Here is a 70,820-nt window from a genome sequence, read left to right as displayed (position 1 = left end):
CTAGTGCTGTCATTGGCTGGAAACAGTGTGGAAGCTCGGCATTCAGCCCATACAAAAGGGAGCCCTCACTGCCAACTCTGGCTCCTGCAGGAACAGTGCTAATGGAGGCAGTGGCCTGTAGCAGATGGAAGGGCATTGGCCTTTCATCCACCGTGGCCAGCGTCAGCTCGGGAAAGGCCAGGCCTGCAACTGCAGGGGACACAGCTGGGTGAAGGCCATAGCAAGTGACAGCCAAACAATCCGTCATAGAAAAGACTGAGTTAGCTTTGGGATTCCCAACCCCATATGTTCACTCTCCAGGAAAGTTCTTCTGAGCAAATGCTTGTCAATAAGGCCTTCTGCAGAAAGGGAAGTGAACACTTGTTCAACTGTGTATTTGCACCAGAAGCATTTATGCAGCCTTTGTGAAGATTGTGGGTGGGTGGGCCGGCCCCCACTCAGGGAGCAGGGAAGTGACACACTGCAAATATCCCAGGCACCAATCACAGAAGATACAGTTAAGAGCAAACAACAGGCTGACCTAAGTTATCTCAAACCATTATGCAAATACATGCGGCGAACACAGTCATCCGAATCAAAGCCTGAACAAACGGAGAAAGGGGCAATATGTGCTGAATAAATTATTTGCTGTAACTAATGCACCGAGTCCTTGCAGGGGGTACCACATGTCAGGACTGAAGTGCAGGGAGCAAGAGCAGGATTGGAATAGTAGGGTGCATTGTGGGTCAGGCTTGAGGACCATCAGCAGAGCTGCATGGGAGCCCAGGACTGGAATGGTGGGGGGCTGCAGGTCAGGACTGCAGAGTTCTTTAGGGGCCCAGGACTCGGGTGCACTAGCAGAACTCATGTAGGGGTTGGAGGGGTGGAATCTTGTCTGGGCTCTGTCTGTCCTTCATTTCTGCAACGGGCCAAACTGCTCCAGAGAGGAGAAGACGGCATGGGGAAAACTTCTCCCTTGCTGCTATTTCAAGAAGAAATGTTTAATCTCTAAGATTAAAATGATCTCTCCTTGCAAGACAGACTCTTAATTAAGACATTTCCCTGAAGGAAGCCAAGATGGAGAGCCTGACTTCCCGGTGTTCCAGAGCATTCTGCTGTTCATTTCCCCTTCAGTTACTGCCTGAATTAGTCATCTGGAGATGGGCTTAGGCTGCCTGCTCTCAAGAGAGGCTCCTCTGCACAAGTGTCATCTTCTCACAGAAACTAGGGCTGTATTTGGAATCCATTCAAATTAGGCCACACAAACCCCACCCAGGATAACCTTTGATCATTCTAATAGTCAGTGCCCCTCACTCTGTACCTTGAAGCCCAAGGCTAGAGCACAGAGTCACAAGCTGATGAGGGAAGCTCTCTATTTAATGCATATGGTTTCCCCTGTGCTCAGCCCCTTTCCCCCCTGCCCCCGCCCACCTTTAGCCATGTACTTCAGGCAAAGCACCAATTGTTGTAGGGACTTAGGAAGAAGGGCCTATTGGTGGTGAGCAATTGCCACCCTGGGCAGGGTTTCTGGAGCTGGACCCCACAGGAGGTGGGGTCAGGATCAGAGGCGTGAAGTCATAATGACAACAGAATCCAAATACCACTCCTGGGGTGGACAGAGCTATGCTTGGGGTTGTGTTTCTAGAAGGGATGTCAGGAAATTGACCTCTGACTTCTTGCAGAACATCAGCTCTGCCCAAGATGGGAGGGTGACCTGCTTTCGTCCTCATTGCTGTTAGTAGCAAGATCCTGAGCGAATACAAACTTCTTGAGTTGTTCTTTACTTCTCTTTCTACTGGCTTATTTTTGCCACAGAGATCCACTTATGGGATCAAAGTAACATTAGGTATGGTGTTTTCCCCATCTCAAGCATGTTATTTCAGGTCCATAAATGGCTCCCTCATACATTAAAGGCTGTGAGAAACACCTTGATACACCAATAATAGAAGCCGTGTATATGCCTAGTAGTAACCAGCGGGAGGATCCCAGTTGTTGATAGCTAATGTTGATGCTATTTTAAAATCCAAGGGTTGCAGGTTCTAATCCCAAGAAAGGCACATCCTTCCAGTTCCAGATAGCTGTCAGTTAAACCTTCAGGTACTGCTGATCCCTGCTCTTGTACCATACTCCACCTGTGTTATTTCTCTCTAGGGGAAAACTTTAGCTCAGGTATTGCTGCATCTTATGTGGAGTTTCTGGTTATTACCCAGTTTCTCCACTGATCTGGTAGCCAAGGTGAAGCTCCTTACTTGAGGATCTCATACATGGAGTTAGATTTAGGGCAACCAGACAGCAAATGTGAAAAAACGGGACAGGAGTGGGGGGGTAATAGGAGTCTATATAAGATAAAGACCCCAAAATCGGGACTGTCCCTATAAAATCGGGACACCTGGTCACCCCCACCCCAATCATGCTGAGCTGTAATTCCTCACCTGCTCCCTAGTGACTTTCAGGAGAGGGAAGTGAGAAATATGACTTAGAACTCTTTGCTGTCAGGAGTAACCCACTCCAGCCTGCAACACATTTCATTTTTTAACATCAGCCCTCAGTTTTTGTCACTGTGGCTAACTTGGTTCTCAAGAAGCCTGCGTTTGTCACTCAGGAGCGTAGCAATGTCTGAGAACACGTGAGTACCTTCCAAAGCTGATGCACTGGAACTGATTTAGATTGCACTCACATTAGTGTTAGCAGCTGAGACCAATGGGGTACAAATTCCTTCAATTCACCCCACCTTAAAACATACATAAAGCAGTGTGGCACAGGGAAAAGGACAACGTGAAGTCTCATCAAACGTATCATTAGCACTAAACCCCAACTGAAAACCCTCTGCCTCCGCTTCTTAATGGGGGCAAGCCTGAAATGCCTCCTGTCCTCCGCTATGGTGGGCAAAGGTTTGATCTTCCTCCCTTTCATAAGCCAAGGGCAGGCAGGAAAAGAGGGGCACACTCTTCCCTAGCAGCTGCATCCCCTTTTTCTGCTTCCCGTTCTCTTTTTTTGTTTCAAACTTGCCCACTTTGGACTGTTCTCTGAACCAGGCTGGCTTGGCCAGAAGAGAATCCAGCTCCAGAAACCCTGCCCAGGGTGGCAATTCTGCTAGGTGCAGATGTGCTAGTTAGTGGGGGGGCGTGAACCTATTGAGAAAGGTTTTGGAGGTGATGACACTAAGTGTGAACTGGAGCTGTGTCTGTGCTATGACTGTATCGTAGCTGATACTGGGAATCGTCTGGGCTAAAAGCATGAGTCTCGAAAGCTAAAGAAAGTTAAAGAGCCGGGCTCTGTAGTTGGGGGCCGGAACAGACTTGCCCTGTTGATCTGTCGCAGAGGGAAGAGGATGTGTAACCCACTGAACAGCCACTTTTGCTCCACACTTTCCTGTTGCTACCAGCAATACAGCTCCACTGCCAGTTACTGTAGAGGGAGGCTTGGCCAGCCATCCACTAATGCTTTAATCACTGAGTCACCTAAGCCTGCTCAGAGCAGCTCCAGATGACATAGTGGTTAAAATGGCAGTGGTTGGTGGCACCTTGTCTGTATTTATAAGACTCCCACCACTGCTACCACCCGTGAAGTTATGCTGGGGGTAAGAAGGGAAGGAAGTTTTAGGGAGAAAAGCCTTGCACAGAAAAGGCCCCAGAGCTGCTTTTCTTTAGGCAGGTAAAAAACCCACTCTTGCTTTGTGTGTAGATTTCCCGTGTATAGCGTATAGTCACTTACAGCCACATTTCCCATGTGGCCACTGACTTTCGGTGCCCAATTTGAGACGTTGGGGCCTGACTCTCAGAGCTACTGATATCAAGAGGCGCGGTGGGTGCTGAGCATCTCTGAAAATTAGGCCCAAGTTGTTTCAAATTGAGCACTCAAAAAGTGAGATCCTTAAAGTCAGGGGCCCCTTTTGAAAATAGCATTGTTGTGTCTGCCACTTTCTGCTCACTCTCCCTGGCATGATGTAGTCACAGTTTACAATACAATTCGCAGTAGCCCTGTGTGTTTCTCCTGAAGCCAGGATACAGGACTGTTCCTGCCCTCCATTCCTTATAAGTGTGCATGATGCTGAAGGGAGAGAACAAAGACCTGGCACCTGCCCTGGGGAGCTGACATGATGCAGGGAGAGATGACAAAGGGAAAAGGAGGAGACTCAGAAAAGCCAGCCTCTGCAGTAGAGCTGGGCACATTTTTGGTTTTTGGTGCAAAAAATGCAAATTTGGTGACACCAAATGTTTTGTAAATTTCATGTCAATTTTGCTAAATTGTTTTGGCTGAAACTTCCCCACCCCCCAAAAAACCCTCTTTTCAAAAATGTCAAAACTGAACATGTTTGACTTTTTTCAGAAATTTAACATTTGAGGTATTTGGTTTGAAATGCCTAATTATTTTTAAAAAAATCAAACCTGTTTTAAAATGGTCAAACTCAAACGAAAATGTTTCTTTCAACCCAAAATGTGAGGGTTTTGGTTTTTTTACTTTTGGATTCACTGAAAATTTCAAAACAATTTGTTTTCAGTTTGGCCCAAAATAGTTCTGTCCCCATCACAATTGTCTGAACTGCCAGCAAACCAAAAAATCCATTATGTGCCCAGCGCCATGATGAAGTTGCCTGTTTTTATACAGTAAATGCTTTGTTGGTTCCAACGCTCTTATGTTGTTCTTAGCTTAGAATGCAGATGCTTAGCAGGGGAATCATTGCTGGGGAGAATGCGGGAAGAAGTGAGTTTTAGGAGGGCATGTGAAAGCTCTCCAGTTACTAACTGAGAATGCTAGCTGCTCTCAAGACACACAGAGAGAGAGAGAGAGAGGGGGATTCTTGCAAGCAGGTTGTACGAATTCATTGAACATGACTTATGACATCTGCAGAGAGCACTGGAAACAGACTCCCATTGCTAAAGGAAGAGGCTGGATGCCTGACTGATTTGAGAACTGATGCGTGGCTGAACGGCCGACTGGAGACCTGATGGAGAGATGGAAAGACGGCTGGGAGAAGATATCATAAGGCAATTTTAACTGCTGGTGTCTGTCTCTGCCTGGATGACCTGGGAAACAAGCTCTCCCTGCAGCACAATGCATCTATTTTGGCTATGGCCAGCACCTGTTTGCTTATATTGCATTAAACCCCTCTGTCTTTGGGTACATCTACATTGCAGCTGGAGGCAAAATTTCCAGCTTGGGTAGATGTACATGTGCTCGTAGTATAGGCAGGCCAGCGCAAGCAGTGGGAGGGGTTAGCTGCTCAAGTACAATCCTATCTAAGTTATTGGATGGGTAATCCATCCCGTTGCTTTTACCGTCACAGCTACACTGCTATTTTTAGTGCACTAGCTCCATCAAAGCTAGAGCAGGTATGTCTACCTAAGCTGGAAATTACACCTCAAGTTGCAGTGTAGACGTACCCTTTGACTAGAGAGCCTAGATTACACACTGGTACAATGTTAATGAAGGCTAACCTTCCATCTATGAACCATCTAGTGAGGTTCGGTTGGTAAGGGTGGGAGGGGATAGGGTTATATTGGGCGTTGCGGTAGGTTAGGGTGTGGGGGTGTGAGGTAGGCTACAAAGAGAGTAAGGTATGAAATACAGAAGAAGATGTAGATTAGGGTTCTTATTAATTGTACATCCTCTTTATTTGATTATACTTGTCAGGTTAGGAACTTCTCTTTTCACAACTGTTCCATAGGACTGGACCATCCTGAAATTAATCCCTTACATATAAACTAGTGTAGCATGAGACGAGTTTAGTTTATAATTCTCAGTGAGTAGCTGATTCAGATTTCACCACCTCTCCTTTTGTTTGCGAATAGTCTGTGAGAACCTAGTTTTCTCAAATGTATTCGTTATTTCAGATGATCTGCTAAGTCTGTAGCTTTTGTGTCAGCTGTTCATAGTGAGTGTTCAGAATCTGAGCTGTGTTGCGTGGTTCCAATAGGACATGCTTGGTCATATGGTTTGTTTCTATTTCTTGATTGGATGAATGAGATTCATGGAGCCAGGTTTCCTGTGAGAATGTTTGTGATCGCAAATTCAAAACTCACTTTCCACAACTATTCTCTAATATAGGCTTAAAATTGGCTCTTCTTGCCAGTAACCTCATTCATTTACAGGAATTGCCAAACCAAGGGTCCATCTAGCCTAGCAGCTGGTCTAACCGTTGCCAGCCCAGCTACTTCAGAGGAAGATGCAAGAAACCCCACGGTGGACAAGCATGGAATAACATGGCTTCCTAACCCCATTAGATAGTGCCTGGCTTATGCATTGAAGCATGACGGTCTGTATCTCTACTTTTCTAATCCTGTCTAATGTAACTGAGAATGTTCTCATTAGCCACATAATTGTCTAGCAAACACAAAACAGGCCCTGACACAGTCAAAGTAAATTGGTTTAAAAATATGAACAGACATTTTCAGATTTTTTTTTTTTTCCTTCTGTGTTCACCCAGCTCCACGCAGGTCAATTAAATGTTACATTTCCCTTTAAAAAACATCATTAAGAGGTGATCACATGAAATATCCACAGTGTGAATCCAGGCTGACACTCTGGGCTGTAAGAGGAAAGCCTGCATTGCCCACCTCCCTCTGAGCAATGGAGTGTGGGCACTTCCCAGGATGTTCACGCAGCCATTTTCCTCAAGTGCAGATGCACTGCAGCATTTTCCCAGTCAGATGTTTAACTATCCAAATCTACAAGTGATAGAACCTGTTAGCTTCAAGGGGCCCCCATCCACTTCTCACAGCAGATCACAGAGCTGGGCTAATCAAGTCAGCAGTAACAAATCTAATTAACCTGCAGTATAATGTCTAATTTGTGCAAAGTTGTTGTGGTTATTCAGCTATAAACTCCATCCTGGATTCTAATTACAGTGAGTGGCACTGTGGCATTAATTGTTAGCATCCTGGTTGTGTCCAACCACCTTTTCCTCACTTCCCAGGTGCCCTCAATTTCACACAGACGGTTTCAGTGACTACCTCCATCTGGTGCTTTCGTGGCTGTTGAGATGCTATGCTAGCTCCAACCTTTGGAACATAGTTACGTCCTCTGATTCCATGGCTACTTTGATATTAAAGCCAGTTATGTGGTCCAGGACCTGCAATGTCAATTTGTTGTTTCAGCCCATTCATGCAATAATTGGTGGGAGGAGCCTCTGAGCTTTTCAAATTTCCATCAAAGGTGTTGGGTCCTATTTCATGTTGAAAGGTTTTTGTTAATTTCTTTGCTCTTGCTAACACTTGGAACCATTTCATTCTGGCTGTTCCCAGGAGTGGCCTCCCTGTGACATCCCATAACCCATCCCAGTTGAGAGCAAGGCTCATTAGTTAAAAAAAATTCAAAAACTATCCTCACGAGACCCATTGGTCCCCCAAGAGCCTTTAAAAATTGCAAGTCAAATCCTACTGAGCAAACTAGAAAGGAGCACAACTCTGACGAGTCAAGTGTAAAAGTATAATTAGGCAGGCCACAAAAGAATTTGAAGAGCAACTAGCAAAAGACAAAAACTAAAAGCAATTTTTTTTAAGTGCATCAGAAGCAGAAAGCCTGCCAAACAATCAGTGGGGCCACTGGATGATCAAGGTGCTGAAGCAGCAGTCAATGAAGACAAGCTAAATACATTTTCTGCATGGGTCTTCACTGCAGAGGATGTGAGGGAGAGTCCCACTCTTGACCCATTCTTTTTAGGTGGCAAATTTGAGGAACTGTCCAATAGAGAAGTGTCAGTAGAGGAGGTTTTGGAACAAATTGATAATTTAAACAGCAATAAATCACCCAAGAGTTCTGAAGGAACTCAAATATGAAATAGAATTACTAACTGTGGCATGTAACCTATTGTTTAAATGACTGGAGGATAGCTAATGTAAAACCAATTTTTTTTTTAAAATGGCTCCAGAAGTGATTTTTAGAACTGCAGGTTGATGAACCTAACTTCAGTACCAGGCAAATTGATTGAAACTATAGTAAAGAACAGAATTTTCAGACACATAGATTAACATGATATGTTGCTGAAGAGTCAACATGGCATTTGTAAAAGGAAATCATGCCTCACCAATCTATTAGAATTATTTGAGGGGGTCAACAAACAAGTAGACAAGGGTGATCCAGTGGATATAGTGTACTTGGACTTTCAGAAAGCCTCTGACAACATCCTCACCAAAGACTCTTCAGCAAAATAAGCAGTCATAAGATAAGTGAGAAGATTGTCTCATGGCTCAGGAAGTGTTTAAAAGATAGGAAACAAAGGATGGGAATTAATGGTCCGTTTTCACAGTGGAGAGAGCTAAATAGCAGGGTCTCCCAAGGATCTGTTCTGGGACCAGTGCTGTTCAACATATTCACAAATATTTACAATGGCAAAGTTTGCAGAAGATACAAAATTACTCAAGACAGTTAAATACAAAGCTGATTGTGAAGAGTTACAAAGAAATCTCACAAAGCTGGGTGACTGGGCAACAAAATGGCAGATGAACTCCAATAAATGCAAAATAATACACATTGGAAAACATAATCCCAATTATACATAAAAAAGATGGTGTCTAAATTTAGCTGTAAATTAGCAGTCAAAAAAGCTAACAGGATGTTAGGAACCATTAGGAAAGGGATAGATAATAAAACAGAAAATATCATAATGCCAATCTATAAATCCAGAATACTCCCACACCTTTAATACTGCATGCAGTTCTGGTCATCCCACCTCAAAAAAGATATATTAGAATTGGGAAAAGTACAGAGAAGGGAAACAAAAATTATTAGGGTTATGGAACAGCTTCCATATTAGGAGAGACTAAAAAGATGGGAACTGTTTATCTTAGAAAAGAGATGATTAAGGGGGGGATACGATGTAGGTCTATAAAATCACAAATTGTGGAGAAAGTGAATAAGAAAGTGTTATTTACCCTTCACATAACACAAGAACCAGGGGTCAGTCCATGAAATTAATAGGTGGCAGGTTTAAAACAAACAAAAGGAAGTACTTCTTCGCTCAACACGTAGTCAATCTATGGAACTCATTGCCAGGGGATGTTGAGAGGGCCAAAAGTATAACTGCATTCAAAAAGAGTTGCCTAAGTTCCTGGAGGATAGGTCCATCAATGGTTATTAGCCAAGATGGTCAGGGTCACAACCCATGCTCTGGGTGTCCCTAAACTGCTGACTGTCAGAAGTTGGGACTGGATGACGGGATGGATTTCTCAAAATTGTCCTGTTATTTCCTCTGAAGCATTTGGCACCAGCCACTCTTGGAAGACAGGATACTGGGCTAGATGGAACATTGGTCTGACCTAGTATAGCTATTCTTTTGTTAACCAAGTGTCATATATAGTGGCTTCTGAACTTCAGGAGTAAGCAGTGTTGATGGATGGGAAGATAGTTGCATGGTCTTATTGGAGTGATGCAGAATGAGTGCAGGGTGGACTACAATTGAATGTGAAAGAGAGAACTGTACAGTGTTCCCAGCTAAAACCTTCTTTTCAGGTCCTGGACCAATTGGCAACACTGCAATTGTGTAACACAAGGCCCTTCCCCTGTCGGTTGTGTTCTGGAGCGCTGAGTTCCTCTCTCTGGAGAGGGAATGATGTCTTTGGGCTAATCAGTTGGTCTTGAACCCCCAACCTCAACAGCCTCCTTTTCCCATCCCAGTCAATCTTGGTGGAGATTCTGGGGAAGAGTTGGTTGGAAAATGCTATAAAGAAACCTAACAATTGAAACATTTTGTTTTTAATTTGAAATGTTTTCAACAAAATTTTCCAACCAACTTCTACTTCAGAGTGACAGCTGCAAAGCCGGACTTCTTCTCTGGCTGCAGTAGCCCTACCATTGATGTGTTGTACATCATCTAGACCCTTCTTTGCAAGTTAACCACAGGGGAGGAGTTGCCAAGGTGAACTGCACTGCACCAAGTCCAAAGGGAAATCCAGGGTTAACACAGGCTCCTTTTTTCAGTAGGATGTTTCCACCCTTCTGCAAACTAGGGTAGGTATAGGACATAACAAGCCTCCTGACATGTCATGGGCATGACATTCTCAGACTATGATTTTGGATGATGCATTGTGCCATAGGTGTGGCAGTTTTGTTCTGCACCACAATCATTTCAAGGTAGTGAGTGTGGGTTCATCCCTCCTAGTTCTTGATGGAGCAAAAGCCTTGATTCACATGGTGATGGTGGCTGCATTTGTAAGCCACTGTTCTTTGTATGTTGCCCTGATCCTCTGAGGATGAGCGTCTTCTACAGCTTCCAGGTAGAGAAAATGGTTCTTTAGCTCAGGGTCAGGCTCAATCCCTGGTGGATGCCGAGATGGCAGCCATCACACTTACACCTGCCATAATCCTGCTTTGCATTTCTATGGCCTTTTGCATCCAAGGATCTCAAAGCACTTTGTTAAGATTAGGAAGTCTCACAAGACCACTGTCGCCCCCTCCCCCCAACAGGTAGATTTGCAGAAAGGGAAACTTGAAATGAAGTGACTTGCCTCAAAGGTGCATAGCAAGCCAGTGGCAGAACTGAGGCAGAAACCAGGAGTCCTGCTTCCTACATTTCTGTAAGCCTGGGCATAAGTAAATTGCCATAGGTGACTTGCCTCATTTCTCGGTGGGCATGATTGGGAAGGTAAATGGATCAGTAGGCTAGAGACACGGTGTCTGTACTAGCTGAGATAAGTGGGAATACCCTGCTGCCATTTACAATAGACAAAATAATCATTGAATGTAAAATGAGGTAAAGCGTGTGACGTGCATGAATGGAGTAGGCTGCACAGGAATTGGTTCCTGCAAAGTAACCAAGCCAATCCCGAAGCATGTAATGCAGTGTTTCTCAAACTGGGGCCGCCGCTTGTGTAGGGAAAGCCCCTGGCGGGCCGGGCCGGTTTGTTTACCTGCCCCGTCTGCAGGTCTGGCCGATCACGGCTACCACTGGCCGCGGTTCGCTGCTCCAGGCCAATGGGAGCTGCTGGAAGCGGCGGCCAGTACGTCCCTCAGCCCGCACCATTTCCAGCAGCTCCCATTGCCCTGGAGCGGTGAACCGCGGCCAGTGGGAGCCGCGATCGGCCGGACCTGCGGACGCGGCCCGGCCCGCCAGGGGCTTTCCCTACATAAGCGGCGGCTCCCGTTTGAGAGAAACTGATGTAATGCAATATATGGTTAGGATGCATGTGTTATTACTATTGGTAAAAATGTATATAATGAAAAGTTTTTTGCTGAACAACTTTGGATGTGTTATATACTGCCCCCCCCCCCATTCTTGTATTATATACCACCACCCCCCCATGATCAACTCCGCATAGTTTTGCTGTATGCCAAGTAAAAAAAAAATCAGAGTGACAAGATTGGAGTCAAACTAAGTTCTTGGGGAACCGAGTGGAAGAGATCTCGGAGCCACCCCAACAATTTCTTGCTATTGTAGTCAGCTCTTTGGGGCAGGGACTGTCTTTTTTGTGCTGTATTTGTACAGTGCCCTACCTCAGTGCGTTCCTTGTCCATGACTGGGGCTATGGTAATATAAATAATAGTGCATTTATCAAATGTCTTTTGGATTTTTGGAAATTGAACTTCTCATCAAAGGCTGTAAAAGAACCTGTTGTATCTCCAGACAGATACTTTCAGACAGAATGAGAACAATTCTGTCTGATTCTTTCAGATCAAGAGAACAAGAAAGAAGTAAAGTCTTCAGGAGAGAGAGTCTGAGAGCACAGTGTGTGAGAGAGAGACTCTGCTATAACAGTCTGTATTGAGTTCTGGAAACAAAATGGCTGCAGGACACTGCACACAAGGAATGTACTTATTAAAAATTTAAAGGAGCAGTATACAAACAGCCATAAGTTGGATAGTCATATACACATCTAGATACAGGGGGACATTTATTTTCAAAAGGGTATTTTCTCTTTTGTGGATACAACTTGTACCTCATACTTCAGCTGCATTTCAACGGCAAATTGGAGCACTTGTAATGGTCGTCGGCGGGCGGGATTGAATCTGGGACCTCTGGAGTTTAGTGCATGAGCCTCTACAGCATGAGCTAAAAGCCAACTCATATATAAAGAGAAATCAAGACACCCTTTAGTTCACAGAGGGAACTGTGCTGCCTCCTTTGGCAAACTCTGGATCTCTACCCGTAAAGTCGTGGTTGCATTAGACTCCTCCGAGTCCCCCACCACACCCCCTGAGCTATGTATTCTGTGGCTTCTGAGCCTGGTTTTTTGTTTGTTTTTGGTAGTTTTGTTTTGTAATTTAGGAAAATCAGCGTGTTGCATTGCTGGTGGGAAGCGGGGGAAAGGAAGAGAAAGAGAAGCCAAAAAGAAAGAGCTGATTTTTTTTTTTTAAAGGAATTAAAAAGTGGCAGTGGTAGTGAAGGGTAATTATCCCTCTGTTCCAGCTGAAATACAATTAAGGCAGCTCTCCGTGAGCCCCCGGGATATTGTGGTTTACTAATTAACAAGCGGATATGCTGTGGCCCCTGTCAGGGCAATTATAGCACGAGACAGGCTTCAGGAGTTCTAATTACACATCAGTCTGCGACACACGCTGCAATACAAATTAACAAGGGGCCCTGGCTGGCATTAAAGGGAGCTTACCTAGCAAGTGATTACTGCCAGCCAACAAGCTATAGGAGTCAGGGAAGGGGCATCGAGCTTCACAACAGCTGACGCAGACTCTGACCCAGAGCTGAGGCAGGGAGAATACCTGGGCTCTATTGGAGGCTGAGTTTAGAGCAGGATTTCATCGGAGCATTGTCAGCCTCATTGTTGTGATTTCCCCCCCCACCCCACCCCCACAGTATTTGTGGGTTTGGATTTTCAAAGCCAAAATTACTAATCCATGATATTCGAGTGAGTCAGAGGAATAAATAAGATGGGGCTAAATGCTGTGTCTCTCCCATTCGCTGGATATATACAGCACTTGTGTAGAATACATGCTGACGGCCAGTGGGATATGAGAATGATTCCTCATGTCTGGAAGGGCCTTTAGCAACTTGTCTGGTGGAGTGAAACCATGGACCAAACCACTCTAGCGACTGAAATATATAGCTGGCCTTGGCTCCAGGATGGGGTTATTTTTTCTTACAAGGTATTTGTAGAGCAAGTTTTATATTTTAAATAGTAATAGGATAAAATGTAATAGTGAAAAGTGTAAGGTCATACATTTAGGGATTAATAACAAGAATTTTTATTATAAGCTGCGGACACATCAGTTGGAAGTAACAGAGGACCTCGGAGTATTGGTTGATCACAGGATGACTATGAGCCGCCAATGTGATATGGCCGTGAAAAAAGGTAATTTGGTCTTGGGATGCATCAGGCGAGGTATTTCCAGTAGAGATAAGGAGGTGTTAGTACCGTTATCCAAGGCACTGGTGAGATCTCATCTGGAATACTGTGTGCAGTTCTGGTCTGCCATGTTTAAGAAGGATAAATTCAAGCTGGAACAGGTACAGAGAAGGGCTACTAGGATGATGTGAGGAATAGAAAACCTGTCTTATGAAAGGCGACTCAAAGCACTGGGCTTGTTTAGCCTAACCAAAAGAAGGCTGAGGGGAGATAGATTGCTAACTATAAATATATCAGAGAGATAAATACCAGGGAGGGAGAGGAATTATTTAAGCTCACTACCAATGTGGATACAAGAACAAATGGATATAAACGGGCCATCAGGAAGTTTACACTTGAAATTAGACAAAGGTTTCCAACCTCCAGAGGAGTGAAGTTCTGGAACAGCCTTCCAAGGGGAGTAGTGGGAGCAAAAGACATATCTGGCTTCAAGACTAAGCTTGATAAGTTTATGGATGGGGATGGTATGATGGGATAGCCTAATTTTGGCAATTAATTGATCATTGACTATTAGCGGTAATATGCCCATTGACCTGTGATGGGATGTTAGATGGGGTGGGATCTGAGTTACCACAGAGAATTCTTTCCTGGCCATCTGGCTGGTGAGTCTTGCCCACATGCTCAGGGGTTTAGCTGATCGCCATATTTGGGGTCGGACAGATTGACAGAGGCCCTGGGCTTTCTTTGGCCTTCCCCTGCAGCGTTGGGCACGGGTCACTTGCTGGAGGATTCATTCTCTGCACTTTGAAGTCTTTAAACCACGATTTGAGGACTTCTATAGCTCAGACATAGGTTAGGGGTTTGATACAGGAGTGGGTGGTTGAGATTCTGTGGCCTGCGTTATGCAGGAGGTTAGACTAGACTATCATAATAGTCCCTTCTGACCTTAAAGTCTATGAGTCTATGATTTTTAAATCCCACCTGCGATGTTCAGAGTGGGGTGTGCCTGCTGGACACTGTAAAGTTGGAGCTTCCATACTGATGGTGCTCTTGTCTGGGTGCTGCAGAAGAAATGCTGATAGGCTTTCACCCTCACTGACCTCTTTATTTTTATTTTATTTTTTAGAGCAGTGGTTCCCAAACTTGGGACACCGCTTGTGTAGGGAAAGCCCCTGGCAGGCCGGGCCGGTTTGTTTACCTGCTGCGTCTGCAGGTCCGGCCGATTGCAGCTCCCATTGGCCGCAGATTGCTGCTCCAGGCCAATGGGAGCTGCGGGAAGTGGCAGCCAGTATGTCCCTCGGCCCGCGCCGCTTCCAGCAGCTCCCATTGGCCTGGAGCAGCGAACCGCGGCCAGTGGGAGTCGCGATTGGCTGGACCTGCCAACGCGGCAGGTAAACAAACCAGCCCAGCCCACCAGGGGCTTTCCCTACACAAGTGGCGGCCCCAATTTGGGAAACACTGTTTTAAAGGAAGTGCCACCTGCTGGATGCAGTACTTCCAGGAAAGGAGTCAGATCTCCTTGGGTCAGGGAGTTTGGGGGGTTAGGCTGAGATCTTGATTCTGGTGAAGGTTGACGTGAACATGAAGCTCTTCAGCTGAGAGAGGAAGGACAATATTTAATGGCCCTTACCAGTAGAATGGAAAAGCAAAGACCAGCCTCCAGAAAATCCATCCCAAGTTTTCCTGTGACAGCATTTCAGTAATTCCATTGAAGGCATTGTAGTTATACCAGCGTAAAGGAGAGGAGAATCCAGCCTGGGAGTTCTGCCCATGCCACGTGGATGTTCGAACAGTGCAGACAGTCCAATACAGCTCAGAGCTATGTACCTTGTTACCTGGTCTCAGTACCTGGGATATAACACTGGAATGAGCATCGCACACAGCCCATCCATACCGCTTTTATCCGTATTGGAAAAATGATTTCACACCATTAAAGTATGGCAAGTTTTGAGTCCACGCCCAATAAGACTACAGTATTCGGAAACCATGTGACTGGTTACTTGGAGGAAGCCAACAGCCTGATTCTTGGCAGTGTTGTTATTTAGCATTTATCTGTGTACAGTGCCAATCTGTCTGTCCGCAATGGGCAGAAAACTCATGATCCAGCCCTGCCAGCAATAGCCACGCTGGAAAGCTGCCTTGAGTCATGATTCTGGCACCATAGTGCTAGAGACCCATTTGGGAGAGTGGATTGCAGGTCCTGTCCACAACCAGAATTGCACCAGACTGAACTAAACTCAGAAGGTTTCAAAGGCAGGTTAAGTAGACAGGCTCTTTCTGCTGCTGCTTCACTGAGCCTCTAGCTAAGAGGCTAAGGACATATTTCATTTAATTCAACAATAACACAAAATATATGTAACCCTCCGCTCCAGCTGAGCTCCAGCAAATGAGATTTGCAAACAGCCAGCAGAGCATCCATCAGGCCTGCAAGCATCTGGCATCTGACAAAGGAAAAGGATTCTCTGCTCTGCTCTGTCCCCTGAATAAAAGAAGTTGCTGCCTCGGAGGACATGTTATTCAGCTGCTGTTCAGCTCTGCAAAGAAACCCCATCAAGGCAGCAGGAGAAGAGTGGAGGAGAGAAGGAGGCTGGAAGGACCTTGGAAGGTATTTGTCCCGCAGCAATCATGGCTCCATTCTGTTGCGGCTCGGGATGTTCTGCTCGGGCCGTATGCAGAGGCCTGGAAGAGAGTGGGGCAGGACTATGCATTCTGCTGGGATGGGGTGGAATGGAAGGTCCAGTGAGTGCCACGTAGTAAAAGGATTTAACCTATAGTGCACACTTCCCCAGTTGCTGAGCTTCTTCCACTCTGACAAGCATGTGACCCAGGATCTCTGAGTGCCCCAAACCCACCCTCTGTCTGCAGCTGCTGGTTACTGCCCCTCCTCTCTCTCACCCTTGCAAGACAAAGGGCCCCACTTGATTCCCCTACCCAGCTGGCTGTTCCCTTGTGTTTTTCTCTCCCCATCCTTGCCTAGATCTTTGGCCTGAGCTTGCCTTCCTTTCCAAGATGAGACCAGACCCCCAGCAACCTCCCACCTACAGGGCCGGCTCTGGCTTTTTGGCTGCCCCAAGCAAAAAAAAAAAAAACGGGGCGGCCAGAACGGCAAAGCAAAAAAAAAAACAAAAAACCACCTGCAGCGCGGCCGAAGTGCGGGTGCAGGGGGACCGGCTGGGGAGGGAGCGGGCAGGAGAGAGAGAGAGAGAGAAGGGGCGGCTAGGGCTACAGCAGGGGTGCTGCCACGCGGCCCCTCCTGCTGCGCCGCCGCCTGCCGCGAGGGCTCCGCTCCAGTCGGCGGGGAGGGAAGGAAAAGGACTGCCCTGCAGGGCGCTCTGGTTCTCCGCGCCACCGCCCCCTACAGGACGGCTGGAGCAGAACACACACAAAGCGGCCGTGCCACCCTAGGATTGGGCAGAATGTTCGAGGTGGCAATCTGCCGCCCCAAGCACCAGTTTGCTCAGATAGTGTCTGGAGCTGGCCCTGCCTACCTATTGCTAACTCCCCCTGCCACCCTCCCTAGCCATTCAAGTGACTTTGGTTCTATGGTCTGTCCATCTGGGATCTAAAGGGGTAGGGATAGATGGGGTCTGTGGTCAAATGACTTCCTTTAGTGCCTGTCGCGTAGCATGTGTCTAGAACAATTCGGCACAAACATCCACTGGGGGCTGGAAAAATCCCATCACAATCAGAGCCTGGCATTTTCATCCCCGCTAGGCTGCATGACTCATTCCTCGAATGACTGCGCAGCTGAACCGGGGCCTTTGCTGCAATAGTGCAATTATCCCAATGCACTTCCCTCCCTCTGCATGCCAAACCCTCTCTCCTCAATTACCCCATTCCAGCTGAGACCGGCTCAGTCATGTGGCCCTGCTGAGCTGTATCGCTGCTCGCCCTTCCACAAGGGATGTAGTACAGGAAGAGAGGGAGCTGCTGGCCTCTTGGGACCTGGGCAGTGACATGACTGTCAGCACAGGCTGCATAGGGTGAGGTTGAAGGGGGAACTTTAGTGCCCTTCCCCTTGTGTGGAGTACGGGACTCGATTGGCTGTGGCTGCTGCGCACACACACACACACACACACACACACACACACGCCTACTTGCTTCCTATCGTCTACGGCTCAGCAACACAGCTATCCATTGGCCACCTCTGCTGCAAAGCAACAACAGGGGGGGAGGGGGGACAGTGCGCATGGCCTTGTTCAGAAGTCCCAGAATAAATCTCATTAACAAACGCAATTAATGGGAGCTGGGCCCCGTCCCCCTACCCACCCCAGACAGAGCCATACATACAAATAACTGTTTATTACACAGCAGGCGCAGCCTGGCTTATCGCGGCAGACAGGAAATTACAGCGCAGAGCTGCACGTTTCACTTTTAATAACTTTGGCAATAAAGCGTCTTGTCAAACGAGGCTGAGACAGCGCGATAATGAAGCTTCCGCAGGGCCCATAATTGCGCACTGTTCTCCCAGGGCTAAGCCAGCAAAGTGGGGCGATTGGGAGGGTCACCTGCTTTCCGCCCCATGTGGGCTGCCCCAGCAGCAATAGGGCACTTCCACCCCTAATTCCTAAGACTATGTTAATCCAGTCACCCTGTTCCTTGGGGGCAAAGGCAGGATTGTTCCTCCTCCTCTGTGGTGTTCGTGGTATTGTCTCCCTCTCCCTTGCCCCCACGTGCCCAATACCAGCGCTCTGCTCTGTCTGAAATCTAATATCTCTTGGCAACCTCTCCCCCAGCACTGCAATGCCGTGACACCCTGCAAGGTGTCATCTCCTCCCTCAGACCTGGTCAGAGGAGATGGCCTGTGCTTGCTCCTGGCTTTGTGGCCTCCTCCACTGCATTCAGCACACCAGGAAGGCTGCACTCGGTGTCTGGATATCTAAGGGCAAGGAGGGATGGTGCCAGGGAGAGAGAGGAGGTTATTGCTGTGGGTGAGTGAAAGGAAGCAGCAGGATCTCTCTCTGTAGGGCATTGCCCTGTGCAGAGAGTCCGCAGCTGACCAGCATCAGCCATCTTCATGGCTGCTATATGTGCTGCCCAATAGGGTTTCCTCTGCCTCCATCAGGAGGAACGCAATCTCCCTTGCACTTCACTCTTCCTCTGCAGGGTGAAAAGATTCAGGCTGCAGCCACAGCGGGATTATCAAGGATGTGAGGCAGTTGGATGGAGATGGGAAAAAGAGATGGGAAGAGTGCTAGGCCCTGGCAACTACTGACCCATCAGCATACCCCTGCTCCTTGCTGAGGTCATCGTCCGCTAGAGAGGCTTACCTAGGCGTAAACTGTTGGCTTCCATGGTTGATGTCTCTATTCAGTTAGTATTTATGGCTTCTCCCCACATCTGCCATTAGCTGTCCGTATACAGCAGTGACCTCTTGGCTGGACTTCTTGCCTTCCTGCTCTTGAGCTTGTTGTGGTTGACTGACAACGTGAGACAAGCTGCCAGCCTGAGTCCAGCTCCTCGTAGGCATGTGTCCACCTCACCACACACCACTGGCACCTTTGCTGGCCATCTCAGCAGAGGGGTCATGGAGACTGAACTCTCCTGCCATCTGCAGAAGTGGCCCCTCCAGGTCAGGGATGGAGGCAGATGCTCCGAGGGGCAATGTGGGGAGAAGGAGAGCTCCTAGTATCACCTCCTGTGCTGAACCTCTCCTATGGAGTAACAGGAGAATTCAGTCTCCAGCCCTCATCATAGATTCATAGGTTTTTAAGAGCAGAAGGGACTGTTAGCTCATCTAGTCTGGCCTCCTGCATAACACATGCAATGGAGCCCCCCACAGTAATCGCTGCATCAAGCCCATAATGTATGGTTGAGCTAGAGCAGATCTTCTAGAAAGACGTCCCATCTTTGTCCATCTGTGATTGACATTGCTGTCAATCCAGCGCTGACAGTGATGGTAATAATAACAATGATGGGTACAAGTGGGAAACCCTTCTGGTCACCCATGAGCAACTGACCGATGGCCCAGCTTCCAAGGCAGCTCCCTGAGCGGCAACCAGTCCATTTATCACAGCGGGAGGCTGAAAGGGGGATGCTTATCTCTTTAAATTGCAGAGCCCTGTTCTTTGGATCACTGCTTGCTCAATAATCTTGCCTCCCTCCCACAGATGTGTGTCCCAGCTGGTTAGCTCTACATCTCAGGGCAATCAGTGTGTGCTCAGTGCACCCAGCAGGTACGGCGGGGCACAGGGAGGGCATGTGACAGCTGTGTTGAAGGAGAGCGAGCGTAGGGAAAGATGGAGGCTCAGGGAATGGGACTGGAGCATTTAATTAGGAAGAGAGCTGGTGGTGTAGGCCTGGGTGGGAGAGGACAGGTGGCATCTGAAAAGAATCAAGTAGTCAGCGAGTGGCAGAGACGCTGAAGGTAGCAGGAGGGCAGGACTTATCACCCTTTGTAGTTGCCACTTCATGCTTAACAGTCTGTTACCTCCAAACTAGGAATCCTTGTATCGCTTCTTGGGGCTTTCATTTGTCTGGACTGGCCTTTCTGAAAAAAACTCGCTCTGATGGAGTCCTCCTGCTGCTCAAGTCACACCTGCCTCCAGGCTCATTCTTCAGCTTGATCTCAACTTTCCCCTATGTTCCTCTGCTACTGCCCCCTTCAAATCACTGAAAGCCCTCCACATCCTCTCTCTCCCTCTGTTTTCATTTGTAGTCCCTGTGGCACACAGAATGGCCTCCTTAACTCTACTTGCCTGTCGATGTGATGGGTAACTGCGGGGGCTGCTGGAAGAAAGCCCTGCTCTTGGGTTCTGTAAGTCTGCTGAGTCACAGGTGACTGGAAGATGTCTTGGTGCTCTACAGACCCCAGGGACATTCTGGGTCCCTACAGAAGCCCTCGTCCAGTAGGTCCAAGAACTTTGTGTAGGTGTGGAGCACAGGGCCTTCACCAAGCCCCAGGACTTTCCCCTCCAAGCTGTGAACTGGGCCCCTCTTTTTTTTTTTTTTTTTTTTTCCCCTCCGACACTAAGCTAACAGGAAGCAGGGGTCAGGGCATCTTTGCTGAGCTGTCTCACCCTCATCCTAACCACCTTCCCTCCCCGCTGGCTAGTGCCAATAGCCAGGCCTTGCCTTTGCAGGCTGGGAAACAGGCAGAGCTACACCATGCTCCCGGTCAACCTGCTAATGTGTTAAAACTGAACACTGGGTGTTACCACCTGTTAGCTAACGTGGTTAAAAATCACCTCTTTTCCCAGTGAAGGCAGCCCTAACGGCGGGGTTGCATGAAGCTTGATTAGTTAATGTTTGTAAAATAGCTGAGATCCTTCCGTGAATGTGGGTCAACAAGGACAAAACATTGTTATTGGCATTTCACTTTAAGAACGCCTGTCTGTCCCCATGAAGTGCACTTCCCCCTGCACTCCTGGCACTGCAGACCCCTCCAGAATGACCCCTGGGGTGGTGGGCTACTGGAAATGGCAAAGTCAGGTCATGCACATACACAAGTCTGTGACTGCCTAACACAGCGAAAGCCAGTGAGAGATGAATATGTAATGGTACAATCTGCAGCAGCTCTGCTTGGACTCCATAGGCAGCGCTCCAGCTTCTCGATAATAGCTTCTTTAGGAGACAAAATGAGACTCGTCCAGACTGGGACTGAGAAATGAAGCATTTTGGAGTCACAGCAGGAACGTGCTGCTGTTGTTGGAGCCCTCTGCCCGTTGCCTGGCTCCCTGGGCAGAGAGGAGGCATTGTTATCTGCCATTAGCACTCTCAGGGCCTTTACCTGGAATTACTGATCCACATTCATAAACATGATCATGCTAATTGTCTGCCACAGCAGCCGCTCTCGCCCGTCGCTGCCTCCTCCCTGTGCTGGGACATCGCATGTATTCATTTCCGTTCCCAATCCAAATGTCAAGATGTCTTTATTCCACAGCCCACTTTGATTAAAGGGGACAGGAGGAGGCTAGAGAGAGTGAGACAGAAAGAGAGAAATGCAGGGACAGCAGAAACCGACAAGGACAATGGACTAAACTGTGACCTGGTATAAGCCAGTGCATCTCCATTAACGTCAGCGGAGTTGCACCGGCTTACACCAGGCCTGAATTTGGCCCAGTGACAGAGCATGTCGGGAATATTGGTCTAATAACCACTGACGAACTTTCCTTTGCCCTCAAGCCCAAGAGCTTTACAGACCAATATTCTACAGGATCCAGCTGTGGTGAGTCATGTACACAGTGTGAATAGCTTCTGTCTCAATAGCAAGGATTATTGTGTAACAATTAAAATAGTGCGGGACAGGAAATGGCTAGCGATCAACAGCCAAGCCATCCAAACTCATCTAGCCTTCTAAGATCACACTTGCTTCTTTCTCACTCTGAGCCAGGCCAACTATTCGTAGTGAATTATTCATTCTACAAATTTAGCTTTTTATTCTATCCACTATCTAGTCAAGTTTTCCAGTTTTGTTCATTATTCAAGATGGTTCAGATGCTTTACGCAAATATATCTCAGCCTCTGGGTTTGATGTAAACAATTCACCTTTGCTTCTTTGTGCTATCTGATTACTCACTTCATTCACATGCCTTGGGCTTTGATTTCTGATGGGATCATGTAAACTTTCCCGGACAAGAGGAAGGGAAATGAAAGATTTCAAGAGGGTGAGGGAACATATCTATCCTGCACCAACTTTCCCACTGACATGAGGAATCATGAACTTTCACTTTCCACAAACATGCTTGGGAACAAAGGGAGCTCACTTGTCTGAATGCTGCTGAAAACAAAACGGGGACACAAATTTAATGTGCAGTCAGATAAGTACAGGTAGACGACTGCGCTCACACAGAGGACAATGAAGTCAGTTTGAGGGCCACATGCACTGGTCTAATTGCGGGATCAGGGCCATAATCTGAACAAAGGGTTTTTGCGTAGTTCACCCAGCTCTAGTCTTGCTGGTGGATGCGAAGTGACAGCTGTGCAACTGCTTTCCTGTATCCTTTCTGAAACATAAAACCAGGGAAGATCTGCTCAGTGAGCGATTGCAGCTTCAAATGAGCTCCGAGCTCTTGTTAATAATGACATAATACAGGAAATGCAGAATAAAAATTGTGGTTAGTCAAATAAGCTGAATCGACTATATTCAAATGGAAAGCAATTTTGACTTTTCTGTTTCCATGCCTGTGAGCAAGTGGACAGCTGGGCTGCAGATTGTTTGGGGGGCCTATGACCTCCATGTTCCCTCAATCTAAGCAATAGATAACAGGCTTGTAAAACTGCAAAAGGCTGTTTTCACAACTGCTTGTGCATGGGGTTCTTTGCAATTAAAAGGAAGTGTTATAACTTTGCATGAACTTGGGAAAATTGCATGCCCTTTTAATATATAGGGTTTGCAAAACAAGACCTCTGAGCAAAGATGAAGAGAAATGGATGTGTTTGATCTTGCAAACGCTGACTGATAAGGTCTTATAAATTCAGAAAGGGATGTGTTAGAGGAGAAGAATCCATTAGTCTTGTTAGTCGATCAGCACAGAACAACAGTGATGGGCTTAAACTGCAGTAGGGAAACTTTGGGTTACATTTTTAGGAAAACCTCTATGACTGGGTGCAGCTGAGAAAGTTGGTTATGGCTGCCTGATCCTGGGGTTAGTTCTACACTGGCCCCAACCCAGTCAAAGATTATAGCAGCTTGTAAGCCAGGGATCGGCAACCTTTGGTACATGGCCTGCCAGGGAAAGCCGCTGGTGGGCCGGGACAGTTCGTTTATCTGCAGCGTCTGCAGGTTCGGCCGATCGCAGCTCCCCCTGGCCGCAGTTCGCCGTGCCAGGCCAATGGGGGCTGCGGGAAGGGGTGGCCAGCACAACCCTCAGCCCGTGCCGCTTCCCCTGAGTGAAGAGGCAACCTCTTACAGAGGAGAGAGACACTCACTAGAGCAGGGGAGGCCAACCTGTGGCTCCGGAGCCACATGCGGCTCTTCAGAAGTTAACATGCGGCTCCTTGTATAGGTACCGACTCCGGGGCTGGAGCTACAGGCACCAACTTTCCAATGTGCCGGGGGATGCTCACTGTTCAACCCCTGGCTCTGCTACAGGCCCTGCCCCCACTCCACTCCTTCCTGTGCCCTCCCCTGAGCCTGCTGTGCCCACACTCCTTCACCATCCCCCCAGAGCCTCCTGCATGCCATGAAACAGCTGATCGGGAGGTGCGGGGAGGGAGGGGGAAGTGCTGATTGGCGGGGCTGCCGGTGGGTGGGAGGTACTAGGGGCAGTGGGGAGCTGATGGGGGACTGCTGCCGTGTTACTGTGGCTCTTTGGCAATGTACATTGGTAAATTCTGGCTCCTTCTCAGGCTCAGGTTGGCCACCCCTGCACTAGAGCCATAGAAAGAAGGAGTCTCAGAGTCTATGGGTTTGCCATTGACTTCAATAGGGCCAGGATTTCACGCTGTGTGAACTACTGATTTACCATGGGATTGAGCCTAATTTCTTAGTCAGGCAACACTGTGAATGTGCTGCGTATAATGCAGAGAATGCCAATGTGCTCGTTAACATCAACTTGATCTTAACAAGAGTTTGCACCAAGTTACCAGCAGTTACCTATCCTGGACGGATTCGGGGATCATTAAATTAGGGTATGTCTATACCCCAAATGAAGGTGCGATTACAGTGCAGGTAAGCTGGCTGTCTAGCTTTGAACATTTCCAAGAGTTTGCACAGCTTTGCTGCCTGGAGAAGCCAGGATACGTCTATCACTCTGCACCTCCCATTTACAAACCTCCCAGCTGTGTGTGGGAACCAAGGAACAACAGCCCGTTTCTGCTAGCTGCTGTGTACATGTAATTTCTTCCTGCTGTACTTTCTACCCGTCTCATTTCCAATGGCAGCTGCTGGTAACCCCGTGCAATTTTTCTCAACTGTCTTGGTGCACCTGGTATTTCTGCAGGCGGAGCGTTGAAGGACGAGGCTGCTGTCTCCTGCGGAAAGAATCCTCTCAGGTACATTAACTGCACTTTCCAGGCCACTGAGGAAGACATGGCAGCATTATGTAAAGGTCACAAAATGCTACCAACCTGCTGGCTGCTTCTGAGCTGGAACAAAAGGAGGTGGTGGAGGGAGAAAGAGACCCAGAGCAATAGTTCTCACATGATCTCAGCCCTGTAAATAGCTCTGCCATGGAAAAACGAGCTGAGCTGTATTTGCCACAATATTATTTATAGAATAAATGTGGTCAGTTCTTCTGCTCATATAATATCCGTGCCCTGATGAGGTTTCCCAAATGGAGTCATTATTCTAAATACCTCGACTTTTTTCAAATTTATTTCCCCATACAGATTGGTCTGCAACAGTCTCCTGTGAGGGTTCAGTATGCACTATTCAGGTGGTGAGGGCTAGCTATGATTGGCCAGGTAAGTCACATGATCTCAGGCTTGTTTCTCTCCTCTGATAGGGTGAGCCCGAAAGCACTTCCTTTGCAATTCCGCGAGTGGTAAATGAAGAAATCAGTTTCTGGAAAGGTCTGTGCATGCTTTCCACGAACGCCTGCGCCAGGAAAAGTCAGCTGCAGTCATGGTCATGGTCATGGAAAGTGACCACAAAGGGGGCTTGATTTGAAAATCAAGGACCGAATTCTGCTCTGATTTACAGTGGTGCAAACCATGAGTAACGCCACCGAAAAACAATTAGAGATTCTCGCTTATCCCAGATTATCTAAATACCACCATAGTGGGGTTCCTGTGCAGCCGGCTCCCCAGCGTGTTTTAGGTTCTGAGGACTTTTGCAGTAGGAAAGGAAATAACAAGAGGGGATTTTTATTGCATAATTGACTATGGAAAAAGCTAGTGAAGCTAAGCAAAATAGCAACTGCAGTTCAGGTAATAAAAAAAAAAAAACCCTCACAGAACTAATCCTCTGACGCACGGAGAAGGCTGTCTCCATTAGCCTGTGCTAACACCTCCTACTCAAGTACTTGGCGTGTGTATACCTGCACTGATTATGGTTTTTGTATCTCTGCGTGCAAGTTCACTTTTGTTTCAATGGCTATGGGCATCGTGTTATGGTCTGATCGCTCCCCACTAACAATGACTTGGCAGGATAAAGCAGGGCCAGCAATTCCTAAAGAATAGAAAATTAAGAATTACCTACAGCAGTAGTATCCCATGGTCTTACAGAATATAATAAACAAGATTAGAAATGGCTACAAAACCAAATGACCTTCCAGGGCCCTCCTAGGAAGTTATTGTGGGACTGTCATTAGGGGGGAATTAATTAGCTTAGCAGCAGGGAGGGGGGGGGAAATGTTTGAAATAGACGGCTGCAGGTTTAGGGAAGAGGTTTAATAACTAGGAGAAATACATAAGGGGAGAGGAACATAAAAATTAAATTACAGTTTGAAGTCAATTTAAACCTTTTAATTTCTGAAAAGACAGAACAAGCCCTCGGGTGGTGAAAGGGGGAAAGCAACATCGAATTGCTCAGCCGACAAGCTTAGGGCAAAGACGGGGAAACAAATGGCTACAGCAATGAGGCTGCAAAGGGAGACATGCTACAGAGCCACAGCATCATCTCCCAAAAGATATTGGTTCTCATTCTGCCCCACGCGCGGTTACCTCTGGAGTCCCGCCACTGACCTCAGTGGAGTGCCCCTGGGGTCAGAGAGAGGAGAATCAAGCCCAGACAATGCAAGCCATCTTCTTTAAACAAAGAAATGAGAAGGGTCTGGATTTCTGCTGCCAGCTTCCACACTGTGGGGGGCAGGACACTGAATTATGAAGGAGCGAGGGGAGTGGAATTCCAGCTCGTATGCTTTGCTGGTTTCTGTTCCTTCTCTGCCGGGAGGGGGGATGGGCTAAGAAGAAGGCTTTTGAGTTTCCCATGGTAGGTGAGTGCATGCAGGGCCATGATGGCCAGTCAGAGGAGGCGAATTGTCTCACAACAGAGCTGGTTCTCCTTGGGCCTAGGTCAACTTTCCAGGTTCACTCTCTACAGAGGACTAAAGCTGAAATGAGCAGGATGTCTGACAGTGCCCAGTCAGCACCAGAGACGATCAGGTGACATGCACTTGAAAGCACCGTGATCTATGGATAATTTTACTGCTACGACAAAGGTCTCAGCTGGGATCTCCATGGACACTAACTGCTCTGAGCACAGCCACGGGCAATAACTTGCCCAGTTTATGTCTAGGCTGTTATCAATATAAGCCCATTGGAATGTCATATTCAATAACAACATTAGACACTCCCATCTGCTCCCATCTTCAGAGACCTTCCCTGCATTGACCCCATCACTCTCACAGCCTCCTGGCTGGGCAGAAAAATGGCACCAGTCCCAGAGGGCAGATGGGGAAACTCAGGCACAGAGGGGGAGTGACTTAGCCAAGATCATGCGGTCAATCGATGGTGCAGCTGGCCAAAGAACCAGGAGTGTGACTCCACGTTCCCTGCTCTGACCAGCATGCTCCCGCCCGGAGACAGAAACGGATCAAAGGAGTCCTAACTCCAGTAATCTCTCTGGCCCTCTTGACAACCTGGGCATGAGAGCCTGCCTGCTGATTGCCAGGCTTCCAGCATGTGTAATAGGCATATCAGATACACACTTCATCCACTGGAGGTGGGCATGAGGGGCAGACTTCACTGTACATGACATGTCACAGGTCAGGGTAACTGCACCTGTATTTCCCTCTCATGGTCCAGCAAGGGCATCCACTGTAGGCTCCAGGTTCCTCAGCCATCACCTCTCTTGGGTGGAGACATGCTGCTCTCTCCCTCCTCACCAGGGTATTTCCAGGCTGCCCAGTTCCCCAACTATCCTGTGATATCCCCACAACACTTCAAAGACGGCACTGAGTGTGATTGCCACGGTTAAGCTGCTACACAGCTCTTTCTAAGCAAGCACGTTTATTCTTAAGGTGAATGCAGTACAGAGAAAACAGATTAAAGCAACAAAAGAATCCCCACAAGTGCTAATAAGTTTACCAGAGATCACCCCAACTCCAGCCAGGCTCTGGCTGGTGAACAGTTTGGCAAGCCCCACACAGGGGTTCTTCTGTGGTCACAAGGCCCTAACAGATCTCACTCAGAACAGGCAGCCAGAGTGAATTTGCCTAATAATCCCCCACTGGTTTTAGTACCTGGAGGAGCCGTGGTTACCCTCCCCCATGGAATAACATACAATCCCTGGCTCACAACGCTACATACATTTAATTCAATAAGGTTTGTCCAGGACATTGTAGAAAATTGCCCTCTCTGTTGCAGTATGCAAAGGGGGCACTCTCCAACCCCTCAGGGACTGACATGGCTGGGCGAGATGTGGAATGGGTGCTCTGGGCCTGCCTGGGCTCCCTCGCCCAGCCCCTGGGGGATGGACATTGGGTGGGCAAGGCATGGATTGGTTGCTGAGCTCACTGGCCCCGTCCCTTATGGAAGACTAGTGATTTTGTTGTTCTATAGCTCATCTCACGACAACAAGTCACAGTCTGCCTTATGGTGCATGGCCTCCTCGTCGACACCGTGCCCCGCACTTCCTGAAGCTGTTGAACACTGCCTGCATTCCCTCCAGCTCCCCACCGTTGTGCTCTCTCTGGGGTACAGCAAGGTGAATAGAGTGCATTAAGGGTGCGATGCATGGATACCCTGGGGCGGCCAGATGCCACCTCTCCGTTTCTGATCACCTCAGTTGTTGCTTTTGTGAGGATCTCAAGAGAAAGCAATGAGAGGGTGGGTCTGAAACCCATACTTACATCTGCCAGAGCAAGCAGCATCCAGCATCCCAGCACGGTCATCCCAGGGAACCTGCACTCCTTCCAGGAGTCCGATCAAGGTTAGTTAGTACCTGGGCATCAGCCCAGGTCGGAGGGAGAGAACCTGGAGCTCTGGGCTTCAATGATTCTGAGCAGACCTTCAGACAGTGTCTCATAGTGGGGTCTGTGTATGTGCGTCCTTGTATGGGTTTGTGTGTGTATGTGTGAGAGAGAGAGCTTCCCAGCATTGTGTGTCAGAGAGAGATCAGGCAGCTTCCCGGGATTGTGCACATCTCCAGCTCTGTGTATCTGCACAGTCTGTCTACGTCTCCCCAGGCTTGCATGTGGAGCTCTGTGCACTTGCTCACTCATCCGCTCTCCTGTCTGCTGCTCCCCATCCTACTCTCACTCCACTCCTGCCTTACACTGACGCTCTGCTTTTCATTCATCTCCTGCTCTATTCCCCTATGTGATTTGATTGGTTAAGTGCAGGGGGCTGAAGGAAATGCCATTCACACTTTCGCCCTGCAGCAAGCCTTAAAGAAGCTGTTCTTCTCCAGAACTCAAACCACAAAAAAGTTCAGTGGAGTTCTACTACCAACGCGCAGACTCACAATGTTCGAGTGGCTTCAGAATCCCTTGTGATGCACTTCAAAGTGTCTCCAAGGAGAAGCAAATGAACGTAACCAATCCACTTCTCCAACCCCACACAGAGCCTCTAATGAGCCACACACACTATTCACTTAGCTCCTACTTTTATCAAAGGCAGAACCTGCAGTTTTGCAGTTACCATAGTTTTTGGAACCACAGCAATAACATACTCCTTGGCAGTAATTTTAAGGGCAGCTCTCTCTCTCACACACACACACACACACAAGCGCGCGCTTCGGGACTTCCATGTGCGTCAGAGATACAAGGTACAGTATGGTGACATAAATGGATCATGTACATTTGCTATAGCTAGGCAGGGTAGTTGAATCACAAACATTGCAGTAATGGCGTGAATAACCATGGCTGCAATGACATGCAGAGGGAGGCAGAAAAGCAACCCGAGTTCGTCAGTGCTCTGTCACCGGTCAACACAGCAGGTAGGTGGTGAGTTGATGCCCTCTGCTCACTAGCTATTGGAGGACTCAGCATCTCTTGGCTTTCCAGGTGCCTGGTTTCACTCCCTTGTACATTGTTTTCATCTTAAACGTCCATTTTTTGTCTCTTTTTCCATTTTCAAAAGCACGTCAGGGCCACGGGGCCAGGCATTGCCCGGGCAGCCAATCAGTGGAGCAGGACATAGGCATGCCATTGCCTCCTCCTCCTGAATAGGCACCACTACCTTGGAATTGGTTACAGTGATCCACGTGCCCACAGAGAGGGTTGTATTAGTAGATTTTAAAGCCACAATGGACCGTTAGATCGTCTAGTCTGATCTCCTGCACCATACAGGCCATAACTCCTCATCAGTGATCCCTGCATCAAGCCCATCGCTTCTGGGTTAGCTTTTTGAAAGACATCCAGTCTGTAAAGGCTTTAAGCGATGGAGAATCTACCATCCTCCTCTAGGTGAGACAAAGCCTTTATGACTTAGAAATAGGGGAAAGAAAGGTCCCCCGCTCCCTCCGCCACGCTGCTCCCAGGACAAGAGAGGCAGACAGGTTCGTCTACCAACATGCTAACCAATGGCAAATTGGCCCTGCTGAAAGATCTGTGGCCAGGTGGCTTCTGACCCAGCTCACTGAATTGCAGCACTTCTGTGTATGAACATAGACTAGATGCTCATGATGGTCCCTTCTGGTCTTAGAGTCTATGAGTCTATCCTGCACATTGCAGGCCACAGAACCTCACCCACTCACTCCTGTAATAGGCCCGTAACTTCTGCCTGAGTTACTAAAGTCCTCGAATCTTGATCTGAAGACTTCAAGTTACAGGGTTCCACCATTTACTCTAGTTCAAACCAGCAACATGCCTGTACTCCATGCTGCGCAGGAAGGTGAAAATCACCCAGGGTCTCTGCCAATCTGTCTGGGGTAAAAATTCCTTCCAGACCCCAAATCTGGTGATCAGTTAGACCAGGGGTCGGCAACCTTTGGCACGCAGCTCGCCAGGGTAAGCACCCTGGCGGGCCGGGCCAGTTTTATTTACCTGCTGATGCGGCAGGTTCGGCCGATCGCCGCCCCCACTGGCCGTGGTTCGCCGTCCCGGGCCAATGTGGGTGACGGGAAGCGGTGCGGGCCGAGGGATGTGCTGGCCGCGGCTTCCTGCCGCCCCCATTGGCCCGGGACTGCGAACTGCGGCCAGTGGGGGCCGCGATCAGCCGAACCTGCCGTGTCAGCAGGTAAATAAACTGGCCTGGCCTGCCAGGGTGCTTACCCTGGAGAACTGCGTGCCAAAGGTTGCTGACCCCTGAGTTAGACCCTGAGCATGTGGGCAAGACCCACCAGGCAGACACCTGGGAAAGAATTCTCTGTAGTAACTCAGAGCTCTCTGCATCTAGTGTCCTGTCTCCAACAGTTGGAGAGATTTGCTAATAGTAGTCATGGATGAGCCATAGGCCATTGTCCGCAATCTCATTGTACCATCCCCTACATAAAAGTATCACGCTCAGTCTTAAACCAGGTTCAGGGGTGCTGGATTACTTTTTATAGTGGGGGTGCTGAGAGCCACTGAATCAAACTGTAAACCCTGTATAGATTGGAAACCACATGAAGCCTCCAGCACCTATGAACAGGTTAGGTTTTTTGCTCCCATTACTGCCCCGGGAAGGCTGTTCCAGAACTTCACTCCTCTGATGGTTAGAAACCTTCACCTAATTTCAAGTCTAAACTTATTATGGCCACTTTATAGCCATTTGTTCTTGTGCCAACATTGGCCTTAATTCCGCTCACTCCCTGGTGTTTATCCCTCTGGTGTATTTATAGAGAACAATCCATATCTCCCTGCAGCTTTTGTTTTGTTAGGCTAAACATGGAACAGATGCTTCCCCAGCCACAGCTCAGTGCGGATCACAGTGTGTGTGTGTGTGCGGGGGGTGGAGGTGGTATTACTACTCTGTTTATTACTGGTAGCACTCCCAATGTACCCTACACTTTCCCAACACAGAAGCATGATCCTTGCCCCAAGGAGCTCACAGTCTGAGTCATGGGCAAAATGCTGCCCTTTACTGTAATAGGATGGGGCTGCCCCTTTGTTTCTTTGGGGAAAATGGAGGGAAAGACCCAGGTGAGAGGGAGAATATGGGAGGAGTGGGGGAAGAGTTAACAGAGAGCAGTGAAAACAGAGAGAAGCAAGGAAACCAGAGCTAGGCCAGTCGGGGGGGTGGGGGTGGGAGACACTGACAAGGGGGCAAGGAGGAAGGAGAGGAAAAGGGATGTTGCTTTCCAGAGAAGAAGGGGGAGGAGACAGAAAGGGAGCATTAGCTGGGAAGGAGAGACCAAGCAGGGGATGGAAGGAGTAGAGAAGGGAATAAAGAAGTGGCAGGAGGCCAGGTGGGATCAAGGAAACACACAAATACTCTGGGGTTCGTGGCGGAGCTGATTGGCATCTTCTGGCTAAACCTTTTTCCCAACCAAAAAATGGTCGTGGTGTTTGTTTGCCTGCAACGAACATTTTCACTGAAAACTTTTTGTAGTCAAAATCCCCAATTATTTTTGGTCCCTTCCCCCACACCTTTTCCAGTGGGGGAAAAAGGAAAGAAACAGGCCTGTGGGTGGAGGGGGAGGGGGCCCGGTTGATTTTTGTTTTCAATTAGTCAGAAAAATTCCACAAATATTTCAGAACAAAACACCCATTTTTCTCGTTTGGTTCAGAATGTTTCATAGCAAGAACGGAGCAATTTCCAGCCAGCTGCATTGAATTCAGGTGCCTTTCCTTGCCTGCTTTCCTGGCCGTCACCCTTGTTCTTTACACTTGTGGGAAGAGGTGGCTATTTGGAGTCCTTGTTCTACCAGCCCTGCCGGCTCCTCCAGAGTCTATAGTTAAATAACTGGCAACCCCAATCCCCACCAAAAATAGCCCCAAATTCACCAGTATGTGTACACAGCCCTGCCCACCCCCGCTCCGGCCCCTGGGCCTGTCTGCCTCACACCAAGACCTGGCATCCCACAGCAAACAATTCCATTTCAATAGCTGTTCCTTTCTGAGAGCCCCCAGCAGGCATCTGTCCCTATTAGAAATCTTATTTGCACCGGAGGAGAGTGCAAATTACCGTCTCTCTCTTAGACATGGATTGCAATGCGGGGAGAGGCTGAGAGCAGAAGCTGCCATTGTTAATAAGGGGTGAGCGGGCGGGGAGGTAGGGAGCCCAAATGGTAGGGGTGGCAAATAAAGGAATACAGTAACTGTCTGATGTAGCTAAGGCAGGAGCTGTGGCCTTTTGAGCACTCCGAAGCAGCGTCTGAGAGCCCCAACAGCGCAGGAACAACATAAGCAATGCAACAGGCTGTCGCATGACGCTGGGCTCGCTCCCTTTTGTCTTGATTCATAAGGCAGCGATCGAGTGGGAGATGCTGCTGTTTGACAGATACTGTAGATGGACAGATACTGCAGTGCGGCTAGAAGAAACAGATACTGCAGCAGAGAAAGACGCAGCCTCAGCGGGTTCAGGGTGGTTAGCTGAAAGTGTGTGGAGGAGCTGTTCAGGGTTCTTCAGTTGAAGGGTTCCCAGCAATTCCCACTCAGGATTTCCTAGCTGACCTTTGCAAGCACCTGTGCTGTCTCTCTTCGTCTCCCTCACACCTGCTACACAAGACGTGTGTAGACACTAATGCAAACTCACCATACATGGCCAGGGCACAGAGCTGCCCTCTGCCCTGTGAATGGAAGACAGGGAGTGAGGAGGGGGATTAACACACAATGCAAGCCAATTTCCAATTAATCAGAAACAGGCAGAGCTGTTAATGAAAGTCCTCCTGGTGGCGAGACAGCATGTTGAGAGCACAGCTGGTCCAGACCCTGGTCCTTGGGGTCTGAGTGAAGCACCGAGTCCTTTTCTAAATCCACATACTTCCTGTTAAAGCGTCACTCCTGCCCTTTTGGGCGTGGCTAAGATTTTGGTGTGCTGCAAAGCATGCAAAGAGGGCTTGTGGCTGTGACAGCTGCTACCCAGGGTTCTTTTCCAGCTGGTAGACCTATCTTCAGAACAGGAGTACCCCAGGGCTGGCCTCAGATGCACATCAAGTAAGCCTGCCTTCAGCACTGGGGGCTCTGTTAACTCACTAAGCTGGCTCTACTTTCAGGCCATCAGTTAGCAAAGAACAAGCCAATGGCAAAGGTCTGGGTATGTCTAAAGGTGTGTTGGCTAAAGGCCTTTGGGGCTGTCGGGCATTTTATTATTTCTTACCTGAACCACTGCCTGTCCACAGGGGAAGATGCCACACAGCTCTGCTGATGCAACCCAGTCCTGACCTGCAGCACCCCCTGCTATTCCCATCGCCACCCTCTCCTCCACCACCGCCCCTTAACCCCAACCCACAGTTTCCCCACTATTTCAATCCTGACAAACCAATCCAGCAATATTGTGGGCCCAATTCAACAGCCTGTCGAATCCCCTCATGTGGCCTAAGGCAGTCAGTCAGGTGAGGGCAGGAGAAAACATCTGGGCCTAGTTGAAGGCGTTCTAAATTACCTGTGTACCGTGTCTAATGCAACAGTGGGATTTGGGTGGCCTGTTGAGGTGCATACCAATGAGCATCTGACACCCCCACCCTCCTGGCTAGCAGCCAAAGGCTAATACGATTAGCGTGACCCATTCTCTGTTCTTGGTGGGTGGTTTCATTATAGTCCTTTGATGCCTAAAGTCCTTCCCTGTGGCGAAAGTTCAGTTCTTTGTTACCACTGGGGTAAATCCAGCTCAGCCACCGTAAAGTGGGAGTAAAAAGCAGAATCCCTGCGAAGACAAGAACCTGCTTGTGACTCTGAGCCGACCTTTCCTGGGGACAGAAATGAGACAGCAGAGGAAGAAACAGATGAAGGAGAGGAGTTCGATGAAGCGCCCTCTCCTGGGCATGAAAGATCCCTGCATAAGTACATAAAAGGCCAAATGAATGAGGGGGGAAATGATAAAACAATCAGAAAAGCTGGATGTGAAACGAAACCATTGTTTCTCTCATGACCCTGGGGTATCCGTGAAATCCACCCACATGGTGACAAGGTGGAGAAAGCACTCACAGTCTCAGTGACCCATAGATGTTTCTGTCCCTGTAACACGTGGTGACACTTGTTATGGCTTGTCGTACCAGTAAAAGAGCATTGTCTTGAATTGTATTACAAAATAAATGATGCAAGCTACTGGCTTGGACCTGCCTGTGACTCCCACGGGCCTACGTGTTAGAACAGATACCAGCCTTATTGACAAATATGAGAGTGACGTTCACTGTCCACATGGTACACTGGGGCCTGTTCCTTTGGAGCAAGCAGGTTTTGTGTTTCAGGAGAATGCTAGCCTGCTCCAAAAGCTGTGTGCTCCAAACAACCTGGGATCAGACTACGAGCCGGGTTCAACTTTGCCCAGGGCTGTTTTGGACTAATCCAGGGGTCAGCAACCTTTGGCACACAGCTCGCCACCTGGCGGGCCGTGCCGGTTTGTTTACCTGCCGCGTCCACAGGTTCGGCTGATTGCGGCTCCCACTGGCCTCGGTATGCCGTCCCAGGCCAATAGGGGTGGCGGGAAGCGGTGGCCAACACACATCCCTCGGCCCACGCCGCTTCCCGCCGCCCCCATTGGCCCGGAGCAGCGAACCGCAGCCAGTGGGAGCCGCGATCGGCCGAACCTGCGGACACGGCAGGTAAACAAACCGGCCTGGCCTGCCAGAGTACTTACCCTGGCGAGCTGCGTGCCAAAGGTTGCCGACCCCTGGACTAATCTGACAGTCCTGTGCAGCGCTCGGCATGCAGGGCAGGATGGAAGGACTAAGGCCCCATATACTCTAAGAATGTGACTACCTTGGGGCAGCTGCTAGAACAAGGTTTGGTCCAGTACACACAGGGGAGACTAAGGTCTGCATTCATTTTAGGTGATCTCTAGGTCTCTTTCTGAAGGAGATGCCACCAGGAACCCAAATCCCATGGTGATGGGCACAGTATAAAAACAAAATAGAGCAGAAATGGGCTTGTCTAGACAAGGAAGTTTGACCAGTTACACTGGTATAATTATACTGGTGTAGTTAAAATGCCATAGTTATACCAGTATAACCTCCCTGTTATTCTTATGATTATATCCTTATATGTTATACTCTTATTCCAGTATCAGAGTGGCTTTTTTAGTTCAACTTAAACTCCTGCCCAAGTGACAAAAAACCAGATTGAAAAATGTGCTGGACTACTGGACTAAGAGTTTGCATGTGTGTGTTACACCAGTAGGACGACATCAGTTTAAATCCACATTAATTTTATACCTCATGTAGAAACAAAAGTGCAAGCTCGTTGGGCCAGGGTCCCACATTTTATTCTGTGTTTGTGCAGGAAGTACTAGGATTGCCACCTGTCCAGGGTTTCCCAGGATCATCCATTTTTAGAGGTGGCTGTCCTGGGAATTCTGTGGGGGTGCTCAGTACTTGCTGCCAGCTGTCCAGCTTTATAGGCTCCCAATTAACCCCGGGGGGCTAAAACATCTGCTTTCTGCTCTCCCCACAGCTTCACTATGCCACAAGGATCAATGAGAGCCCTAAAATCAGTGCGCCCCAAGGGGCAACGAGCCCAGGCTTTTGCGTGCGGGAGAATTTGCAGGAGAATCGAGGTCTCTCCTATTCCCGGAGGTTAGAGTGACCTGATGTCTCAATTTTATAGGGACAGTCCCGATTTTGGGGTCTTTTTCTTATATAGGATCCTATTACCCCCCACCCCCTGTCCTGATTTTTCACACTTGCTGTCTGGTCACCCTACCGGAGGTGCAGCAGTGTGTATGGGGCAATATAACCCGGCCGGCCACCCACCCCCTCTCCCGGCCAGGACCTTGCCTGCAGGTGGGCAGGGACCCCAGACCCAAGGGGCTGCCGCCTCTGCAGGGTCCCGAACGCTCCGATCCAACTGGAGCCCTTGCCCGAAACAGGCGCCCGGAACCCCGGGGAAAGGCGCTCGGGGAACCGGCTCCACGCACTGGGAAACAACTTGGGAAGGCGCAAATAGGCCGGCCCCGCCCCTTCATGCAAATCGCATCCTGCCCCGTGCCCGCTGAGCCAATAGGCGGCGGGGGGGGGGGGGGGGGCGGAGCGTGGCGGCAGGACTTGCCCGGGCATGTGGGAGCCATTGCAGCAGCTGCTTCCGGGAAAGCCACGTGTGGGGAGCCGGCTCGCTGGGTAAGAGACGCGGGGGTCCGGCCGGGGACAGGGAGCGGGGGGCGCCCCAGTCGGGTGGACTGGGCAGAAGGAGGGGGCCGAGGGGCTTGTAAGCAAATGATCTCTCCTGCTATTCCTGTTTTAGTCCTTCCGTCCCAGGCCCCTGCCCAAGGTAGAGCTGGCTCCGCAGAGCCAACCTAGTGGGCTTGGGATAAGCGCCAGCCATGGTCGTGCTAACTTCTCCCCCCACCCCTTACCGTCTTGTGGCCGTATCACTCCACTATGCCTGGGGTGATGCTGCCCCCCCCCCCCCCGGCCCTCTTTATGACTGCTGCAGGCTCTGAACCACGGGCCCCGCCCTGTCCTAACAAGGCCTGACTGAGTGACCAGCTATGGTAAACCCTGTGACCCGAAGAAGAACTCTGCGTAGCTCGTAAGCTTATCTCTGTCACCCACAGAGGTTGGTACAGTAAAAGATATTACCTCACCTACCTTGTCTCTCTGATACCCTGGGACTGACATGGCTACAACAGGGCTGCATGTGATAAACCCCAGGTGGGCACATCATGTGCTGTCTCCACTCACCTGTGGGAATGGGATAAGCCCTCTCAAATCCAGGCGAGGAGCATCTCTACTTACCAGGCACTGACTAACCCTGTGTTGTGGGTATCTTTGGCAGGATGCCTTCTGGCCAGGGTCTAACGCCAGGTGTTGTGAGCACAGTGAAGGCCTGTGAGGTGAGGCAGAAGGGGGCCGATGGCCGGTTTCTCGGGTACTCCAACACCAGATGGGATCTGTGCTGTCCTCGCCCCAAAGCCCACCTGGCTCGCAGAGCAGATGTGGAAGATCGTGGCTTTCTGCAGAGCCAGAATAAAAAGAAAAGCCGGAAGCACCAGCGGTTTATGGAGCGCAGGGCTCTGCTGGAGCAAAGGGGGCTGTTGAGACCCAAATTGGGACACAGGACTGAGCCAATGGCATTCACGCCATCCAAAGAGGGCCTGTTAAGCAGGGAAGCCAGCAGATGTGGCCAGCCAGCCAGTGAGGATGTATCTCTCATGAATAATCAGTCTGTGGGGAAAGTCCATGTAAAGCTCAAGCGGGCTCTGTTGCAGGCTCTGCCAGTCTCTCCGGAGGACACAGCTGGGCAATGCTCTTTTTCACTTTCCCAAGACTCAGAGAGCAGGTTACCTTTGCCTGGCAGTTCCAACTCAGGCAGACCCTCCTTGTCCCGCTCACTGCAGAGACCTGGGAAATGCGTGGCCATTGACTGTGAGATGGTGGGCACAGGCCCTGGCGGGAAGCTGAGTGAGCTGGCGCGATGCACGGTGGTGAACTACAATGGAGATGTAATCTATGACAAATATATCCGGCCAGAGCTTCCCATCGTGGACTACAGGACTCGCTGGAGTGGGATCACCAGGCAACACATGCAGAACGCTACCCCGTTCAGTGCTGCACAGAGAGAGGTAAACAAGAGGTGTGGTGTGTGTATCTGTACAGTCTGAACAAGGGCTAGGTTTTATCCCCTCTTTGGGCAGCTGTCTATGCACTGCTCTGCTGTCGCTGTTAGAACAGCCAGTGGGTCTTAGAACAACCAGAGTCTGTCACCTGCCCCCCGCACCCCCTTCCTTCCAGACTTTCCCAGGAGATATTAGAAAAGCAGCATGGTCTAAGAGCAGGGGTCGGCAACCTTTGGCATGTGGCTCACCAGGGTAAGCACCCTGGTGGGCTGGGCTGGTTTGTTTACCTGCCGCGTCCGTAGGTTTGGCCGATCGCGGCTCCCACTGGCCACGATTTGCCGTCCCAGGTCAGTGGGGGCTGCAGGAAGCGTGGCCAGCACATCCCTCGGCCTGCGCCACTTCCCGATGCCCCCATTGGCCTGGAGCGGCGAACCGTGGCCAGTGGGAGCCACGATCAGCTGAACCTGCAGACGTGGCAGGTAAACACACTGGCCCGGCCTGCCAGGGTGCTTACCCTGGCGAGCCGCGGGCCAAAGGTTGCCGACCCCTGGTCTAGAGACATGAATGTAGGACTAGGAGCCAGGAACTCCTACTTTCTAATCCTTGCTCTGAAGCTGGCTTTGTCAGCTTTGAGGTGAGAGATTCTGTATCTCTGTGCGTCTTTCCCCCCAACTTTTCTCCCCCTTCCCCAAATTTCCAGCCTGCCCTGAAACCAGAGGATGCTTTGGAACTGGCCTTCTCTGGGAAATGTAGCCCTGCCTCTTCCTTGATTGTGATTGGATAGCTCTCACTGGGCAGTTGGGATCTGTGACATCAGAGAGGTATGACTAGTTGTGGGGTTAGATAGAGTGGGAGAAACCAAAATCAGTGCAAGGAAGGACTTCTAAATCCCTCTTTTACTCCTGCTGTGATGCCCAACTAACCACCTCTGACACTTCCAGATCCTGAAGATCTTGAAAGACAAGATTGTGGTGGGACATGCCATCCACAATGACTTCCGAGCCCTGAAATATTTTCACCCCAGAAGCCGGACTCGAGACACCAGTCGAATCCCTTTGCTGAACCGGAAGGCAGGACTCCCTGTGAAAGTCAGTGCCTCTCTCAAGAGCCTGGCAAGGCAGCTGCTCCACAAAAGGATTCAGGTAAGGGGCCTCCTGGGAATGGAAAACAGGATCTGGGGAGTTCTTAACCATCTCAGCAGTGAAGGGGTTAAGGCTGCAATTGGATCTGTGTGGGCAGACCCGATAGGAGACCATGTGGGCATAAGAGTCTGCATGTGAGAGGCAGGATGGTCTAGTGGTTAGGGTACAAGCTGGGAAGTGACTTGAACCCAGGTCTCTCACTGCTTCATCACAGACTTATGTGACCTTGGGCAAGTCATTTAGTCTCTGAGAACCTCTGTTCCCCATCTGTACAAAGGGGGTGATAGCACTGCCCTGCACCACTGTGGTGGGAGGGTAAATCCATTAAAGATTTTGAGGTGTTCAGGCCCAAATGCTCAGAGGTATTTAGGCATCTAGCTCCCCTTGACTTCAATACCTCTGGGCCACAGATACTGCGGTGATGGGGGGGCCCAGAAATTACTTCAAACAGACCGATGTGCGGATCTGATTGCAAGATGGAGGCCTTGGTGTGTTCGAAGCCCAACAGGAACTGATTCCAACACCGTTTATCCACTGGAGCAACAGCAAGTTTTGTTGGGAGCTTGGCTCTGGGGCCTTCACTAGCCCTCCGCTCTAGCGTGGCCTTTTCTCTTTGCCCTCAGGTTGGCCAGAAGGGACACTCGTCGGTGGAGGATGCTCGGACTTCCATGGAGCTTTACAGACTGGTGGAGGTCCAGTGGGAGCAGGAGCTTGCCAGCAGCCACCCCTCCAGTCCCCCTCGCACTCCTACGGACAGCTGCACAGACAGTGACCACTACATGGAGGACCAGTACTGGCCTAAGGACCTGAATATAGACTGCAAATGAAATGCTCAGTCTCCATCTTCTCTTTGAGGGTTTCCCCTCCCAATACAGACATTTTCACGCCTTCAGCTTTTAAACTGAGATCAGCTGTTCGTTCCTATTTAATCTTTTTCCCCCTCAGGGTTTGCTCCCCCAACATTGCAGCTTGGTGGTGGTGCATGAGAGCCTGAAAACGACACTGGTCAATCCAACTGCGTGGCCCAAGCTGCACAAAAAGCAAATGTAGGATGAGAAAATAAGACTTTCAGCTTCGTTAACTTGAGTGTTCGTAAGAGAGGGAAATTAACCTCCCTTCCCCCCACCACCCCCACATTCTCACTTGCCAGTGCCCTATGATACCCTTCCCTTGTTTGAACACTAGAGAGAACTAAGATGAAATGTGCCTTTCTTTGGCTGCTATGGAGCCTGCATTGGTGCCCTGGTGGCCATCAATTACACTGCAGAGCATGACCTGGGGAGTCTTGGTTGTGTAGTAGATACAGAAAGAGGGAGGGGTAGGAGAGCAGCAGGTGCAGACCCTCCAATGGCATGGAGTGCTGTTAACTAAAGAGAAGTTGTGGGACTTTGCTCCCTACTTCCCACCACAGATTAATTTGCCTGGAAGGTTGCAGGCAGCTGTTTATCTCTTTAGAGCCCTGCCAAAAGGCCCTTACACCTAAGGCAAAGGAAATGTGATTACACTTGTTTCTCAACGTCCGGGTCAAAATGTGGCTGACGTTGCTGGGCTGTGGGAGCTCCTAGTTCTGCAACAGAGATGACACGAGGTGTTTCTACACTGCAATAAAACCCATGTGGCTGGCCTGTGTTAAGTCTACTCAAGCCCAGGGGACTAGAAAATGTCAGTGCAGCTATTTGGGTTTGGGCCCATGACCTTTAGGCCCTAATTCCCAGTTGTTCCATTTCAGTCCCGAGTGCAAGACTGGAAGGAGACGAAGGTGGCACTAAACCATTTTTATGCTCCCCAGACTCCTGGGACGGCATGGGCTGCCTGACTCTCGATTAGCGCACAGGGCTGCTGTCACTTACATGGGCTACCCAGGGCTATAAAGCAACAAATAATGGGGCCCGGAGATCCAAGTTGGGATGAAATGCAATGTCCTGCTTTTTAGGCAACTTTGCAGTGGGTTTGACTTGACAGAAAGCAAGACTTGGCCCCTCTTTGCACAGCTTGGGGCTCCTGGATTAAAATCGGTGACATGCCTGGCTCCTTTCAGTACTTGCCACCCATGCTCCTGTGCTGGTTATATCCGATGTAAATCACCTGGACAGATATAAGGATAATTTCTCTAGGCTGCCCCTTATGTCCCACTGCACTTTAACAGGATGGATGTGTGATTGCAATGTTGTCTTGTCCCATCCTTCTGCTCTGTTTGAAACTCTGGGACTTTAAATTCAAAGCAATTATGGGGCTCCACCACAGTCTGTGTGTGTTGCCTTTGGGATCTTCCTTGGCTAGGGGGCATCTAATAGATTTGGAGCTGGGAGAGGGGAAGCTCTCCTTATGTCCTCCCACAGAGGGGGAAAGCTGCAAACTCCACTTTCCAGGGGGAAATGTTCCACTCCTTGCAGAATATGTACATCATGCAGAGTTGGGACCATGCAGGGCAGGGCTGACCCTGCCTATCAATTTTGGTTCTGAGTTAATGGACAACTGCACTTTGAAATGATGCAGTGGGATATCCACCCAGTAGGTTCTAACAAAGGTTAATGCCATGCTGCTGTATAGAATTGTGACATGCACTCCCCTCTGCCCCAACCTTCCTTCATGTGCCTATGTTTTTAAGTTTTATATGACCTTTGTATGCATACCACTGAGCTTTGAGCCTGCATCACTGCCTCTTCATGGGTTGAGTGAAAGGATCAAAGGAGTGGGAAATGCTTCAAATCTGATTTCTGTGATCGCAATCAGCTGTACGGTTTAAAAGGCTAAATGTTTTTCTGGCTGAACTAGAGTCTCCCTGGTGAGGACTCTGAATTAACCACCAGGAAATCCCAGGCAATGCATTTACCTCCATTCTAACCTGCCTCAGGTGGTTGTGTTATGCACAAGGCTGAGTAACTTTAACTATCTCCAAGTGCAATGATTGTGGAACTGCTTTGCCTGGTGCTCTATGACTGTTACAGATGAAACTCGCGCATAGAAATAAGCCAGCGTTGTGTAGTTAACTGGCTTTTAGTGAGCCATTGCTAGTCAGAAAGCTCTGTCTATATGCAATAGCCTAAGGCCAGTTCATACCATAACCTGTGGGGGCCAGTGACAGCCATGGTGTTGAGACTGCGCTATGCTAAGAGAACTTGACTTTTGTTCTCCTCCCCCTAAATGTTTAATTGTTTCGGGGGAGATAGAATTTGTGGGAAGAGGAAGGGGTACCAGGATGACCATAGGTCTTACATACTTTTAACCATTCAGCTGTGGTAGATTGCTCTGTGGCTGATGGCTTCCTTTGTTCTTCTGTCACTGGTTTTGTCTCCTTCTGGGGCAGTGTGAATATATAGGGTGGGAACCAGCCACCTTGCCTCGGCTCACTCTCCTTTCTGCTCAGCGATGCTGTGTTTGAAGAGAAGCGTGCCTGTATATACTTTCTGTAGTAACAGGCCAAGGAGAAAGCAGATGGTCCAGCTGTGGGGGTCTTCCTGCCAGTTTCATGCTTGTCCCCACAGTCTACGCTGACCAGTAGGAAAAAAGATGCTAGCCTTGGCTTTGAGGCTGCTCCTAATGAAAGTGCGGCACTATGGTCTTCCTGATGTGCAGTCTCACAGGCTGAGACAGTGTGAGGTTTCCTTCATTCACTTCACACCATGGTGGTTTAAAGTGGTCCCACTGCAACAATAAAACTGGGAGAAATTCAGAACCCAACTTCATAGCCTCTTGAGTGAGGAGCTCCCGGCACCAGGGTTGTGGTGAACAAACAAAACCCAGAGTCTCAACTCTGTATCTCTCTCTAGAAAGAGCGTAAAGTGTGTAGTTTAATGCTAGAGGTTTAAAATGAAATATTTATATAATATATTTGTCAAACTGAAATTACTGGTGAAAACCTGTGTTTTGTCTTGATTGGGCCAGGCTGGGGTGAGGAGTGAGATTTCAGAGCATTTGACAGTCACCAATCCAGGCACTGCCTGATGTGCATAGAATGTAAAAACTGACTGCAAACAGTTCTCTTAAAACACATCACTTTCTATGTAGGGACCAAATCAATAGAAACCTTAATTTAAAATGCTATTCAAAGGGGGGCCTCTGGGGAGGGAATTCCCTGCCTCTGAGCTCATCTGCTCTGCGTGCTGCTTGGTATATGCCCCATCCCAAACACCTAGGACCTGACTATCCTCAAGACAACTTTACAATGGATTTCCCCCCTTTAGAAGGTAAGAGTACACCAAATAAATGTATTTTCTCAAGCTTTCTTGGGAGAGGATCCCATTGTCCACCAGTTTCTTGGCCACAGCCATAAAAGATGCAATACAATTAGTTCCTGGTATATTCCTCTGCCTCAGACATTATAAGGGGGAGGGAGAGAGAGACCATGAGCAGTAGTATCAGCTGTTGAAGGATCTTCTGATTGGGCCACAACAGGGAAAGTTGCCCTATATCTGGTACTTCTCAATTACTGAGAAGCAGCAATGGTGACTCCTGTTAGTTAAAGATGGTGACATCTAAAGCTTGGTGCTTCCGATTGTTAAAGGAACACCAGCACCTTGACATCGAGTCGGGTCAGAACAAATGAATCAATTTAGGTTCAGATCCTACACTTGCCAGTGCCTGGTTTTACAGTCGCACATTCCTGTGTTTACTGTGGCTTTCCACTCCTTGGTGCGGTGTGACACCCTCACCCCCGAGCTACAGGAGCGTGAGTGTATACAGACGCTCCCTGACTTACGCAAGCGTTCTATTCCAGAACACCTTGCATAAGTTGGGAATGTCAATTATGCAAAAAAAAAAAAAAAAAAAAATCCCCTAACCCTTTTTCTGTAAGTGCGGATTTCCATAAGTCAGGTTTGCGTAACCCGGGGAGCGTCTATAGTAGAAATATCCCAGCCTTTGCAATGCCTGGTGGCCTCCTGTTTCCGAGCTATTGCATGTTCTGAAGATGAGAAGGGCCCAAGAAGTGCTAAGTATTTTCAGCTGTTCTACCTCAAGGACAGGACAAACCAATAAAAGGTGTTTAAAGAGACTCCATCCACACCTATTCTGGGAGGAAGTGCTTCCCACACCCTAGCCTGGCCTTCTTCACCTTGCAGACTGAAGCTGGCTTTCACAAATCACACTCGTGCTTTAAAGAGAAGGAGCATCTTGCCAGAATCACTGCCAGTGATGCTCATAAAACAAAACAAACTGCTTTGATTGCATGTCATAAGAATGAAGTGAGTTTTGCAAGGGGCAGGAGGCTTGCTCAGCCTTATTTCCCCAAAGCTAATCATTATGTGAGTCATACATATTTGGTAGGATAATTTTACTTAAAATACACTATGGTTGGTGTTCTGAATGAAGCTGCATCTTTGCCTGCCCTTCCCATCTACCAGAAAAATGCTTTGCTTAAAGGAAAACTGAAGTCATTTTGATGACAGCATTAGATTAGTGCCGAAAACTGAACTTAAATCAGAATATGGAAGGTGAACGAGGCAGGCTCAGTGCTTCAGCTATAAATACCTGCAAATATTTCAAGATCTCTATTTATATGAATTGGGAACCATTATGAGTCCTGCAGGATGCTATCAAAATGATAATTCCACTATGAAAAACACAAAAATGAGAAGGGGGGGGGTAATGTTGCAAAACAGGATTTGTGACTATCTGAACAGTGGTGTGGAGTGACAGGTTATGGGGGTTTTGTTCACTTTGCCACAAACACTTGTGCAAATAGATTTTTGTTCACAGAAACGGGAGGGAAACAGCTCCTCTTTGTGCAAATACCTGTGTTTGCACATCAACAAAGGGATGTGTATGTCAATCCAAGAATTCACTGTTCAAGCCAGAAGTGCTTGCTCCAATCAGAGAGTGCAAACACTGCCATATGATTGAGGTGACCAGTTACCCATCACTAATTGTGACTAATCGGAGATAGTTGAAAGAAATAGCCTGCAGCAGGTTATTCACAAACTGAAATAGTCTGTAACATGACAGACTAGCATGTATACATTTACCAAACTGTTTGCAGACAACTCAGCATCAGGAAAAAGGGCTACTTTCAGACATTTTTTGGAGTACTTTACCTGGCACATGGTGTTAGATGCCTTAAAAATCCCTACAACACGGATCTCTCAAGACAGAAAGATCTGAGCTGCAGTGCCATGCACCCTGCACCGACCTCCAACTTTTCTTCTCTGGCTACAGAAGATTCAGAGGGAGCCTGGAGACTCAGAAAACCCTCAAAAATCTTACAGAATGTGTCTAAAAAGAGCTGTGAAGATCTGCTGCTCTGGCTGTGGTTCTTGAGTTCCTTTCTTAGTACAGGTCACCAGCCTTGAGCTGGTGCTGCTACCTCCATTATTTCACTTTTTAATAAACAGCTCAGATGTTTTAAAGACATCCTAGTGATTTAACTATATTTTACATTGCATCATGGGGATGGAAAATGGTTAATACTCCATTGCAGTTTTCCTTTAAAATTTGTTAACTCAAACTTCAGTTTCAATGTTTTTGGCATGCTAAGGTAACCACTGTTGCCAAAGTTAATACACTGAGTAGGTGTCTGCCTTTGGTTTGACGTGGAAGTTTAGTGTGTCAGTTAAATCAATGACCATTAACCGCAGGACTCCAAGGGTGTTAGGAGCCTCAACCAACAGGCTGTCCTGTTGATGCACTAAAAGGTGCCATGTTATCACCCAGGTGCATGCAGGAGAGATGTAGCTAGTTTCAAACTTGGTGATTTGCTCATCACTTATATTTGTGTTCTTTTCCAAGAGGGACTGTGGAGAGGATTTATCTTTAAACCTGTTCTGATTTCACCTCCTCATGCTAATTGCAACCTATTTGCTACAAGGAGGGAAAGTGCAAATACACAATAAATGAGGTTGGGGAGGGGGAATGGAGGGTACAACAGATGCGGTGGGCAGAGTAGGCTGATTGGAAATGGCATTATCTTGTGAGTCTTCAGAAGATTGGACTCTTTTCTGCTTTAAAGTGACTACCCGTGAAGTCCTTGCCCCATTGAAGTCAATGGGAGTCTTGCCATGAACTTCACTATGGCCAGGATCTCACCCAAACTGTTTGCTTATGCGGATCACAGGGTCGCTATGTGCGTGAGAGAGAGATTGCAGGCAGAGAGTAGCTGCTGCAGGAGAGAGTGCAGGCAGGTAGCCAGGTAACAAGTTGGTGAGCACATAGTCTCCCTAGCAACTTGCTCTTGGCTCCACCTGGGCATAATTAGACCAGGGCTGGAAGAGAGAGATTCTCTGGGAAATTACAGGGTCTCTAATTCATCTGGCAACAGATAGCAGAGTTTCAATTGGGGGAGATTTAAGTCATGGCCAGCACCCCGTGGAGCTCTACAGTGAGGCTTGCAGCTGTGCCTCCCTCTTTCAATAAAGAGGCACAGCACACAGATACAAAGTGCCAGCATGACGCGCTTCACCTTGAGATAACGAGCCTCTGGGCTGGCCCGAGCTAGCGTGTATTAACTCATCGGTGGCACTGCCAGCTCCCCAAATTCAAAAACCAGGAGTCAGGCCCCCCCAGATCGTGGAACTGGCTTTAAAAATGTTACAATTTTTTGAAATGGGGGTTATTTTTGTTTGCCTTGTGGTTTTGAGCCTTCGGAGCGTGCTTCGGCTTCAAAAGGAGACCCTTCTCCACAACCAGGAAAGCTAATAACTTTTTGTAGTGAAAGCTGAGATTTTCACATACTCACTTGCTTCCAGGAGCGGGATCTTTAAGTACCAATAATTGAGAGAGCTGGCAACAATGCTTAAAGTAGCATAGATAAGGCTGGCCCTATGTAGGTTATAAACTCCTTGGGGCAGGCAGTGTGTCTCCCTCTGTTTGTACAAGGTTCAATAAACAATCTGCTGGTCTCTTGAATGCTCCACTCACAAGGTTGTTGTCTGAACTGAACAACACCCGGGGGAACCGCCTGTGGCAAATAATTCTGCCCTGGCCCCTGCTTGGGTATAGATAAGATCAGCTAACAGGGTGTTCCCATTTCTAACCTGTACGATCTTTGCTCTTGTAAAAATCCCCAAGCAACCAGTGTCTGCAGTGCAGCAGAGTAGTGGAGTGGGAAGGAGTCAACTAGAAACAAGTGTATCTGACACTTTAGCTGATTGAAACCTTTGTTTCCTGGGAGACTGGCTGCACTGACTCTCACAGGTGGGGCCTTTTTGCATTTGTTCCTATCCAGATTGCATATATTTAACTGTTTTTAAGCAGAAACTTTGCTTACCCTAAAAATGCTAAATATGCATTGGTTAGAACTAAGCTGTGCCCAGACTTCCAGCTGCTCTGAGAGGCTATGGGACACTTTGCTCAACTCCGGGACAGCAGGGCCATTTTTCATGTGGACAGGATTTCAAGGTCAACCAGCATTAGGGACTGTCTTTTTGTTCTGTGTACAGAGCCTAGCACAATGGGGTCCTCATGACTAGGGCTCCTCGGTGCTACTATAATACAACTAATTTAGGAGGGAAGGAGGCTGTTTAAGGTCTGTCCATAAGAGAAAGCGGTGGAGGGATGTCACAGTGTGTTATAGTGGAGGAGTGGGCAGTGTGAGCAACCTGTTGGAGGCACAAGGCCTGCCAGGCGGGCGATGGCACCATGCAGCCTCTCGCTGAAACCCCGCAGCATTTCCACCGTGCCAAAGGTCCTCATTCCCGATGGCAGCGGGCTGCCTTTAGCGTGCCATTCTTTCCCTCACTCAACCTCCACCCTCCTCTGCCAAGGGCCCTCTAGCAAAGGAGTCTCCGCTCCCCCACAAAGCTCAGGCTACCTCCACAGGCTGGGATGGGCCGAGGCAGGGTTACAAACCAGGATTAGTGCATTGGCAGTGCCGGTGTAGCTGTGTCAGTCCCAGGACGTTAGAGACAAGGTGGGTGAGGTAATGTCTGTTATTGGACCAACCGCTGGTGGTGAGAGAGGGGGCCGAACTGGGGATGGGGGAGGAACTGGGACAAGAAGCAGAGCTGGCCTGGGCACGGAGAGGGAATGAAGGCAGGGCTGGGGGCAAAGCAGGGATCGGAGCTGGGCTTTGGGCAGAGGGGAGCTGTGGGCGGAGCAGGGCTGGGTGGCGCTTCCTCCCTGCCCCTTATGGTGCTGGCCCGGGTCCTGCCACGTGCTCTCCCCCCCCCCCCCCAAACATTCCTCTGCACCCGTTTGGGGGGCATCCCTCACAGTTTGGGGACCACTGATATAAATGATCTGCATGGGGGTCAGGGAATGTGCTGCAACTGTGTGGGTGGTGGGGACAGTGTTCATTTGGGGTGACCCCATAGAAAAAGATTCTCCCTCAGACAGTTACCTTGCTGCTGAAAAAGGGTTATATAGTGGGGAGTGTCTTGTCTGAAAAGTGCTGGTGTTTCCGACCTGGGGGAGAGACAGGGTCTTTCTGGCAGAATGAAATGATGATTTTTGCTGCACGTGATTCTAGAGGGGTGTGGAACCATCACTGTGGTTTTACAAAGAGCTCCTGCAATGCCTTGGGTGTTGTCTAAGGGATTGAAGCACATTCACGCTCTCTCACGCTCACTGTAACACACACACACATCCACACCCAGTCTGCTTACATTTATTGCATGTGCTGTTTTGTGTAATCTTTAAACCAGGCTGAAGATGGTGGAGCCTTCTGACATCGTGGCCCTGGACTGCGAGATGGTGGGCATGGGACCATTCGGAACGGAAAATGGATTGGCCCGTTGCAGCATTGTAGATTACTATGGCAACGTGGTCTATGACCAATTCATCCGACCAGAGGGTGTTATAACCGCTTTCAGGACCTCTGTGAGTGGAGTTCGCCCAGTGGACATGGAAGGAGCCACACCATTCAGGGTAGCCCGGGAACAGGTAAGAGGAATCACAATCCAGCCTTGTCCAAATAAAACACTTGGCCTTCTTGTTGGGCAGAGAGTGGCATTCCTCTCTGAGTTCTGCCCCTGAACTGGCACCACGGCCTGGCTCTAGATTCATCGTCCGGTGCATGTGTCAATGCGTCACTGAGCACCCCCCCAGAGATATAGATTTCAGCTAGAAAACTAAAAGGTTGGGCCTAGCTGGTGGGGTGGTGAGGCAGACCGACCAGTTTGAGCACATGTTTATCCAGTTTGTACAGTAACTATGTCAACGGGATCTGATGCTGGCTGCCACATACTCTCTTGTCGCTGCTGTAGAAAAGCTAATGAGAGAATAATCGTGGTGGCAGTGATTTGTGGGTTATTTACTTGTCTAGGGTCACTGCCAAAGCTGCCAGCAAGGTGGCTTGTGTTTCCATTAGTTCAGTTAAAATGGGATCCTGATCCAAAAGAGATTAAAAATAGATAAATGGAGCAAAGGAACAGGGAGCACGTGAAAGAAAATGCTCCCAGTAAACGAAGGTAGGTGAATGTGCTGTCTTTGTGGATGAGGGACTGATAACACTCTGTAGAACTCCAGGCTAGGCAAGCAGCCTTCCTCAATTGCCAATCCTCTCCCTACATTCCAGTCTTGGCTCACCCTGGAACAGAGACTGCAAGTCATACACCACCAGACTCATTGCATGTGGGTTCCCAAACTGCCATCAGCCGGTAATGACTTTCCATCACTAAGGCATTGATATTTTTCATGGAAAGATTTTGATTTTCAATGTTTAAGGCATACAAGGTATTTTTATCAAAATTAGAGCTCCTCCCTCACAGAGCAAACCCGTGATCCGATTGGTTATCCTTATCCTACCTGTTGATGATGACAATTATAAATTTGTATTCTAGTAGCACCTGGGAGCCCTAGTCATGGATGAAGTGTGTGCTAGGCTCTGTACAAACGTAGAACAAAAAGACAGTTCCTAATGCTGGTTGACATTGAAGTAAGACTCTAGACCAGTGATTTTCAACCTTTTTTCATTGTGGATCTCTAAAAAAAAATTTGAATGAAGTTGCAACCCCTTTGGAAATCTTAGACATAGTCTGCAGACCCCACGTTGAAAACCACTACTCTAGACCCACGCTGGTCATGGAAATTATTTTCACCCAGTAGTGTGGAAGCCAAAGCTGAGAATAGAGGAAGCTACAAACAGAGTCTTATGGATATGAGCACTTACAGACCCTCTGACTGATGCTGCATTTAAATAAGATGCCGACAAGAAAGGGAAAACATTAAGCAAAATAAGTAATGCAGAAATAATGATAAAATACCACACGCTAAAGAAATGGAATTGAAAGAACATTTCTAAAGTGCTGCACATTAAAATACCTCAGCGTAGGTGATGTTCAGATTTACAATTGTCTTGAGTATCATATCTACTAGAAGGCACAGATTTTCCAAAGGGCCCAGCACCCACAACTGGGCCCGGGTTTTCGCTCATTCGTTGCTGTCGAGTGCTGAGCACTTTTTGGTAATCGGGGCCCAATTGTGGGTGATGAGTGCTTCTGAAAATATCACTTAAATGCATGTGTTTCTGTGTGAGGCAAACAGAAAATGTCAGAAGCCTTTGGCAAGCACGAGTCTTTGAGATGGGTGCATGCTGCACCTATCCTCGTCTCTAACAAGCCCAAAGCCCCGGTTCTGAACCGTCCCTGGACTTTGGGAAAATCTTGACTATAATGACACAGCTAAGGCTCAACTGTCAACGCTTCTCTTGGCCTTCGGGGCTTTTGCGTGGTGTGAGTGTTGCTTCTCTGCCGCCTTTTCCAGATTTTACAGATCTTGAGACGCAAGCTGGTGGTTGGCCACGATTTACGTCATGACTTTGAAGCACTGAAAGAAAACATGTGGCGCTACCGAGTCTATGACACGTGCAATGACCGGCTGCTGAGAAAGGAAAGCGGGCTGGGAAACTCCAGGCGGGTCTCCCTCAAGGTCCTTTGTGAAAAGCTGCTCAAGAAAAGCATTCAGGTAAGGAGGAAAATCACGCCAGGGCTAGTGGGTCGAGAGGGCTGTTACTGATGACCCTGCTGTAGCTGGTGAAAGGGGTGTGGTTTCCCGAGGACCCAGTCTGGCTGATGGAGCAGAATGGCAGGCTGGAGTATTTGCTATGAACGGCATTACAAATGTAGCCCCTTTTGCTGCTTAGCAAATCATTCAAGAGCTAGTGTGGAGTTTCTCAGAATGTTCGTGAATATTCACCTAAGTTTCAGTGAATCGCTGTTTGCGTCAACTAGCTATTATCTGCATCGTTCTATCACCTAAGTCACATGGTGGTGTTTCTGCTCCCTGACTGGATGACTGAACACTTTTAAGCAAGAGGATGACAGGTAGTGAATGTCTGGACCAATATCCATTATGCTAAATTTCATGTCACTTTTAAGGTTTGCAAATAAGTGGCTTTCATCCAAATACTCCTGAATAATGACTAATAGGAGCCCAGGAATCCTAGCAATGTGAACTCAAGGCTCTTATAAATTTTTTTTTTGTCAAATTAGCTTTTCAATCAGCGGCAGTAGCAGGTAACTGACAAGCCTATCATTGGAGTGAATTTTAACCAATGAGAGAAGGTGAGGTGGCACAAAGACATTTACTTCTGTCTAGCAACAGCCATTCCCGGAGCCACATGTGACAATTCCAGCTGAGCTCTGCTTTCACATCTTTCTTATTAAGCTTTTTTCCCTTTAATTCTGTTAAAAGCCATTTTTCATAGAGGGGCACTTTGCAATTTGAATTCTATAATGGATCGTCCCCCTGACCTTATGTACATTCCTGGCAGCCTTCCCTCTCCCACAGGCGCTTGGATGTGGGGGAAGTTAATGGAACCATCAAGATATGCATGTGCCTCCGTCCCCGTCCTGCAATGAGCTCCGCTCCTATGCGGTGCCCCATTATTACACCTGCACACTCTTGTGTCTATGGACTTGCCCATTATTAAAGTCAGTGAGGCTGCAGGTTGGTGCAGGGGTCTGTCTGTGCAGAGCTCACTGCAGGATCAGAGCCTTGCTGAGTAACTGCATGATTTTATTGTTCCCCTTGTGCTTCCTTTCCCTTTTACCTCCTCTGTCTGTTTGCATCTTTCGCTCATTGTGCATGTCTGACTGCACCCTGTCTGGGGCAGGGACAAGGTCTCTGCTTGTTTTGCAAGGTGTCTAGATCATTCTTTGGGGGGCTGAAACATCAGCAGCAGCTGAGGGAGACAAGTGCTGATTCTGAGCTGGGAAACCCATCTCACGGGATTTGTCACTAGTCACCTGTTGCTTCTGATTCCCTGGCTCTCCTGGTCCTCTGATGGAAGTGCTGGGCTATGGATTTTCCGATGCACCCAAGTGAACGCTAGCTCTTGTGGAGCTGTTAACGTTTTATTTGTATGGGGCCTCCAGTAGGAGATGGTGAGGAGAGAATCTGGAGTATTTCACAATGCTCAATATGATTTTCTTTTTATCACAGTTCTAACTTTAAAAGGCTGGATAAAGAAAACCTCTCCTTGCGGTAACCCCAGATTCCCGAGACTAGAAATGGGAGCTATTTCTATTACAATAGCCCCTAGTCAGGGGTGAGCAAACTTTTTGGCCCGATGGCCACATCTGGGAATAGAAATTGTGTGGCCGGCCATGAATGCTCACAAAATTGGGGCTGAGGTGCAGGGGGGGGTGCGGGCTCCAGGGTGGGCCAGAAATGAGGAGTTCAGGGTGCGGGGGGAGGGGGGAGTTAAGGGCTCTGGCTGGGGGTGTGGGCTCTGGGGTGGGGCTGGGGATGAGGGGTTTGGGGTGCAGGAGGGTGCTCAGGGCTGGGATCAAGGGGTTTGGGGTGCAGGAGGGTGCTCAGGGCTGGGATGGAGGGGTTCGGAGGGCGGGAGGGGATCAGGGGTGGGGCAGGGGGTTGGGGTGCAGGGAGAGGCTCAAGGGTGCAGGCTCCGTGCGGCGCTTACCTCAAGCAGCTCCTGGAAGCAGTGGCCATGTCCCCACTCCAGCTCCTACACAGAACTGCGGCCTGCCCAATGGGAGCTACGGGGGCGGCGCTTGGGGCAGGGGCAGCATGCAGAGTAGAGCCCCCTGACTGCCCCTACATATAGGAGCCGGAGCGGGGCCATGCCACTGCTTTTGGGAGCCACGTGGAGCGGCCCTCGACTCTGCGCCCCAGCTGGAGCAGGGCAAGCCCCAGACCCCACTCCCCAGCAGGAGCTTGAGGGCATCTTAAAATGGCTTGCAGGCCAGATCCAGCCTGCGGGCCGTAGTTTGCCCACCCCTGCTCAAGAGGCTCCATTGTGATAGGTACAAACACATAGTGAAGGACAGTTCCTTCCCTGAAGAGTTTACTGTCTATTTAGACAAGACCGAGGAAGAAAGGATTGTAATCCCACTTTCTAGATGGGGAACAGAGGCACAGATTAAGTGGCTTGGCCAAGGCCACAAAGGGGGAGTCTGTGGCAGAGTCAGAGCTAGAACCCAGGCGTCCTGCGTTTCATCCCTTTGCCTTCGCCACGTGAACGGCCGCCTTCTTGTTTCTCTTGGGATTGCAAATTTGCAAACCTACAGTCAGTTAAAAATTAAACTCACAGAGGCCTTAATAACCTGCTTGGCTAGCAGGAGCAATAGGTGTGAGCTAAAAATGAATAGGCACATCTGCCACTCACTTCGCGCTTCAGCTGCCGGTGTGTGTGAACTCCAGCAAAGACCCACTGATTGGTTGCAAGGCACCATTTTCACCAATGAGAGGGATTGGTGTGGCCTAGCAACAGCCTTTCCCTAATGAAAACAAGCCACTTAAACATCGTGACTGTCTGCAGATAAGAGAAAATGGCAAGATCCCCTCAGAAAGTGCCCAATCCTGGGAGGCAGTGAGTGCCCTCAGCTCCCTTGGACATCAGGAACTGAAGTCGATGAGAGCACTTGGGACTTCACAGATGCAGGATAATGGAGTCAGAACCACTGATGCATTCTTCTCAGCACAGGAAGAAGTCTCCAGGCAGTGTAGAAAAGAAGCAAAAGCTGGTTGGCAGCTGTCTTGGTACAACACTGAAACTTGCGTGGCCCTGTGGGAGAAACGCATCTCTCTGAGCCAAAGGCCCACTCTCGATCAGAACACGTGCAGCCTGATGGATGAGGCCGAGGCCCACATGACACTGTGATGGCAGAAAATGCCCAGAGAAAGAGAGAGTTCACAGGCCTGTAGGAGCTCAGGGCAAGTCCAAGACACAGCCCTTGGTGGTGTAGGAGCTCAGGGCATGTCCAAGACACAGCCCTTGGTGGTGTAGGAGCTCAGGGCAAGTCCAAGACACAGCCCTTGGTGGTTGTGGAATCAACCTGGGAGTAAGTGGGAACTGGACCAAATATTAGAACACCCAGCAACAGTCTGGGGGTTGCACTGGAGGTCGTGGCCACCTTTTGGATAAGCAAATGATTGCTTGGCATTCCTGTCCCCAGGCCCTGGAAGCGATTGTATGGGACGCTCTTCATGAGAAGTAATCGCACGGATGAGCTGGGGCAGGCGACCCTTGCTAATAGCGCTGCCTTTGGGCCCTGTGCAGGAGAATCTCGGTTTTAACTTAAAACCGACAATTTCTAGTCCTTTTCCTTGTGCAGAGGTTTGAAAATGCAACTGATGTTAAACTGATGCAAACCAATGACTACAAATGAAAGGAATAGACACGCCGGCTCCACGCTGCAGCATTAAGCCGGAGAAGAAGGATCTAACAATCCTTTGCCTGCAAAACACCCCCCCAATCCTCAGCCCGGCTCTGGGCACTGGCCTGTGATTGTCACAGGCAGAAACTGGTTCTGTTCAGAGGCAGCCAACCACAAATTGTTTCTGACCAGCCCCAAAATGCCTCGGCCAGCTCTGCTCATTATGATGTTCAGCCCCCTGAGTGCTGCCAGGGGAGCTCCCCTCCTGTGTCCTGAGGGACCCATGTAGTCCTGCACCATGGATGCAACTCAGGAGCAGGAGAGGAGAGGGGCCAAGCTGCTGCTGTACAGAGTGGGGGGAGACTCAGTCCCCCTGACTCCCCACCAGCTGCCCCGCTGCCAGAGACTGTAGGACAATGCACCTGCCCCTGCTGTCACTGTGAAAACGGACGTTGGCAGCCACCTAGATGTAGCAGGGAGGGGAAGCATGGCGGGGGAAGAGGTGCAGGGCTGGAGAGCGTAGGGCAGGGACTGATGGTGCTGAGAAGGAGGAGAATATTTTGCTAACATCTCACTGAGGGCAGAGGAATGCTGTGGAAAGAACCCCTCGTTCATGTTTTGGCACCACCGCTCTGAAGAAGAGCATTAAATATTGGGGAGGAGCTCCATGGAGTTTATGAACATCTGGGAGAACCGTTGGGCTGGGCCCTGGAATTAGGCCCAGGAATCACAACTCTTAGGCAAGTGTCTACTGTGCCATGGGTAGCATCAAGCTATTGTGGGGACAGCTGGGGGGAATCCTGCCCTGCCTCATCAGGATGTCTGCTCTTGGCAGAAACAACAGCCAACTCTGCACTGACTGGCACCTTTATAAACACAGTAATAAAATAATCACAGTGTCACTCGGCCTGGCTGTCGAATGAGTGATGCATTCTGGGGACTGCAAAGGAGTTATTATGGGGCTGACGCGCTAATCACGGAGCTCATTTCTGTGCTCGCTACAGATTGTGGCGGAGACGCTGGAGCGCTGAGCTCCGGCGTGAGCTTGCTGAGAGCCAGCCCCATTTTGCAATCCCAGCCTGGCACCTTCTCTTCAGGCATCTCTGCCTGGAAATGGTTCTGCCTGGAATTGTATCATTATAGAAATGATACAGTGCAGGCAGCGTTAACCTCCCTGGAAACCAGCATGGAAAATAGAAGTGTGGAGCTGATGGCTCCAAGGCGAGCAGATGGGAGGGCCTGGGACCAGCAGGCGAGAAGGCCACACTCTGCATACTAAAGGGCACACAGACTCCTACTGGGATACTTTCTGGCTATTATCTCCACCCACCCCGTATTTTCCTTTAGTAAAATCACTCTGGTCTGTTGGTGTTTCAGACGGGTGCGGGGTTCTTGCAGGGAATGTTGCAGCATCGAAGGCCCCTTTCCTTTATCCCACCTTGTGATCAGAACGAGCACCCTCCCAGTCCTGAATATCAGGATTTTTCCACTCTTTGGGGAGCGGCTGGACACCATGAGTTCTACTCTCCCTTTGATGCATGTGTGTAATTCCCATTCAGGGGGCAGGTACCTGGTGCAAAGGGAAGAGAGGATAGGAGGACCCCTCCCAATCCAATATAATACTGCCCTTGGGTTGTGTATGTGCCTGGATGCCACGGTGATCCCTCAGCCAAAGACGACACACAGCTGAGGGGCACCTCATTGTCAGCAGCGTTGTCTCAGTAAAGCCTGGAATGGCCATCTGGAGACCTTGATCTTTCCAGGCTGGTTTTGCTTGCACTACGTCACTCTTGGGGCCCTTCTTTTGTTTTACAGACTGACAGAGAGGGCCACTCCTCTGTGGAAGACGCCAGGTCGGCCATGGAGCTCTTCAAGTTTGCCAGGTCAAAAGGGGATGGATCCATTTAAGGGACTTCTTGCTTCTCTCGGTCTCGTCGTTTCACACGTGCAGCTGCGCTGAAGGTTATGGGACGGGCTCCTAGTAACGTGTCCAGTGATGATCTTATGGGCCGAGCAAATGTCCCACGTGGGTAGGGTGACCATATTTCCCAAGGGGAAAACAGGACACCACGCGGGGCTGGCCCAAGGGCCTCCCTCTCCTATGGGGCTGGCCCTAGGTGGTCGCTTGAGCCCCTGTCCCCATTCAAGGCTGGGGTTGCTGCTCATTTGAGCTCTGTCTGCCACACGAGGCTGTCGCTGCTCGCATGAGCCCTGCCTGCTCCCCTGCCGCACGAGCTAGCGTTGGTGCACGTCCCCATCTCTCCCCTTCCCCCCCCTGCACGTTCCTCTGTGCCACACTCCGCTTTTTTGACAAAAGTGGGCATTTGTTCCATTTGCTCTTGCCAACTGATCAAGTTGGCAAGAGCAAATGGGAGAAATACCCACTTTAACCAAAAAGTCAGGATGGCTTAAAAAAAGAGACTGTCCTGGCCAATACAGAACATATGGTCACCCTACACATGGGGTCACTTTAACATAGGCTAGGTGGCACTCATAAAAGGGATCTGCATTTCATTTACTAAATGATTTTTAAAAATGAGAAACCATTCAACAATTGTCAACACTGCAGCCGGGCCTGTAGCAGAGGCCATGAAAGCCTGGCTTGGGTCAGCTGTTTCTACAGCTGGGAGTAGAGCCGACAGTGGGAGGGCTGCCCTTTTGCAGGGATATGACCCTTTTTCTACAATATAAAACAACCACAATAATGCTCAAGAATCAGAGGGGTTTTGATCACCCCCTGGTGGCCTCTCATCTTGGATATACATGTAGAAATACAAGCTCGGTATGGATAATGAACCCATCGCATTAGGCTTGAGGCAACCAACCCATGGGTCCCCAGAGCTTCTGATATGGCCACATGCATAACTTAGGCTCCATGTGGAATAAAAGCTAGAGATCCTTAATGGCTGGTATAGGGACTAGTATGTAGTGCTAAAGAGTCTTGCGAGTATTTTGAAAGAAGTATAAAAATGTCTCCTGAGAACAGGGCAGCTGAGGTCTGAGGCTGGGAGTCAGGTGACTGAGTTCTCATCCGCAGCTCTGCCACTGAAACAGTGTTCCATGTTGGCCCAAATAATACCTGCGACAGCTTCCCCATCTGTAAAAGGGGAGGTAGGGAGGGATAATGCCGCTTGCCCAGCTTCGTGAAACGCTTTCAGGTCTCTGGACACAAAATGCTATAGAAGTCTGATTATTGCTATAAATGAAGCGCATGGTCTTTGCATTGCAACACAATGTTTTGAATAAAAATAAAAGATGCTGTGAAAATCAAAATCTTAACCTCTCTGCTCCTTTGACTGGTCCCCCTCTTGACCTTATTGATGCAGGGGCGTGCAGACAGGCCCTGTATAAGAACCCAGACTGATAGATATTATCTGGTATATTGTTCATATGGATAGGGACAGAGCCTCCAAAGGTGCAAATGATCATAATTTCATTGTAGTCCATGGAACGATGACAGTTTTGCACCAGGGGAGGGTCTGACCCATACATTACTACTTTCTTTCTCCCATCTTTTGTCTGTCTTTTATATATTTAGATTGTAAACTCATGGGGACAGGGACTGTCTCTTAGCATCTGTTTGTACAGTGCCTAGCACCAGGCACCTTTGATTTCTGGTGGGGCCGCTAAACATCGCTGCAATACAAATAACTAATAATGATAGATTACTGATAAGAGCAGCAGCAATAGGTGACTATTACACCCCCTGCATTGCTGAATACCCAGCCCTTAGTTACCCAGTCTTCGGTTTTATTTCTACCAGTTTAGGGATTTAGGGTCATGTTTGTAGAGTTGTTCACTAGGTGGTGCCCTTAGGCTGCTTATTTTTGTCTATATCATATCTCCCAGCTAACAGATGGGTATATGTACACACCTCTGGCAGGCAGCGATTGAGTTGGCCAGGGAATGTTTAGGATGGTACAAATGTGTCTGAGCAGAGAGAGAAACTAAGCGAGCTGCAGTGGTTCACGGGGGGGGGGGGGGGGGGGGGGGGGAAGTGGGTTAAGGTACAAGCCTTTCACTTTTATGAAGAGCCAGATTTGCACGTGACTTGCGTCACAAACAAAATGAAACTTGGGCATTCTTAGCCTAGTCCAAGGCTGTTACCATTCAGCTGAGCCCAGTGGAATTTGGGAGCACAACCCAACCGCCAAGCCACACCCCAGCACAGCTACAAACCATGCTTTTTGTACCTACAACTGGGCTAATCAAACTACTCCATACATGCTGGCCACAAGCACTTTGTTTAAAAACAATGATAACACTAAAACGGAAGTAACAACAGTGCTGGGATCACAGCTGGAAGATGCTGAAGCAGCAATATTATGCCTAATTTAGCATGAGATGCAACCAGGAGGGGGACAAATACTCATCTGGCAGGGGACTGTTCATTCCCAGGGGATAATTTGCAAAGGGAGGCACAAAGCACAAATGCAGAGACAATGGGGGGGAGGGAGGTTGGCTTTGAGGTATAGACTTGTCCATCCCTCCTATGCAAACTAGCAGCGCGTTCTGGTTTATTCCTGAGGGACATAGTTTAGTTTTTACATTGGCTTTCCTAGAAGCCAGAGCGAAAGAGGTGTCACAACACAGAGCGCAAAACCTGATTGCTGCCCAATTAAAATCATAAACCTGTTCTCTTCCAATTCTTTGCATTTATTCAAGATGAAAGTAAATCAGAGTTTATGGTGGGGAACCAAAGGAGCCTAAGGCAGCAGGGAAAGCCCGGAAGGGAATCGCACTGTGAAGGTGCAAGTGTTTCCCCATCTCTCTAAGCTGGGATCTCCTGTGGTTGTTCCTAGTGGTGATGGGCTCCTCACTGTCTTCACATGGAGGTTGGTTCTCCCCCTTCCTGCTGCGCTGGTTCTTCTCCAGGGTCTTCCCATGCCGACCTCCCAGCTGCCTTCCTCTCTCTCTCTCTCTCCTCCACAGCTCCTGCACGGATTTCTGACACTATCCCAGACCCATTCCTTATGCTGCAGAGCGTCCATGGCTCTGTCCTCTGCACGTGACTTCAGTTTTGGAAGCTTCACTCTTGGAGTCCCAGAGTCTTCATTCCCCTGCTTGTTTCCTGGCTCAGTAGCTCCTGACCCCTCCCTCAGACAGTTTCCCAGGGGAGAAGCTTGGGGATGCATCACTTGGGACTTGTAAAACTAGGTTAAGAGGGAACAATCTTGCATTGACTGGTGAAAGACTGGACTGGTGAGGGTCTCATAGAGCAAATAGGGCTCAGCAGAGGTTTCCATCTTGTAACTTCTATGACTCTTCCTGCATTTCCCCAGTAGTCAGGTAGGACAGCAGGTGCTTTCAGCACCATCACCCGATGTTGCCCAAATGTCTCAGCATTTGAATTTTGCACCTTTGCCTCCATTTGGCTCATGCAGACAGACATTGAGTTGCTCAGAGCAGAAGAAGCAGGATTGCCCCATGGGTGAGGGTGCAGACACGATGTCCTGAACACAAGGAGCGGGATTCTCAACCTAAAAAAGCAAACGCCATCCACCGCCATCACTTTAAAAACCCAGGTGCCACATTGCTGACCTTTGGGAGGACTGTCGCAGGAGGTTAAAAACCCCTAGCTGAGTGGCAATTTTAGCCTTGGCCCGAGACGATAATTGTTCACTTAAAAAATCTAATGAACAATAGGCAGGAGCGCCGCCAGCTTTTCTGCCACCCTAGGTGGCGGAAGGTCCCGCCCCGAAATGCCACCCCCCACAGAGGTGGCAGAAGGTCCCACCACCAAATACCGCCGCGGTCGCCACCCCCCAAATTGTAGTGCCCTAGGCGACTGCCTAGGTCGCCTAATGAGTTGCGCCGGCCCTGACAATAGGACAAGATTGTCAGTCTCTGGGAGGGAGGGGCTGCGGATTGGAATAGCAAGGGATGATGCAAGTCAGGGTTGTGGGACATCAGCTGAGCTGTGTTGGGATCCAGGGCTAGAATAGCAAGGAGTGTTGCAGGTCAGAGGTAGGGTATGTTTGCAATCCTGTATGGAGAAGCTTGGATGGTTACTGTTTCCATTCACTCTCCAGCTAACCAGTACTGAGAGCCTTTCATTTTTACTAGAGCCAACTTCTCCACATTTTTAAAGGGAAAGCCACAGTAAACTGAGTGGCAAATTCCACTGAGAGTCATACAAGGTCGCTCTGTTGTGACATATCAGGGCATGTTAGTGTGCCACTTGATCCTTGTGTCTCTTAAAATAACAGAAAAGTGGAAAAGATCAAAGCCAGCACCACATAGAGCAACATTTGTTACCTTTTTAGGATGACATTAATATGTGGTTATGGTCAGAAAAGTCACTCTAAAAATGGCACCATGTTGCTGAATATATCTGCCCCTCGAAGCAATTTCTGAGTCATAACTGCTGACAGAAACGAGGTTTAGCTACTTTGGGCCCCGTACACCCAATAGAGATATGGAAAAGCCATATGTTGTCCTGACTTACACCCCATCCTAAAATCTCAATTTCTCTTGGTGAGTGATGTATGAATTAGAACTCGGCATGAGTTTCATTTACTAGATCATGCTGGCTGTTAGCGTTCTTGTTTTGACTTGTACAGTGGGCAAATTCAAGCTGGAAATCACAGAGGTTGACTTATTAATCGTTTGTTTCTGGTAGCAGCCAGCACATACTAGGCACTTTCTGAAGTCCTCACAGCCTGAAGGAAATAAAATGTTACTAACCCAATGGGACCCAAACCCATGAGCTTTGGCATATCAAACCATTGTCCCTAATAAAGAGATGCAAAAAAGGCCAGGTGTCAGTTACAGCCCCCAAAGGGGAACAAAGTTTACCTAGGGTCATGCACAAGGCAGATTTTCTCACACTGAAAGTACCAGCCAGCCCAGGCTCCTGCTGTTCAATTTAGTGATTTTGGGACTCGTCTCTACCCTTCCCACCGTCCATGTAGTTTGTCATGTTGAGGACAAGATAGTAGATTACATGTGAAACACAGAAAATGACAATTGCCACTGGGGCTCTTTGTTAACCTTTAAATCGACCACTATTAGAGATACGATTAACCAAACTACAAAATAAAATTTCAGACACCTCTTAAAATTATTCTCCAGCTTTGGAAAGATACACGCCAGTCCTGTGTCTCCTAGTGGGTACATTCTGTCCCCCTGACGCTCCCACTTGAAAGCATATTCATCTCAGAATATAAGGCAGAACTGTTCCGTAGCGCAAAGAGGCCTACAAATAACTTTCTGCATTAAAATGGCTCAGAGAATCTCATTTTTATCCCACAAGTGCAGGTTAATAGATAATCTTGCAGCCAGGTCATATGCTATTGTACCTCAAATACCCAATTGTATATTTTCGTGTAGCTTGGCTATTTGGAAGCATCTAACATATAATTTCTTTTACCTTTATAAAAAATGCAATCAAACCTTTTCCAGTATGTACTGCATTTAGTATCAATGTGTTTTCTGTATGATGGTGACGCAATTTATAAAATATATTGGCCATGTATTTAGTAATATACATGGAACATAGTTTAAATTATTCCAAAGTTGGCTGCTTCCTAATATTTAAAATTCCTGTGATAACACAATACATTTTAAATATATATCAGGGCATAAAACCTATCGGGAATTTTATTCAAACAGGGGAATTTTGCATCTTTATATGGTGAAACCATTTTAAAGATGGCCTCATATTTTGAATGTCAGGAAAACTGACCAGTGTTGTGTATTTAGATGGGTTTTGTAAATGTGCAAAACATTCCACAAAGCACCATATACTCCTTGGAAAATATATATTTCCTCATGGAAATTTTTATGAAAGATTTGAAGGGCTTTGTAAGCTCAAAGAAAGCTCCCCGCCCCCCGCTTATCCCAGTCAACACACATTGAGTGGAAGAGCTGGATTCCCCCACACAGGGTGACCAGACAGCAAATGTGAAAAATCGGGACAGGAGATGGGGGGCAATATGACCCTATATAAGAAAAAGACCCAAAAATCAGGGCTGTCCCTATAAAATCGGGACATCTGATCACCCTACTCCCACAACATGAGAGACTGGAGGATTGTTCTTGAGAAGATACATTAGCAAACACAACTGGTGTGTCCCCAGTTCCTGGGGATTAAATCAAGGCACAAAGACTCCCTCCTAGGAAGTATGTGTCTGAATTGTATGAACCATGCCTGAACTGCTACTACGCACCCCATCCTCCTGCCACAATCCCCTCAGGCTGCTTTAGGCTTCCACTGCTCCCTTCCCCCCCCCTCAAACTCCATTGCCTCCCCAACCAACCCTGCCTGCCCCCCCTCAGCTGCCTAAAGCTCCCACTGCCCCCCACAAACTCCTTCCTTCCCAAATGGGGTTCCACTCCCATTGATTTGTTGTGTTTCTTTGGGCAAGTAACTTCACCTCCATGTGCTTCCATTTCACCACGTCCAAAATGGGGTAATTATAGTGTAACAAGTCAGCGGTTCTCTAGGAGGTCCTGGCTTTCACAGTGTAAGCAGGGGAATGGTCCCGCTATTGTGGGGAACTTTCCTGGCTTCTGCACTACCCCGGTGAAGTGGGCTAGCGAAAGGATCTGAGTCCTCGCTCCCACTTCCTTTACCCAGAGGCCTCCCTGCCCTTGAGGGCTCCCCTTTCACTCTCCTGTCTGGCAGAGTCCTCGTAACCCCAACAAGGCTGGGCCCAGGATTCCTGGGGGGCTCAACTCCCAACCCTGCTGTGGTCACCTAGGACAGGGGCTAGGGTGTCCCCACTCTGGGGTACCCTCTCTGCACTGGGCACCTCCCTGACCCACTGATTATTCCATACAATTTAAAGCAAATACAAGTTGTTTAATTAACAATTAATCTAAAGAAGAGAATAAGGAAAAATGGGAAAGGTTAAAGGAAAACACATCACCCTGCTCCGTGGCAGGGAACATCACAAACAGTGTCTCTGGAATGTCAGGGCAGGTCACAGTCTGTTCCTTGTAGATCCCAGATTTCCTTCTCAGGCCCTGGCTGTGCTGCAGGTATGCTGCAGGTTGGACACTTGCAATGGTGGTGGCCACACACCTCCGGGCTTTGAGTGGTGGGACCCTTCTTCCCATTGTCAGTCCCCCGTCAGGTTACGGTCCCCATCCCAGTTGGACCTGCAAGGGCCCTTGTCTAGGGGTGTCTTTCTGTGCTGGGCCCTTTGCCCAAAGTCCCCCCTTGGCTGGCCCCACTTGCTCACCACACCTGGCTCTGTGGCTGCAGCTCTGCTCCCAGCACAGGATCTGCTCTCCCTGGGCTGCACCTCTGGCTCTGTGGCTGCACCTCTGGCCCCTCTGGATCTGGCACGGTTCTGCTCTCCAGCTCAGCTTGGGCCCCTGCTTTCTCCTTACCTCGGCCCCACTCAGTCTGACCCAGGCAATTCCAACTCACATGGAGGACAGGACCTACCCTGGCCTCCTGTCTCGCTGATTAGCCTGCCCGCCCTGTCAATCAGGCTGACCTGGAGCGTTGGCCTCTCCCCATTGTTCCCGGGGACTGTCAGTCTCAGGGTCCTGATTTCCCATCGACCCCTCCCCTTTTAGTGCTGGGAGCTAGCCAACCAAAACACCCCCACTGAATGTTAGTAAGGGGCAACAGTCCCCTTACAACAGTGCTGCACACAGGAGTTACCTGGAACGTGAACGTGACAGAAGGACTAGAACTCTGAGCCTCCTGCTTCCATATCAAAGGCTGCTAGCACCCGAACTAGAAGGGAATCTTCATTAGTGGATAGCAGTGCAGGGACTGTGACACATGGTTGAACAGTTCCAACCCTATCCAGCAAAGGACACATGCATGCTAGCCAGCTCATCGGAATACCTACCAGGCAGAGGGGTCAGATGAAAGATGCTACACAAAGGCAGGGTATTGTTATTTATACCAATTCAGAGCACCACTTCTGTATTCACCTTTTGCAAATATGTGCGGGAAGGTTTAATCCTGATCTGTGAATTTCCATCCTTATGGCATGTATGTCTTCACCTTGTGTGGGAAGAACATAGGAACAAACCTTTCGCTCTTACGTGCTGCTGGCAACAATTCAGAAAAGGCTGTTTGTTTATATGCGACAGCCGCGTTGAGTATGGGCCAGGCCTGTCTGTGCAAATGGCCACTGAGGGTATGTGTGTGTTATTTAGAGTTTCATCTTGTTCCCAGGAGCAAGGCATGCTTCTGGGTGCCTGATAACAGAACGTTTTGAGCAAGGGCCTTATGAAAACGCTTTTCATGGGCCTCACAGAAGGATGGTTGTTTCTGGGCCCCTCCGACCTCCCCATGTGGGACACTTGTCTGTTTGAAATATATGGAGCCCGGAGAGAACAAGACAAAGTGAAAAGAGGAATTTACGGCTGCTGAGATCCAGCCCTGGGCTGCGATTCAAGCCCAGCAGCAGGCATAGCTGCACTCAAGCAGGTTTTTCTGAGCAGCCCTGGCCCTGTGGGAAGCAGGGAGAGGACCTCATCAAGGCCATCACTGTAACCAGCTGACGCCAGCATTGCTCTGCGGCCTGAGGCCCTTCCAAGGAGCGAGCCACAGCACAGATGTTCCCATTGTGCATCTGGGGAGCCTTCTCGGAAAAATTGAGCAGCTTCACTCTGAGTCTGCTTTTTTAGATTTAGTTATTAATTTTTATTTCATTTCTTTTTTGGAAAAGAGCCTTTTCTCTCCTGCTTTTCATTATGAGTTGCCAACTCCCTCTGGCTAACTCTCTTTTTTAAGCCACCTCTCTACCCTGAATGATGCCTGTGTCTGGTGGGTTGGCACCACTCTGCCTGAATGTGATATCAGTTGTGCCAGGGGCAGCCTCTTCTGCATTGGGAGATCTGTTGGACGGCACTGAAAATGAAGCAGATGGGAGGAAGGAGGGCTTGTGGGCAGGACAGGGATTCTGGAATCTTGGGTTCTATTCCCCACATTGGCTTGTTCTGTCACCTGTACAAGATCACTTCACCTCTGGGACTCAGTTTCCCAATCTTTAAAATAGGGAGATTAATAGTTACTTCATAGGAGAGGTTTGTAATGCACTGAAATCCAAAGTTCTAAAAGTTTTTCCATAAGGGAAAAGGCAGCTAATGGAGGGAGAACACAGGTAGTAAGAGAGGAAGACAAATAAAGAGGCAGCTATCAGAAAGCAGTGATGTTAGGTGAGATAGAAAGGTGATAATTTAATCATTAGATACTATGGTGATGGACACCATGTAAACATCAGGTAGGGTAGACAGAGCTGAGGAGAAAAGGCTGGGGTGAGGGATCAGAGTTTCCAACGAGGAAGAAGAATAAACGTACAACCAAATACATGGCTAGGAATGGAATCAGTGAGGCAGGGACCTTATAGGGAAGTCAGTAGTAATGAATATAAATCAGAAGCTAGGAACTGTAGAAAAGTGATAAGCGAAGCAGAGGGACACAAGGAGAAATCTATGGCCAGCAGAGTTAAGGACAATAAGGAGGATTTTTTTAATGTACTGGTATTTTAGTAACAAAAAGAATCCTAACAAAGGTATTGGTCCATTACTAGAGGGACATGGTAGAATTATCATTAACAATGCAGAAAAAACAAGTATTCAATAAATATTTTTGTTCTATATTTGTGAGGCGGGGAAGATGATGTAATCATATCATATGATGATGAGAACACTCTTTCCATCCCACTAGTATTTTGGGAAGATATTGAAGAGCAGCTACTAAAATTAGAAATTTTAAAATCAGCAGATTCAGATAGCCAGCTCTCTTAAAATTCTTGGATGCAAGTTGAGGAGCTCGCTGGACCATTAATGTTGATTTTCAATAGGGCTTGGAACACTGGGGAAGTTCCTGATGGAAGAAAGCTAACATTGTACCAGTGTTTAAAAAGGGTAAATGGAATGGCCCAGGTAATCATAGGCCTATCAGTTTCGGGTTGATCCTGGGCAAGATAATAAAGCCGCTGATAAAGGACTCAATTAATGAAGATTACAGAATGGTAATATAGTTAATGTAAATTAACATATGTTTATGGAAAATAGATCCTGTTTTGATGAGATTACAAGTGTGGTTGATAAAGGTAATAGCACTGATGTAATATATCTGAACTTCTGTAAGGTGTTTGACTTGGTATTGTATTTTGATTAAAAAACTAGAATATAAAATTAACATGGAACACATAAAATGGACTGAAAACTGGCTAGCTGATAGGTCTCAAAATGTATCTGTAAATGGGGAATCATTATTGAGCAGGTGTGTTTCTAGTGGGGTCCTGCTGGGATTGGGTCTTGGCCCTATGCTAGTTAGCATTTTTATCAATTACCGGGAAGAAAACAAAATCATCACTGATAAAGTTTGCAGATGACACAGCTTGGGGGAGTGGTAAATAATGGAGAGGATACATCAGTGAATCGCTTGGTAAGCTTTGTGCAAGCAATACGTGTTTTAATATGGCCAGAGGTGAAAGTAAGGTGGTATGGTCCGGTACGGCCTACCGCAAGAGCCAGTACACCGTGCCGGACCGGACCAGCCTCCCCAGGCTGGCGATTTAAAGGTCCTGGGGCTCCCGGCAGCGGCTGGAGCCCCAGGCCCTTTAAATTGCCACCCAGAGCCCTGTTGCCAGAGCCCCTGGGTGGCGGAAGCGGCTCAGGCAGTGATTTAAAGGGCCCTTTAAATCACCGCCGGAGCCCCCGGCTGCCGCTGCTACCCCGGGGGCTCCAGCAGCGAGGCTTGGGCGGCGATTTAAAGGGCCTGGGACTCCGGCCGCTGCGGGGAGCCCTGGACCCTTTAAATAGCCACTGGAGCCCTGTTGCCAGAGCCCCAGGACAGTGGCGGTGGCCCAGGGCTCTAGCGCGGATTTCAAGGGCCTGGGGCTCCAATTGCCACTACTGCCCCGGGCCCTTTAAATCTCCACCAGAGCCCCGAGGAGCGGCGGCAGCCGGGAACCCCTAGGGTTCCATCAGTGATTTAAAGAGTCCAGGGCTCTGCTGCGGCTGGGAGCCCCTGGCCCTTTAAATCACCGCTGGAGCCCTGGGCCGCTGCCATTACCCCAGGGGCTCTGGCAGTGGGGCTCGGGCAGAGATTTAAAGGGCCTGGGGCTCCAGCCACTGAGGATGATGCCCTAATGCAGTGTTTCCCAAACTTGGCACGCCGCTTGTATAGGGAAAGCCCCTGGCAGGTTGGGCCGGTTTGTTTACCTGCAGCGTCCACAGGTCCAGCCGATCGCAGCTCCCACTGGCTGCGGTTCGCTGCTCCAGACAACGGGAGCTGCGGGAAGCAGCGGCCAGTACGTCCCTCGGCCTGCGCCGCTTCCCCCAGTTTCATATGCTAAAATATTAGCATATGAAAATCAACCTCTCACAGAAACAAAAATGCCAAGAAGAAAGCACATATTGTTTTTATAGCTGGTAAATGACCGGAAGAGCAAATTTTTAATAGCAAACAGAGGCAGGAAAAACTGTCTTTCCAAAGGGAACAGTGGGTGCCTTTATTTAAAAATGGCACAATCGGGAAGGGGAATTAAAAAAGCAAACACCATTCTAGGAGACATTGTAAAAGCCACGCAGCGGGTGGACGAAATTATGCTTAGATCATATGGGGCATCCCAAGGAAGAATAAGTGTGAATACAGTTTAGGTCCAGGAAACAAGGGGTGCCCAGTGAGTGGAAGTGACCAGGTTGCCTGTATGGGATCATCTATGACCTGGTTATTCTCCCCTTCTCACTTTGACAGCATGCACAGCTGATTGTGCCCTCAGACTCTGCTCCTGCATGTTGGGAGGGGTGGAAGGTGGGATTAATGAGCATGCTGTCAAGGGGAAAAGACAGAACTCTGTCTCAGCCCTCAGTCTCCACCAAGCTCCTGAGACAATCCAAGCACTGTACTTTTATCTGTACACTTTAGATATATTTTTCATGTCCGTTTCCTCCATTAATCCCATGGCCCTTGAGAATTAAATGCATTTCCCTCTCATTGTAGCCTTGTTGCCTCCAGTCTGTTTATAGCAGAGCTGGAAGGTAGCATTGTCCTTTTCTTGTTCATGTGCTAGCTGTGTTAATAAGTGTCAGTGCTGCACTTTCAGTGGCTCTTGCAAAGCTAGGAGAGGGAGCACTGCGTTGTGTTTGTGTAGGACCATGCCTGGGGCCCATCCATTGCATGTGTTTTGCTTGATACAGGAGAGTTCTAACTCCATCATTAACATTTATAAACAAGAGATCCCAGGAAGGGAGCGTGATCAATAACACAGCAAAGTTAGGGAATGGCAGTTCTAGTCACAGGTCTCACCAATTCACTCTAACGGTAGACAATTCACTTCACTTGTCTGTAAGTGGAGAAAATAGTTACCTACCCCCAAGCACGGGTTAGTGTGAGCCCTGCTATTACTTATTTGTACAACATCAGTGTACTTGGCACCAGGGCCGGCTCCAGGCACCAACAAAGGAAGCAGGTGCCTGGGGCAGCACATCCAGGTCTTCGGCGGCAGCTCAAGCACTCCGCTTCAGTCTTCAGCAGCAAGTCCTTCACTCTGTCTCTTCCTCTTTGGCGGCAGCTCAATTGGGTTTTTCTTTTTTTTTTCTTCGCCGCTTGGGGCGGCGAAAAACCTGGAGCCTAGGGTTACCATATTTAAAAAATAAAAAAAGAGGACACTCCACGGGGCCCCGCCCCTTTCCCACCCCCGGCCCCGCCCCAACTCCGCCCCTTCCCCACCCCAACTCTGCCCATTCCCCGCCCCTTCCCCAAAGTCCCTGCCCTAACTCCCCCTCCTCCCTCCCAGCCATGCAAAAAGGGCTGCCCCAGAGCTACCGGCTTCATGGTTTGCTGGGCAGTCCCCAGACCCTGCGCCCCCGGCTGGCACTTCCCCAGCGCAGCTGGAGCCCGGGAGGGGAAGCGCCCAGCCGGGGGCGCAGGGTCTGGAGGCTGCCCGGCAAACCGTGAAGCCGGTAGCACTCGGGCTTTGGGCAGCCCCCTTGCCTCCGGACCCTGCGCCCCCAGCCGGGCACTTCCCCTCTCGGGCTCCAGCTGCTCTGCTCCTCCCCTGACTCTTCGTCTCTGTTTAAGAGCCGAGCTGCCCAAGCGCTCTGGCTTCGGGCAGCCACCGTGCCTCTAGACCCTGCGCCGCCGGAGCAGAGCAGCTGGAGCCCGGGAGGGGAAGTGCCTGGCCGGCGGCGCAGGGTCCAGAGGCAAGGGGGCTGCCCGAAGCCAGAGCGCTCGGGCAGCTCGGCTCTTAAACAGAGCCGAAGAGTCAGGGGAGGAGCACAGCAGCTGGAGCCCGGGAGAAAGTGCCCGGCCGGTATTTTTCCCGGACATGTTTGGCTTTTTGGCAATTCCCCCCCGGACGGGGGTTTGATTACCAAAAAGCTGGACATGTCCGGGAAAAACCGGACATATGGTAACCCTACTGGAGCCGGCCCTGCTTGGCACTTTACACACAGATACAAAGACATGGTCCCTACCTCCCCAGGGATACCAAGCTTTGAGAGACATCATACATAAAGAGAGGGAGAAGGGAAAGAGCAAAGGGATTAATAGTGGTAGTAAGCAGCCACCCTATTATTATGCATTTAAAAATATGTTTGATGCCCTGATTTTTCCAATGGGACAGGAGTCCTGGAGATAGGGGTGACCACAGGAGACTTAGTTAATGTTTAAAAAGCACTTGAATAGCCTCAAAAGGGAAGCATTACTGAACCCCGGTTACCAACAACACAAGACAGTTAAGGTACAGCTACACAAAGATAAAAGATGCACAGCACAGCTACAGCTGGCCAAGGTCAGCTGACATAGGCTTGCAGGACTCAGGCTGTGGGGCTTGTGAAGTGAAGCTAGCTAGGATGAAGCCCATATATCTACACAGTCATTTTGAAGCGCCAGTGCTAAAGTCAGCTGACCTGAGTTTTTTATCCCTGTGTAGGCCTACCCTTAAGAGCCAGCCTCCCTTTAAACCATTATGGTGGGTAGGTTTCTCTCAACCATTTCTAATATACCCATCTCCATAGTACCTAAGTATAATTTGTTCTAGGCTTCATAAATATCACTAGCTCATTTCCCTACAGCAGCCTTATCAGTATTAATAACAGCTATCCCCCTATACTCCAGCCCCCATAGCAAAAGGAAAAGCTAGGCTTATTGAACTGGCCTTTTATACCTCTGCCCCAGGAACAGACGGGCTCAGCTTTGTTCTGGGTGGGTGATTCTCCAGCCCCGCCCTATTTGTTCTCCTATATAAATCAATAGCCGCACTACCCCTGCCCCTAAAGGGAGGCGTGTTCACTGTTCTCAGATTAGCAGCCTTGTTTGAGTTTTGGGGGTTCCTCTCTTATCTGGGCTAAATGTAGGGGCCATTGTCAGTAAATCAGCAACCAAACTTCTTCTCTACCCAGGACTCCACCTCAGCATGGTACTACATTAAAAACAGCAGGAAGGGCTGTTTCATTCCCTGCAGAGCCTAGTGTGCACTAAACTCATCTAATTAGAATTGGGATTGGCCTAGGAAAGTCAGAATCAGATCCTACTGCCCTAGAGTCCATACTGGCTAAGTCTTACCCCAGGCTCTCTGATCCTGTTACCTTCCTACTGTGAACAGCTTTTCAGTAGTAGTCAGGCGAGGTCACACTTCAAGTCTTCA

General features: G+C 48.9%; 2 protein-coding genes across 3 annotated transcripts; both read left to right on the top strand.

Annotated features, from left to right (window-relative positions):
- Positions 1-36,112: 36,112 nt before the first annotated feature.
- On the top strand, positions 36,113-42,915 carry AEN (apoptosis enhancing nuclease). Its single transcript, XM_034784687.1, has 4 exons — positions 36,113-36,174; positions 36,833-37,619; positions 38,555-38,755; positions 39,379-42,915. The coding sequence occupies exons 1-4, from the start codon at positions 36,113-36,115 to the stop codon at positions 39,580-39,582; spliced, it is 1,254 nt and encodes a 417-aa protein (XP_034640578.1). The 3' UTR covers positions 39,583-42,915.
- ISG20 (interferon stimulated exonuclease gene 20) lies at positions 36,133-57,499 on the top strand. Of its 2 annotated transcripts, none has more exons than XM_034784689.1 (4): positions 36,133-36,174; positions 48,331-48,568; positions 50,390-50,590; positions 56,062-57,499. In XM_034784689.1, the coding sequence occupies exons 2-4, from the start codon at positions 48,338-48,340 to the stop codon at positions 56,152-56,154; spliced, it is 525 nt and encodes a 174-aa protein (XP_034640580.1). In that variant the 5' UTR covers positions 36,133-36,174; positions 48,331-48,337; the 3' UTR covers positions 56,155-57,499. The 2 variants fall into 2 exon arrangements, with proteins under 2 accessions (XP_034640580.1, XP_034640579.1); XM_034784688.1 differs by lacking the exon at positions 36,133-36,174 and adding an exon at positions 46,707-46,882.
- The last annotated feature ends 13,321 nt before the right edge of the window (positions 57,500-70,820 follow it).

Source organism: Trachemys scripta, chromosome 10 (assembly GCF_013100865.1).
Source record: "Trachemys scripta elegans isolate TJP31775 chromosome 10, CAS_Tse_1.0, whole genome shotgun sequence".
NCBI classification, from domain to species: domain Eukaryota; kingdom Metazoa; phylum Chordata; order Testudines; family Emydidae; genus Trachemys; species Trachemys scripta.
Note: the sequence above shows the minus strand (reverse complement) of the source record. Positions and strands in the feature narration are given on the sequence as shown.

Bases quoted from the DNA above. Each gene is read 5' to 3' on its own strand.
- AEN (XM_034784687.1), top strand. From the start codon at position 36,113: ATGTGGGAGCCATTGCAGCAGCTGCTTCCGGGAAAGCCACGTGTGGGG. The intron at 36,175-36,832 runs GTAAGAGACGCG...TATCTTTGGCAG, and splicing joins GTGGGGAGCCGGCTCGCTGG to GATGCCTTCTGGCCAGGGTC. The intron at 37,620-38,554 runs GTAAACAAGAGG...TGACACTTCCAG, and splicing joins TCAGTGCTGCACAGAGAGAG to ATCCTGAAGATCTTGAAAGA.
- ISG20 (XM_034784689.1), top strand. From the start codon at position 48,338: ATGGTGGAGCCTTCTGACATCGTGGCCCTGGACTGCGAGATGGTGGGC. The intron at 48,569-50,389 runs GTAAGAGGAATC...CGCCTTTTCCAG, and splicing joins TCAGGGTAGCCCGGGAACAG to ATTTTACAGATCTTGAGACG. The intron at 50,591-56,061 runs GTAAGGAGGAAA...TTTGTTTTACAG, and splicing joins TGCTCAAGAAAAGCATTCAG to ACTGACAGAGAGGGCCACTC.